This window comes from Saccostrea echinata, unplaced genomic scaffold (genome assembly GCF_033153115.1).
Source record: "Saccostrea echinata isolate AGI-Se365-2 ecotype Australia unplaced genomic scaffold, CSIRO_AGI_Sech_v1 ptg000014l, whole genome shotgun sequence".
Lineage (NCBI taxonomy): Eukaryota > Metazoa > Mollusca > Bivalvia > Ostreida > Ostreidae > Saccostrea > Saccostrea echinata.
Window position 1 is genome coordinate 14,936,468 of NW_026889763.1, and position 68,533 is coordinate 15,005,000.

The window sequence follows — 68,533 nt, forward strand, 5'->3', positions numbered from 1 at the left end:
TCTGGCCCAAGGTCAGTGACCAGGTATCTCATCTATAATTAACAGGTGTTAATGCTTCAGGTGTAACAGGTTTTTCTTTATGTCTTTTACATATGTCTCTGGTGGTCTAGTGATCATTAATGTTGATTATTTAGGATTATCAAAACATTTGTTTCTCTCTCTCTCTGGATTGCTGTTTACAATTACAGATATATCCTGGAAGTTAAACTGTATTTGTTCTCGGGAAGCCATTCTGGAAACGTAATTTATTGAGATATAACTAGAGCATTTAAGTACGTTTAGCGGAATTATAGTAGCAGCTAATTCCCTTACCTTTATTATACCTGAAATTCAAGTTTATTTAGTAATGAGCACCAGAGTGTTTAATGGGCAAACAAAGAATGAAGTACCTCGGATATAATTGTGCTCTTACGGACATTTACCCAGAATTCAAATCTCATGGCTGAATTTTGAAATCAAGTAATCTGTAGGAATAACACTTTGGTCAGGGAATTCTATATACCTGTAATTCTCAATCTTTTAAGTAATAATGACAAGGTAATATTAAATAAATTTATGAGTGGAAAATTTTTTTAAAGAAAAATTGTATTTGTGAAATTTTGATTGTCAGTTTACTACTTGAGATTTATGTTGACAGCTCACCAGTTCAGAAGGATGTATCCAGAATAGAATTTGACGTCCACAACAAGGAACTGAGGGAGGAATCTTCATTATCCAAACAACAAATTCACGAAGAAATTGAACAACTTATCAGAGCCATGGAGGTGAAAACTTCTGCTATTTCTTAATACTGTAAACCAACTATTATTCATTTCATCTTTTATTCACGATTCTTCAGTTTGAAATCAATCCGCGACAATTAATTTTTGCAACAGAGTAAATATTCTATATAAATACATACAATGTAGTAAAATAAATGGTTCGCGGCTATTAATATTCGCGAGATAAAAAAGGTCGCGAAACTCGCGGATATTTCTCGTACGCCAGTAAAAGTTGGTCTACAGTAGTTATTTAGAACTTTGTTTGATATGCATCATCGGAACCCACAGGTTTTCTCTCCAAATATTCTACATTCAACAAAGAGAAAACACATGGGGTTCTGATGATGTTTGATATAAAGAGGATGTCATTTTATTTTTGATGTTTTTTCACTTAGTCAATGTATAATATGATTGAGTAATAAAATTATTTTAATATATAGATTAACTTGTTTATAGATCAACCCCGGTCAGTTTGAAAATTTGGCCAAGATGACCAGAATGGCTATTCCCTCGTCTTCTATGAGCCCAGCTGTAAAAGATGTGCACACTGCTGTCAAACTTCGCAATGTTCACCCTCCATCCGGAATCCATACAGGAAGTCAGAAACGGAGCTTTTACACGGACAGTGACACAGAACAGACTGCCACCCCACGGCCATCAAGTTACCGTAGCTATGACAAAACACAACAAACCAAAGACAACTCCCGGCTACTCTTTTACAGGGTACGTACGTAAATCTGGATACGTCTCCACCCACTCCATATATAGGAAGGTACTGGTAATAAAAAATTACTTGGTCTTTCTTAATGGTTTGAAATTTATTTATACACTGCACAACAGTCTCATTTAAGACCCATAAAAACTTAATCTTACCCATAAATTGTATTTCTTTTCCCCAGCTTTTAGCTATGGTGCTGTAATATATATCTCATTCTGAAGAAAATGTACCTCAGTGCCAACATATAATATTCTGAGAGGGCCCATAAAGTGTTGCACTGCTACCCAATTTCATAATTGTTTCAAAATTTTAGTTTTATATATATATAGTAAAATACTGTCTAAACCAACATCTACATGTATGTTAATGATGGACTCGGGAACACAGGTGAGATAAACACACACCTGTACGACTTTATTTACTAAACCTACATAAACCAAACAGTGTTATGGAATGTTCCCTTAGTATTTTTAAGTACTTAACTATAATCGTTCATGTTAAAACATAATCCATTTTAACAGTGCAATAACTTTACATATTCTATTTAAAGAAAGGTACATATAAAGACCTCTTTTTTTAAATGCGTAATTGTACTTTTAAATAATTTTAGACTGCATTAAATGCAGTGACATTTATATTTCTTGGCTTCTGATATTTTTTTGATACAGGAGTAGTTAATTGATAAGACAGTGTGTACAGGTATAATATATTTTGAAATGTAATGATGTTTCCTGAAGTCAGGAATGGTCTATTTTTGTCAATTGGTTTAAAGGGCCTGGCTACATGAGAATTAAATTGGACTGTTTACAGTGCTTATAAATTGTTGACATGAAGATTTGAAATTAAAAGACCACAGGATTAGTGATGACTATAATCAGTAGTTAGTTATTAGTACAAGGATAACTGAGTCAATTATGGAACCAAATTTATATTTCTAATAACATAGTTTGTATCTGTCTTGATATATATATTTACTTGATACTGAATTGACTCGTATAGAATTCTGAATCAGCAGACACATGGAAGTAAATAGTTTAGTTAAATTGCTAGCCAATGAATACTTGTATTGTTTCAAGAAAAAGAAATAAACAAAACAAAACCCAAAAAACTAAAAACAGTATAAATGAGTGAAGGCAAATTTAATATGAATTCATTTGATTGTCAATTATTATGGAACTTTAATATGGAGTTGGAACACAAGGCAGCAGGCAAAAATCTGAATTTAGACATAAGCCATCTTTTGTCTGCATACTTTTGAACTAGAATATACAGTTAAATATTTCAAATGGAACTTTTTCCTGGTTTCAGGACCCTTTCCCGGGGGGAATACCAGTGGGAGAGGAGTTTTCTGTGGAGAATCGAGCTAATCTAGAAAGGATGAGAAACAGACAGATGCACAGAGAAAAACTCCGGCTAGCCCAGGAGCAGGTGAGAGAGAGAGAGAGGGATTGCTGGAGAGAGAGAGAGAGCAATCACTAATAGCCTGTTAGCATAGATAGAGAGATAGAGTGAAAGAGAGAGAGAGTAAATGTCTTCTCAGACTGTTGTAGGAGAGAAAGAGCAAGTAACTCTAATAGCCTGTTAGCATAGGTAAAGAGTCAGTCTGGATGACCCAAGAGTAGGTGTGAGAGAGATATAGTAAAATTCAGGCTGGTGCAGGAGAGAGAAAGCAAATAACTAAAAGCATGTAAGTAAAAGAGAGAGAGGAGAGAGAAAAAAGGGAGATTCTGATTTTCATAAACTATTAATAAAGCTGCACTATCTGTAAAATATGTGTAAGGAGATGCTTTGATTGATATTTGCACATTGTATACATCACTTTAGAAGGTGTTCAGAGTTTATGGAAACCATTTTGATTTGTTTGAACAGAGTAGCTACACTGATAAAAGGAAAAGAATATACACTAGAAAACAGCGAGACCAGAGGAGAGCGCAGCAAATGGCAGGTCACGTCTTGTCTCCGGAGGTCATGTCAGATATAGACAACAGGTACCACACACAGCATTCTGGGGGGTGGGGGTCAGAATTTTTATCTGTCCTCCTAATCTAACTTTCTCTTCTTTGCTTACCTATTTTGGGAAGTTCCTTTAGTTAAAACTTTAATTTTTGGTGTCTGTAGATACCCTCCGAGTGATGTGGGGTCAGAAAATCGGTGGCGCCGGAGCCGCAGTGGCTACTCTACCCCAGGGGGAAGTTGTGTAAGTCAAGAACAGTTTTTCAAATGAATGAGGTTTCAATAATTATCTAAGTTGGTAGATGACTTGAAATATAAATATTATGAACAAAGCTTTTCCATGATTAGAAATAATATTTCAAAGGAAAAGCAAAAAATAATGTCAATTTTTCAAACATCCATATCATATATGAGAAAGTAATAAAAAATATTGAAAATTGTATCCTTCTCTTCCATACCTGTTTTCCTTTCCAATGCAGGATGAAATGAAATTGGGAAGAAACATGAGAGCAGCTCCCCGTCACATTATAGACACCATGGATGCCCTCAGATCAGCCAATCAGCTCAGGGACAAGGTAATCTACCATTAAACTTTGGACTAGGAGCACTCAAAATAAATTCAGACTTAGGTACACTCCTAACAGACTCAGACTTAAGTACACTCCCCAAAGACTCAGACTTAGGTACACTACTAACAGACTCAGACTTCGGTACTACTCCTGACAGACCCAAACTTACGTAAACTTCTAGCAGACTCATATTTAATTACAATTCTTACAGACTCAGACTTAGGTACCTTCCTTACAGGCTCAGTCTTAGGTACACTCCTAACAGCCTCGGGCTTAGGTACACTTCTAATAGACTCAGACTTAGGTACACTCCTAACAGACTCAGACTTAGGTTCACTTCTAGCAGACTCAGATTAAGGTACACTCCTAACAGACTCAGACTTAGGTACACCTCTTACAGACTCAGACCTAGGTATACTCCTAACAAACTCAGACTTTGGTACACTCCCATTAGACTTAGATTTAAGAACACTCCAAATAGACTCAGATTTAGGTACACACCCAAAAGACTCAGACTTAGGTACACTCCCCACAGACTCAGGCTTAGGTACACTCCCAATAGATTCAGACTTGTGTTCACACCTCTCCGACTCCGGTGCACTCAAAATAGCCTCAGACTTAGGTACACTTCCAATAGACTCAGACCTAGGTACACTCCCAATAGCCTCATATTTAGGTACACTCCCAATAGAGTCAGACTTATGCACACTCCCAATATACTCAGATTGAGGCACACTCCCAATAGACCTCAGACTTAGGTACACTCCCAATAGACTCAGACTTAGGTACACTCCCAATAGACTCAGACTTAGGCATACTCCCAATAGACTCAGACTTAGGAACACTTCCAATATACTCAGACTTAATTACACTCCCAATAGACTCAAACTTAGGTACACTCCCATTAGACTCAGACTTAGGTACACTCCCAATAGACTCAGACTTAGGTACACTCCAAAAAGACTCACAGCAGAAGTATTTATACTAAGGACAATGATTAGATATTAAAGCAAATAAGATGTACTACTATATACCCTAACAGATATGATTTTAAATTATAAAACATGTTTTTATTTCATATTTCCAAGTATTTCCCAGGAAATACCAGTAAATCCCAGGAATTACTAGTATTACCCAATGTCATGGGAAATTTGAGTATTTCCCAGTTTTTTTTTTCCAACCTTGCATGTTGATCATGAAGCATTTCTCTATCCATCAAAATTTCAGGATTCAGTCAAGAGTAGTAGGATCTCAGTTCTTAGTTCCATTGTTATTACAGTGCCTTTAATTAGCTTTAAGTTTTTTTCCCAGTGTCTGTAATATATTATCCATATTTTATTTTAATTTCAGGACAAAATAGAAAGACTTAACAGACAGCAACAGCTTCTACAACAACAGAGAGACCAGAGAAAGAAATTCCTGGAAGAACAGAGACTACGTGAAAAAGCACAGCTGATGGTGAACGAAGCCCTACTGACAGAAGAACTTAGTAAACACAAGTCAAATAGATCTAGTCGGGAAAGCTTAAACGGGTTAGGAAGGCGATCTGTCTCAAATACTTCCCTAGTGAAACGTTCAGTATCTAATGGTTCCCTGGCTAAATGCTCTGTGTCCAATGGTTCCCTAGCAAATGCTGATGGAGAAATGGAAAAAGAGGACAAAATGTCGGACAAGGTTGACCCTGAACCTGAGGGGCCCTCTCAAGGTCGGATGTCAAGGCAGTCAAACCCAGCCTCAGAAAAAACGAACAAGAGTTCAGACTTTTTTGATAATGCAAGGATTGAAGGCCAAGGGATCCTGAATGATTCAGACAATGCAGAAGAAAATGATAAACTGATGTCTGCGATACGCAGTGAATATCAGAGACTGAGTACGTCGTGAGGATGAGAGGTCATTCTCGTATACTCAGTATCGGGATTCGTTTGAGCTCATTAAGGTTGCAAGCTTTATGTTATCATGTTTATATTAAATAAATGCATACATAACTTTGGTGCATTTCCCTCGCATTTTTGTCTGAATATTTTCAGTGAACATAAAAAAAGAGCATAGTTACTTTTTTGTGTGAAAAAATAACAATTATTTGTGATATTACACGAATGAGATAAAATTCCTTTGTGATCTATACATTTGGACACTGATGGAATTGTAATTAATGTATTTTTTCTGATTTTTACTGAAAAGATAAAAATAATTTCTGTTCCAGGAAAATGTATAATAACTATAATTTTGAAAAACAGTTCAGTATATAAGTACTTAATTTTACTTATTTAGAACTAGAAGGCAATTGTTTTGCATTTTCATTTGTAGGAAAATAGTTTTCAGGCAAATATATTTAATAGATAGCAGCATTTTCATTATTTTGATTCTGTCTATTGTAATAAATATTATAGTTACGTGTATTTCACAAGAATTAACTTAAAACAAAGATTTCTTAATGAAGTCAAAGCTAGGTACTTGAATTATATTGTGTTTTGGACATTGTTAAATGTATTTCTTACTACAACAAATTCTTCTGAGAACAGGTAGCGTTTAATTTGTGTACTACAGAAGTGATAAAGTTATACCTGTACATGTACGTAGTCTGTGATCAGTATTTAATCGGGTAAGGTCATCCATGGTTCCATGAACTAGAGGGGTGATTTGCATTTTGTTCTCCATCAAACCAAATACATTTTATACCATTACAATATTGTTTAGAGGTTTCTTTACCTTTACGACAGGTGTATGCCTGGTCTGTGATGATTATGTCAGTATGAATGCAGTTCTTGATCACTGCAGCTTTATTTTTGTACTTATGTATTTATAGAAGTGAGTAGTGTACAGTAATTTGTTAGTCTGTTAAAGGGTGATGAAGGTTTTATACGTAGTTTACAAGGAATAAAATTAAGAAATAGAATGTTCATTTGCTTTGTGATCCTTGTATAGACAAAATGTCAGTATGTATTTAAGACTGAATGTACAATGTACAAGCTTGAGCAGTACACCATTGAATATATTTGGGCAGTAAACAACAAATTGATTAAGGTATTATACATTTATTTGAAGTCTTTAAACAGACAGATTAAGATCTACACCTAGAGCTTTGCTATATACAGATGAATTTTAAAGATTTAAAATTGTGGGAACAATATGCATACACAATGATTTAAATATCCCATATATTGATATTTTCATGCTTTTAATTACATGCATTTGTAAATCCACACCTGAAAGGTATTTACAACATAAGAGAATTACACTCACAAAATATTGATTGGGGCATTGCATTTTCTGGCCCATTCTTTTAGCTTATTGATAAAGATTTACATTTACTGCTGAAAAATCCTTAACACTAAAGACAAGCCTTTATTGATTTACGAGTTGTTGCTAACACACTTTGTTAAGAGAGATGAGTACATGACACTTTTGATTGAGAACACAGAGAATTATTACAGCATAGAACTTGTCAACCAGAGTTTGATACTGCCACAGGGATATGGTGGTGAGAAATCTACCTAAAGAAAGAAAAACAAAACATCAAAAAAATACAATCCCAGTACATTATGTGTTACAAATGCAAAACTTGAGGTCAATTATGCATCTTTAAAGCCATAGCTTTGTGGTTGGAATCACTGGTCCAGCCATGTCTATTTGATAGAATACACACAGTAGTCTCATAGCTATGTCTATCTAGTGTAAGATACAGTAGTCCTATAGTCATGTCTATGTAATGGAATACACAGTAGCCAAAATATGCAGTGGTCTAGTATTCATGTCTATTGGTGGAATGCATTGTTGTCTCATAGTCATTGCTGTTGGTGAAATACACAGTAGTCTCATAGTCATGTCTATCTTGATGGAATGCACAATAGTCTATTAGTCATGTCTACCTTGATGGAATGCACAATAGTATAATAGTCATGGTTATTTGGGTGGAAAGTATAGTAGTATAATAGTCATGGCTATCTTGATGGAATACAAAGTAGTTTCATAGTTATGTGTATCTGATGGAAATACACAGTAGTGTAATCATGACTATCTTATGGAATGCACAGTTGTCTAATGGCTATCTGGTGGAATACTCAATACTATAGTTTTATAGTCATGTCTAGCTGGTTGAATACAGAATACTGTAGTCTCATATAGTCATGTCTAGCTGGTGGAATACAAAGTAGTCTTTTAGTCATAGCTATCTGTGTAGAATACACAGTAGTGTTATAGTTATGATTATCTGGTGGAAAACACTGTAGTCTCATTCTAATAGCTATCTAGGTAGAATTAACACCAAGTAGTCTCATTCTAATAGCTATCTAGGTAGAATTAACACCAAGTAGTCTCATATTCAGGTCTATCTGGATGGAATACAAAATAGTCTAAAAGCCATGGGTACGTAGTGGAATACAGTAGTCTCATAGTCATATCTATTAGTGTGGAATAACATAATAGTCTCGTCATCAGGACTATTGTTAGAATAAACAGTAGTCTCACAGTCATAACTATCTGAAGGCACAGAAATCTCATAGTCATGGCTATCTGGTAGAATAGACAGTAGTCTCACAGTCATAACTATCTGAAGGCACAGAAATCTCATAGTCATGGCTATCTGGTAGAATAGACAGAAGTCTCACAGTCATAACTATCTGAAGGCACGGAAATCTCATAGTCATGGCTATCTGGTAGAATAGACAGAAGTCTCACAGACATAACTATCTGAAGGCACAGAAATCTCATAGTCATGGCTATCTGGTAGAATAGACAGTAGTCTTACAGTCATAACTATCTGAAGGCACAGAAATCTCATAGTCATGGCTATCTGGTAGAATAGACAGTAGTCTCATATTCATTTCTGTTTGGAATACACAAGAATATCATAGTCATGACTACAGGTACTTGGTGAAATACACAGGGGTATCATAATCATGTCTTTATACATGTATAATTACATATGTAATACACATTTATCTCAAAGTCATGGTTGTCTGGTGAAATCCACAGTAGTCTCATAGTAATTGCTATTTTAGTGGAATACACAGTAGTCAAATAATCATTTTTATCTTGATGGAATATACAGCAGTCTTGTAGTCATGCCCATCTTGACTGAATACACGGTAGTTTCATAATCATAGCTTCCTGGTAGAATACACAGTAGTCTCTTAGTCATGACTATCTGTGTTGAATACACATTAGACTCATAGTCATATCTATCTGTATAGAATACACATTAGACTCACAGTCATGACAATCTGGTAGCATACATATTAGACTCATAGTCATGTCTATCTGTGTGTAATACACAGTAGTCTCATAGTTATGTCTATCTGATGGAATACACAGTAGTTTCATAGTCATGTCTACCATGTGTAATACACGGTAGTCTCATAGTCATGTCTATCTGGTGGAATACATTGTAGTTTCATAGTCATGTCTACCATGTGTAATACACAGTAGTCTCATAGTCATGTCTACCTGGTGGAATACATTGTAGTTTCATAGTCATGTCTACCATGTGTAATACACAGTAGTCTCATAGTCATGTCTATCTGGTGGAATACAATGTAGTTTCATAGTCATGTCTACCATGTGTAATACACAGTAGTCTCATAGTCATGTCTATCTGGTGGAATACATTGTAGTATCATAGTCATGTCTATCATGTGTAATACACAGTAGTCTCATAGTCATGTCTATCATGTGTAATACACAGTAGTCTCATAGTCATGTTTATCTGGAGAAATACCCAGTAGTCTCATAGTCATGTCTATCATGTGTAATACACAGTAGTTTCATAGTCATGTCTATCATGTGTAATACACGGTAGTCTCATAGTCATGTCTATCTGGAGGAGTGCACCGGAGTTTCATAGTCATGTCTATCATGTGTAATACACAGTAGTCTCATAGTCATGTCTATCATGTGTAATACATTGTAGTCTCATAGCCAGGTCTATCTGGAGGAATACACAGTAGTGTCATAGTCATGTCTATCATGTGTAATACACAGTAGTCTCATAGTCATGTCTATCATGTGTAATACACAGTAGTGTCATAGTCATGTCTACCATGTGTAATACATGGTAGTCTCATAGTCATGTTTATCTGTTTGGAATACTCAGTAGCCTCATAGTCATAGGTATATTGAAGAAATACAATATAGTCTCATATTCATGACTATCTGGTGGAATAGATATTAGTTATAGTCAAATGTATCTATGTGTATTACACAGTCGTGTCATATATTCATTACTACTTGGATGGGAGTTTCATGGTCATGTCTATATGGGTGGAATAGTCAGAAGTCTCAAAGTCATATCTGTCAGGGTAGAATACAAGTACATGTATATGTAGATGCATAGTCAAGACTATCTGGGTGCAATGCACAGTAGTCTCATGGTCATTGCTATCTGGATGAAATACACATAAGTTTGATAGTCATGTCTGTCCAAGTGGAATTCACAATACTGTAAGTAGTCTTAAATAGTCCTGGGTATTTGGAGGAATTCACAGACGTCTCATAGTCCTGGCTACCTGGTGGAATAACAGAGGTCTCATAGTCCTGGCTATCTGGAGGAATACACAGAGGTCTCATAGTCATGGCTATCTGGAGGAATACACAGTCAGGTCTCATTGTCATGGTTATCTAGAGGAATACACAGTCAGGTCTCATAGTCCTGGCTATCTGGAGGAATACACAGAGGACTCATAGTCATGGCTATCTAGAGGAATACACAGAGGTCTCATAGTCCTGGCTATCTAGAGGAATACACAGTCAGGTCTCATAGTCCTGGCTATCTAGAGGAATACACAGAGGTCTCATAGTCATGGCTATCTAGAGGAATACACAGAGGTCTCATAGTCATGGCTATCTAGAGGAATACACAGAGGTCTCATAATCATGGCTATCTAGAGGAATACACAGTCAGGTCTCATAGTCCTGGCTATCTGGAGGAATACACAGAGGTCTTATAGCCCTGGCTATCTAGAGGAATACACAGAGGTCTCATAGTCCTGGCTATCTAGAGGAATACACAGAGGTCTCATAGTCATGGCTTTCTAGAGGAATACACAGTCAGGTCTCATAGTCCTGGCTATGTGGAGCAATACACAGAGGTCTCATAGTCCTGGCTATCTAGAGGAATACACAGAGGTCTCATAGTCATGGCTATCTAGAGGAATACACACTCAGGTCTCATAGTCATGGCTATGTGGAGCAATACACAGAGGTCTCATAGTCATGGCTATCTAGAGGAATACACAGTCAGGTCTCATAGTCATGGCTATCTAGAGGGATACACAGAGGTCTCATAGTTCTGGCTATCTAGAGGAATACACAGTCAGGTCTCATAGTCCTGGCTATCTAGAGGAATACACAGAGGTCTCATAGTCATGGCTATCTAGAGGAATACACAGAGGTCTCATAGTCATGGCTATCTAGAGGAATACACAGTCAGGTCTCATAGTCATGGCTATGTGGAGCAATACACAGAGGTCTCATAGTCCTGGCTATCTAGAGGAATACACAGAGGTCTCATAGTCCTGGCTATCTAGAGGAATACACAGAGGTCTCATAGTCCTGGCTATCTAGAGGAATACACAGTCAGGTCTCAATAGTCCTGGCTATTTGGAGGAATACACAGAGGTCTCATAGTCATGGCTATCTAGAGGGATACACAGAGGTCTCATAGTCATGGCTATCTAGAGGGATACACAGAGGTCTCATAGTCATGGCTATCTAGAGGAATAGGTCTCATAGTCATGGCTATCTAGAGGAATACACAGAGGTCTCATAGTCCTGGCTATCTAGAGGAATAGGTCTCATAGTCCTGGCTATCTGGAGGAATACACAGAGGTCTCATAGTCCTGGCTATCTGGATGGAATTCACCGTAATCTTTTAGTCAGGATACACAGAAGTCGTAGTTATACTTATCAAGGTAGTATATATGGTACTCTTTATAGTCATAGTCATTGCTGCCTGTATGGAATACAATGTAATCTCATAGTCATTTCTATCCGGTAAGAATACCTACACTGTAATAGTCTTATAGTCAGGGCTATCTAGCTGGATAGAATACACAGAAGACTCAGTCATATCAATCTGGATAGAATGCAAGTAGTCATGGAATATACAGTTGTCTAATACCCATTCTGGTTAATTAACATTATTCTCATAGCCATGTCAGTTTGGATAGAATACGAACTAGTGGTCTAATGGAATACACAGTTGTCTAATACTGAATATGGTAAATTTAACAGTTACTAGTCTGTCAATTAGTAATGACTATCTGGTGGAATACACTGTAATCTTACAGTAATGACTATCTGGTGGAATACACTGTAATCTTACAGTAATGTCTATCTGGTGGAATACACTGTAATCTTACAGTAATGTCTATCTGGTGGAATACACTGTAATCTTACAGTAATGACTATCAGGGTGGAATACACTGTAATCTCACAGTAATGTCTATCAGGGTATAATACGCAAAAGCCTGATATTCCTATACCTGAGTAGGCAAAAAGTGCATGTGTAGAGCCACAAAAATCCTAAACCTACTTCGAAAAGGGAGGGGCCACACCGATTTCTCCCATGCATACATGTTTTTCAACTTTCAAAGAACCGTTTTTCCTAATGGGTCCCGGGTCATTTTTTTGTTACCTTACTTTATTAGTTTAATAACTCTGAAAATCCCAAGGGTGGAGCACGATGGGGGTTGCCCCCCCCCCATGTGAGTAGTATTACAATTAAAACACCTAGCTTTTGTAATTTTAGATGTTAATCAAAATTATCTTCATTTTTCCCATAATGTAACAAACTCAAATACCACATGTAAAAACAATTTATTTTTCTCCTCCCATGCGCGGATCTAGAGGGGGTGGGGTCCAGACCCCCCCCCCCCCTGGAATTTGCAGAGTAATTAAAAGTATATACAGAAGGCGTTATTACGCCTTTCCAAAAGGCGTTATTACGCCTTTCCAAAAGGCGTTATTACGCCTCTTATTTTCAATACATGACTTACTTAGCCCACACTGGGGGCTGATTATAATTAGATTTCCAGGAAAAAGATTTTTAAATGTGTAAAATATTTTCAGCGTTAAACCAGCTTAGTCCTTCTCTGATGCCAGACGCCTCTACCAAGGTGCATGGATTTCAGAAATTTGGTTGAAGGCCAATTGCTCATAATACCTTTGCAAATACTTTGCCTTTTTGACCAAGAGGAGAGGAAAATATTTCAAATTTGACATGATTTTTAATACGTGGCTAGCAAAGCCCAAAGCTGGTTCTGCCAAAATCCTGGATTTTCAAAAGTAGAGTTTTAGCATGCAAAATGCAAACAACTGTCTGCAAAATGCAAACATCTGAGATGTGCAGGAATATAGAAAATACTATAATTTATAATATAATTTATAATATTAAAACTATAATCTAAATATTGCATAAATAAAGATGGCTTTGGTTCAATCTTTCATATATTTACTTTTTTAAAATAACGCCTTTCCATTTTTGGATATAACTCCTTTTCAAACAGGCCGGTAGTACGAATGCGAGTGAGGGGAGGGGGGGGGGGGCTCCCCCACCCCACTTTTTGGGAGAATAGTCTTGCTATAGTTTAAATATAAAAATCATTTATTGATTGCTTGGTCCCTTAACATTTTGTTGCAGTATGGTTAAACTCGGGCAAGCCATTGCATTTAAAAAAAGTTTTACCGAAAAATTAGAAAAAGTTTCCCCTCAAGTTAAGGCAGTTTATTTTTTTTTCGGGGGGGGGGGGGGGAGGGGGGGTTGTTTTTTTGTTTGCTTGTCAATTTTATGGGAACCCCCCCCCCCCCCACACACACACACTTTAAAAGCACGGGCCTGTCAAAGACATAATAATGGCCCTTCAAAAGGCATAATAACGCCTTTTTGAAAGGCGTATTAATGCCTTTTAGAAAAGCGTAATAACGCCTTTTTAAAAAGCGTAATAAGGCCTTTTTAAAAGGCAAAATACTGAACGCCTTTTGGAAAGGCGTAATAACGCCTTTTGGAAAAGCGTAATAACGCCTTTTGGAAAAGCGTAATAACGCCTTTTGGAAAGGCGTAATTACGCCTTTATTTGCGTTATTACGCCTTTTTCCGCGTTATTTTTCAAAAGGCGTTAATACGCCTTTTTTCGCGTTAAAACGCCTTTTGAAAAGGCGTTATAACGCCTTTTAATTTTTTTTAACCGTAGTTTGATCCTAATAGGCTTTCGTAGAAAGGGAATTTAAGCCTTTTTTTAATTTTTTATTTATTTTTTTTTTTATTTTGTTTTTTTGCATGTAAAGAAATTTTTTGGGTAGGATTTTTTTTTTGGACTGAGATGGACCCCCCTCCCCCCTGGAAAAAATTCCTGGATCCGCGCCTTCCTCCGATCACACTGTGTGTTCCAACGAATTTCTGGGGAGATCAGCTGAATATAAAATAAAATGTGTGTTAAATTAATATTTCCACAACTACTGTGCCCCTGCACCTATAGCTAAGACCCCCCCCCCCCCCTTATATTTCACGGTCCAAGTGAGCTTTATTTTAAATCTGTAGTATGTAAGAAATTCTTACATAATTTTTTTTCTTCTACCAACAACTCTTTGAGCAGATTTTCATATGACATCGCCTTATTTTTGCAACTCATTATCTGATTATCTCCCTTTGTAAGGGATACTTTGGGGACGTCGAAAATGCAAAAAGTTTATCGTTACTGACATCAAACGACAGACAAACTTCAACTAGAAAAGCTAATTTGAGTCTTTATCTCAGGTTAACTTAAAACTGTGTATTTCTTAATACACAAATCAAGAAAAAGCAGGCCCGTAGGAAGCAATTACGGGGGAGGGGGGGGGACCAAACATTTTCAGTTGGAGGCGCACTATCAACTACCAAAAATTGATTGACAAGCGCAAAAAAGGTCATCAGACGTTATTATTGAGGGGGCACATGCATACAGTCGCTATGTTTTCTATAGTGTTCTATATCGGACACGGCCCCCGTGCCCCCCCCCCCCCGTTTCCTACGGCCATGCCATGAAGAAATAATATATTTTTTTCTTGTTGTACATAGATATACAGTATGGCCCACTTCTTATTGACCTTTGGTCCTGTATTTTTAAAAAATCGCAGATATCCGTAAAGCATGAGCGTGACGGTCAGATTAAAGATCGGGTTCGATATTCTTTCTAAAGCGGAAGTCACCAAGAATATCGGCAGTGGACAGGTGGGAGTGAACAAGTTAAAAGTTCTAAATGAAGTCTTAGACTCTTAATTACCACTACTGAGGTAAGGTTGTTTACTTTTTTCATTGTGTAGGTATTGTTACAGATGAAATGACTGAAAAATGTATCAGTGACCAAAACATGTAGTCTTACATAAACATGATTAAAGTCTTAATTTTGTCACGTATGTATCAGACATTCTGGTGCGTTTTATGTAGTTTTTATCAGCATCTTAGATAAAATCAAGTTCATGTACATCATCATGTTACTGCAAACACCGGAATACCTTATGTGTGTGTGTCAGTGTATTGCTTTGCTTTACTTCTTTTTTCTGTATTTACCCCCAATTCTGCTACTGAATGTCGCACAGTTTATATAGAAAAAGGAACTTGTTTATCTTTGAAAATTTGTACATATTTCTTAGCGTTTAAGTCAGATTTAGCACATGCAAAATACTATTGCTAAATTTCAGATATCATTTTACAGTCATAGATTTTACAGATGTAATTAAGACAAATAACAGTCATTCATATGTTAAATAAGGTTCTCTTAATTGGCAATAAGAGATTGCCAATTCTCAGGAGGTTATGGGGGATTTGCTCCCCCCACCCCACCACCACCACCAGACACTGTCCTTGACTGCTGGGGACTACTGCAGTACCCAGACCCCTTGTCATCTAAAAGCACCCCATCTAATGCAAAATCCTGGATCCACACCAATTTTCCTGGAGATGGCTCGGGCAATCTTAATGAAACTTTACAGAAATGATAATCACCAACTGTAGTTGTTCAGTCAAGGATTCCATATAGTGAATATCTATATATATCTATATATATACTGAGAGAAGCTAAGAGGTTGTTAATTGATGTTTTACTGTAGTATGATCAAGTTTCTGTAGGTCTATTTTAATTGATTTTTTCGTTTATTTTAGCATAGTCAAACATCTGTTTGTCCTTGTAAACAATGGAGGGACAGCTGAACAAGTACACCAATGTAGTGAAAGGCTGGCAGTACCGCTGGTTTGTCATGGATGCAGACTCTGGAATGCTGGAGTATTTTGAGGTGAGTTGTTCATCATGTAGTGAAAGGCTGGCAGTACCGCTGATTGTAATGGATGCAGAGTCCGGAATGCTGGAGTATTTTGAGGTGAGTTGTTCATCATATAGTGAAAGGCTGGCAGTACCGCTGGTTTGTCATGGATGCAGAGTCCGGAATGCTGGAGTATTTTGAGGTGAGTTGTTCATCATGTAGTGAAAGGCTGGCAGTACCGCTGGTTTGTAATGGATGCAGAGTCCGGAATGCTGGAGTATTTTGAGGAGAGTTGTTCATCATGTAGTGAAAGGCTGGCAGTACTGCTGGTTTGTAATGGATGCAGAGTACGGAATCCTGGAGTGTTTTGAGGTGAGTTGTTCATCATGTAGTGAAAGGCTGGCAGTACCGCTGGTTTGTAATGGATGCAGAGTCTGGAATGCTGGAGTATTTTGAGGTGATTTGTTCATCATATAGTGAAAGGCTGGCAGTACCGCTGGTTTGTCATGGATGCAGAGTCCAGAATGCTGGAGTATTTTGAGGTGAGTTGTTCATCATAGATCCAGGTTACTGAAATATTTTGAAATGAATAGCTAGAAAAGGACAAGGAATGCAGAATTGCTCAACATTTTCTCAAAAAAAAAGAGCAATTCCTGATAGAGGAACCCTTAGGAAAGTTTGGTTGTAAATGTTTCAGCTAAAACCCGAGGGTGCTGATATTTAATTACATCAGATTTTTGTGCCAGAGCATGCAGATTTGATGTTAATGTTTAGCTTTCTTGATGTTATTGCCCTCTGTAGCTACTTTTATGAAGAGAAGGTAAAGTTTAGATAACTTAAGGATTATGCTTCATGTTTGTGTCAGCGAGGACTTGCTGTAGACATACTTTTTTCCATATAAGATTTATAAATGCACACAATATGCGGCGGTCACAAATTTTCTGCCGAAAGTTGTCAAAGTTTATTTCAATAATTTAAAAAATTACTTCATTTTTCTTAGAATACAAGAAATCTGTGTAATATTTTCCCTATGGATTAATTTCCAAGGATTGTGATTCCGAGAATTATGGCTCTGTGGGAAAAGAGCCCCTGTCAAAAAAGAAAGAAAAAATGTTAAAAACCTAAAATCATAAATTATAAGTAGATTCTTCATAAAATTATGAAGATGTGTATAATTTTGCAATAAAATTTTATATTTGTGAAAATTATAATTTTCATCCCAACCTAAAATACTTAAGACAGTTAAACTTAAGTCACCCAATGGTATTGGCTTGGTTTTTCTGAACTTTAAATGATTTTTCAAAACAATTTCAAAACGTCTATTAACTGCTAATGCAAGACTGACTTTATAAAGATCATATCCTAACAAGGAAAAAAGAAGAGAAAATGATACACATAAAAAGGAAATAATTTCATTCAAAGGTGTCTTTACTGTATGTGCTTTAGACACATGAAAAGTGCACTTAAAAACCATAATGCATTAAATGGATGGGTGTTGAACTTAACCCAATTACATCTTTACTGATACTGTATCATGGACATTTATAATCACGACTAAGATACATTATTTATGATTTATAATCCTTTATTGATCACATGACAGGTCAACAGTAGACATACACTGTCCAGTATTATTAGGATTGACAGATTTAAATCTTTAGTAAATTCATATTTCTTTCCCTTTTCTAGAAAGAGGAGCACAAGAAACAGAGACCCAGAGGATGTGTCCATCTTGCGGTAATGTCTTAAATTGTTCATCTCACGGTAATGTCTTTAGTTGTCCATCTTGTGGTAATGTCTTTAGTTGTCCATCTTGCGGTAATGTCTTGTCCATCTTGTGGTAATGTCTTTAATTGTCCATCTTGCGGTAATGTCTTTAATTGTCCATCTTGTGGTAATGTCTTTAATTGTCCATCTTGTGGTAATGTCTTTAATTGTTTATCTGGAGGTAATGTCTTTAATTTGTCTATCTAGTGGTAATGTCTTAAATTGTTATTCTCGCGGTAGGCTAATGTCTTTAAGAAAAGTTTATCTTTGGTATTGTCCTACGGTATTAATGTTTTCATCTTGTAGTTATGCGTGTTCTTGAAGTTTTCAAGTCATTGTACTCTTCAATTACAATATAAAATGAATATTCACATTTTGTGGAGGTATTATTTCACAAAGAGCTAAAGGTTAGGGAAACAATACATACATTATTTAGTTGTGTTGGAGTACTTAGCTTTTTTCTGAGTGTTGACATCCTGTGTATACTTACTGATAATGTATTAATAATCATAATAGGTCAGGGCTTAATTACCCTTGTATCCAGGCATAATAAAAGGATTCAAATTGAAAATTGATTCTTTTTTCCCCAAAATTTGTGTAAAAATTCCCAAATGACAAGCACACCAAATTTTTCAGTGTTTTTTATATTTAAAAAACTTGAATTTTGAGATTATATAGATTCATAAAGATTTGAATAGGGAATAAGCCTTAAATCTAACTCCTTATCAACAGTTGAACATAATATAAGACAAAAACATTTCCACGTGTTCCAAGTTTTGTTACTTTTTTGATTTAAAATTTCCAATTGAAAAGGTAGAGGACCCCTTACTAAAAAGGGTCAATCAATCCCTGTAGGATTAGAGATTCTGTTGTATGTTATTACATGTGACTAAAAGCTGAAATTCAGATCAAATTACAAGACTAGTGTAATTCATTTATTGTAGTTCTGTGTGAAACTTGACATATTCTGTGTCTCAGATGCTGATGATGTAATTCCATCATTGGACATGTAAATACATGTAAATAATTAATAAGACATGTAAATAAATAATAATTTAAGACATGTAAAAAAAAAATAAATTATATGGAATTTTTTCATATTTTATTACTATTTTTTCTTATTGAAGAACACCATTATAATGATGTATACAGTATTAACTACATATATAAGATACTGAAACAGTTTTGTATCACTGAGTACAATAAAATCAGAAAGAAAAGGCTACTTACATTATAGTGTAAACTGTGCTAAAAGGGAGAAATCTTGTATAAAGCAAAAAGATTTCTAAGTTCTGTGAAGTTCTTTAGAGAGATGGTGTTAAAAATATATGGCATTTCAGTAAGTAAACATCAAAGCAGTAGTAAATAACTATGGACTTAGCTAAAGTCTTCATATTGTGAATTTGTTCATAAGTACCAGATGAGTACTTATATTACACTTTTTGTGAGTTTAAGGATCATGTAGACCATGTCTGTTTTCGGGGGCCCATGATTTCCCTGTCAGATGAGTGTATACTTTTTTGAGTTCGGAGATAATTGAGACCTTGTATGTTTTAGGGGGCTGTAATTTCCCCATCAGATGAAGATTCACAGACTTTCTCGGTCAGTGCTGCTAACGGCGAAATTTACAGACTTAAAGGTTGGTGTCTGACCTTTGTTTTATAACATACTAGTTATAGCATGTTTCAATGAATTTCCATAATTTCTAGAAAATTTCAAAATGATTTTTTTTATCCGTTTACAGCTGGCAGCACCAAGGAGAGACAACTGTGGATAGACAAACTTCGAACCACCGCGGAATACCACACAAATCACATGACAAGTGTAAGTTACACATGGCTCGTATTAATTAAATGACGACAGGAAAAAAATGAATTCAACATGTTTCTGGTCAGTAGAAAATTGTGGTATATTTTGCACAGGCTGAACAGATGTGAAATTTGTGCCTTATACACATTGTATATAATTCAAAGTCCAGGGTTAGGAAAAATAAGTGACTTAAAAAAACAGCAAAGAAGTTTGTTCAATGGAAAAATTTACAAATTTTGTTTGTGTTTATTAGGGTGGACAGCAAGCTCTTCGTCGTGAGTCTCGGTCTTCCTCGCTCTTAAAGACCATCACAGAAACGGGGTCGACCAGGAGGAGGCCAGACACGGCGTCACAGGACCTCCAACAGAGGGCACATAAAGCCCCTGCCCCCCGCCCACACACACTGGACCCATTCCGAGAGGTCAAGGAGTACATTTCTGAAGCCAACGACTATGCTGTTCATCTCAGGGAAAAAATTGATGTAAGATGCTTTTTAAGTAAAGCAGAGTACAGTTGTACTTCGGTATCTCAAACTCTGATATCTCAAATACCATGGATATGACGAAGTGATTTAGAAGTCCCAACCAATTATTCTTTAAGTATTTTACCCTAGATATCTCGAATCCTCTGATATCTTGAAGTTTTTTCTTGGTCCCATCGAGTTCAAGATAACGAGGTTTGACTGTATATAATTTAAATATTTATTATGGATACAATGACTTTTGTCTTATTCTGACACACCTGCTTTCTAGCACACTGTACCAGCCTGTACTGAGAGTTGTGTGGGGTCCTTAGTCTCAGCTTGTTTTTATTTATTTCAGAGTCTTTCTGTGACAGCAGAGCCCATAGGTGGTCTGGATAAAGTAAGTACTTAGTGGAAACAAATCATATGACAGCAGAACCCATAGGAGGTCTGGATAAAGTAAGTACTTAGTGGAAACAAATCATATGACAGCAGAACCCATAGGAGGTCTGGATAAAGTAAGTACTTAGTGGAAACAAATCATATGACAGCAGAACCCATAGGAGGTCTGGATAAAGTAAGTACTTAGTGGAAACAAATCATATGACAGCAGAACCCATAGGAGGTCTGGATAAAGTAAGTACTTAGTGGAAACAAATCATATGACAGCAGAACCCATAGGAGGTCTGGATAAAGTAAGTACTTAGTGGAAACAAATCATATGACAGCAGAACCCATAGGAGGTCTGGATAAAGTAAGTACTTAGTGGAAACAAATCATATGACAGCAGAACCCATAGGAGGTCTGGATAAAGTAAGTACTAGAGCAGGTCACTGTGTATACAAATCATATGAAAGCAGAGCCTTTAAGAAGTACCTACCAAACATAGAATGTTTATTTAAGACTTAGTGATATATGTCGGCAAAATATCCCAGTTTCTGATTGCTGTCAAACTCTGATTCCCTTACTTTCTTTGTTAACGTAGCATTTGAAATACATGTCTTGTATATGATCCATAATAAACTATTGGTGGTAAGATGTATTAATTGATTTTATTGTGGTTTATTTAAAATCTTTTTCTTTCCAGGACCTGCTCCTATTAAAAGCAACTTCAGCTGCAACCCTCAATAGCCTTGGGCATTGTCTTCAGATGCTTCAACATCAACAGGTAAATTTGTTTATCAATTGCTGGCACCGCCCACTTCCTGTCCATCTCACACATGAGAATGTCTCCCCATCTTACTCTGTTTTAGCTCTAGCTTAGCAAAGTCCTCTATTATTATTTTGTTTTCTACCTTAATCTCCCTCCTGTTAATAATATCTGAACATATTCATATCATGCCTGAATCTTTTGGGCAGTTGTTTGTTACACTTTATTCCTCGCTCGCTCTCTGTCCTTACATTCATGATGTTTAAAGTTAGGTTTACCTGCCCCAGCTTAAAAAAGGCCACAAACCTGGCTTTGAATAAAATAAGTACAACATGTACATTGTATATTTACAAGGTCATACCAATACATAACTACCCCTACCTGCAGAATCAGTTATGATCTTTTGTTTTTGTTCATATTTGAGTTATGTTTTCGTCAGAGTGAAGACGTTATTTTTTTTGATACATTTTAGGGCGGAGCCCCATATGATTGGCATGAATCGTTTACAAGGTTAGTGTGTCGTGATCCTGCTTTTTTTTTTTTATTAGTTCTTATAGTCTATGTTGAGCAATGATACTTTCACATTGATTTTGTTTGAATATCATTTCTTTACTAAATTTATTAGGTTTTATAAAATCCCTGTTTATATGTTGTCACATAATATGCCACCATTTTCTATTACTATAGAAGTCGTATACCAACTAGACGGACATGCAGGCAGTTGGTATCAAATGAAAAAGATATCACTTTATTCTTTCATATGCTTTTATCAAGTATCTTTGGTTTGGCCAGTAAACATGAAATAAATAACATCATTAATATTTCTATAGCTATTTTGCAATGCTTTATAAAGCTGTCTTTGGAAATCATTTACATGCATTTCATTTGCTTTCATTTATGCCATTGAAAAGTTAACAGAATTATACAAACGTAGCAAGTTTTTAATGTTAAAACAGGCGTGCACTTCCCTGCATATGTAAAAGGAGACTTGAATCATTAATTTTTATGCTAAGTACTTGTCTCTTTTTCTGGCACTAACATCTCTCTGACATGTAAATTAGAGATGTTTTAAGGTGCAGATTAAGGATATAAATGATCATTGTTTTAATTTAATCACCAAGTGAAGAATAAAAGCTTTTTTTTGCAGACTTTTGAGCAAGGTCCTATTTATGATGGAATGACTTGACTTAACCATTTATTTCTTCATCCCTATAGCAGTCAAAGACATATCTCAATATCAAGTAGCATAGAGGAGAGGAATGGGAGTTTCTCCTCGGTCACATCTGCCCCAGGACCAATCATCTTCCCCGAGGAGAAACCCGAAGGTCAGAGCTAGGGAATGTCTCAAAATCTGGAAAAAAAAGTTTCAAACCTACATTATATTCAAAATTAATTATATATTGAATTTTGTTGAATCAAAAAATAATATTTCTGAAATCAATAATTAGAATAAATATTGTTATAGTTTACAGTAACATTCAACTAATTTTGGAATGAGTTTTTAAGTCACTTTAGTCACTCAGGTGAGGTTTTGCTATTTTTCTGTCAATGTCTCATGCTGGTTAACTTTTCACTTTTTCATTTTTTTTTTTTCAAAATTATTGGGTCAGTTTCAGACAAACTACTCAGAGAGTATCTTTGGAGATGCAAATTCAAGTGAAAATTAGAAAGGAAAGTAATTGAGAAATAGTAAAAATCGGTGGGATCTTTTAAGAATTTTTTCTTAACCATTGAGCCAGAAACTAGAGCTTATGTGAAAGATTCCTTTTTAAATGAAGATCTAAATTTTCTAAGCTATGCCCCACCCTTGGTGAGAATATGGCCACAAAAGGGGGTTCAAAACTTAAGTAGAGATATTTATGGAGAAAATCAGTACTTAGGCACAGAAGAGGCTAAAATTTTACATATAAACATATTAAAAGAAATAGTTTAATGATTTTCTTTTAAGATCAACAAGACTACCTATTGTCAAACCTATTTGCAACAGTGCAAGCATCTAATCATGTAGTGTAAATTTATGTTTGTTCATGTTATTGGCATTTGGAATAAGTTGGGATAAGTTAGGGCTCTCAGGCTTTATAAATAAATCAAAGCACTAGAGAAGACAAAAGGACAATAAGGGAATTTGATGAAGAAAATTTGCTTTGTGTCTAAGGTGAGCAATTAAGTTCACGGCTCTCTTGTTTTATTCCTAATTAAAAGAATATGACTTTGATATTTTCCTTACCTTTCTTACAGGACCGATTAATCATGAAGATGAGGAAGAAGATGAGAAAGGTTACACAGACGAGGATCTATCAGGGGTGGAGGAACACAAAACAATCATCTTACATCTGTTATCACAACTTAAACTGGGCATGGACTTAACAAAAGTATGACATAACAAAAGTATGACTTAACAAAACTTTGACTTAACAAAACTATGACTTAACAAAACAAATCATTCTACATCTGTTATCACAACTTAAACTGGGGATGGACTTAACAAAAATATGATGATGTCTTCTCACTTTTCAAGTACACTATGGTAGATCTTTTTGTATGTGTTTGTTTTGACTGGATTTGTTCACTTTCAGGTGGTGCTTCCAACCTTTATTCTGGAGAGGCGTTCTCTTCTGGAAATGTTTGCAGACTGCATGGCCCACCCAGACATGTTCTTAAAGTAAGATGCTTTTACATTTATCAATATATTTTCTCCTTGGATTGTAATCATCATATCTCTGTCAGAACTCACCAATTTGACGTGGACTTATTTTGGTAAGACATTAAGATATATTTCCTATGACTTATATTCTACACGTATTGTTTATGTTACTCTACAGAATACCTGATCTCCCTGACCCCGAGTCCAGAATGCTGGCTGTGATAGAGTGGTACCTGACCTCATTTCACGCTGCCAGACAGGTGAAACACTGATACGCAATACATAAAAATTCGTTAACTTACATGTAAATCATAAATGTTTCAAGTTTATATTTTTTTGAAAAATACCACTAAATACAATTATTATATGAGGAAAGAATACAACACTACCAGGTATATGTGTGCATGCATGATATACTTTTAATTTGGATGAAATCTGTTATGGTTTTACAAATTGATATAGAAAAGTCATTTTGTTATACCCCACATTTGATTGGATTATGTTATTAAAAGTCATCATTTCATACTTCTGTCATAGGGATCTGTTGCTAAGAAGCCCTACAACCCAATCATTGGGGAGACATTCCATTGTTCCTGGAAGATTCCTAAGAAATCACAGAACATATCAAACAATAGTCAACTGGAGAGCTCTGTTGATGGGGTCACAGGGTCAAATGGAATAGATGGGTCACAGCCTAATGGTACTGATGGGGACTTAAAGCTGGTCTACTGTGCTGAACAGGTGTCCCATCATCCTCCTAGTAAGTCTGCTAGATTTCAGAACATCCAGTAAGTCAGTTAGATTCCTATCAATTTCCCAGTAAGTCTGTTAGATTTGTTTCAGTGTCCAAGTAAGTCTATTAGATTTCAGTCCTAATAAGTCTATTAGATTTAGGTCAGTCTCCCAGTAAGTCTTTTAAATTTCTGTCAATCTTGCAATATGTCCATCAGATTGCATTAGATTTCTGTCAATCTTGCAATAAGTCCATCAGATTGCATTAGATTTCTGTCAATCTTGCAATAAGTCCATCAGATTGCATTAGATTTCTATCAATCTCGCAATAAGTCAGTAGCCCTTTTCACAAAAAATCTTATGACTAAGACAAAAAAATTTCCCATTTTCTAACAAGTACTTGTATTTAAGTTGTAGTAGGTCACAAAAAATCTGACTATTTTTATTACATTAGATAACATAGTCAGTCATATTTTAGGAAAAAATAAATATCTTTATTAAAATATATCAGAGTTGTCAAATTTTTATCTTAGTTGTAAGTTTTTTTGTGAAAAGGGCTCACAGATCTCTGTCAGTCATGGACATTGATTGATGTATGGTTTGATAGCACCAGATATAATCCAAACCTCTACCTCCTGCAATATATGGTAGCATTACCATAAATTCCAGAAAGTAGTCAGTTTATAGTTCCTTATCTATACATTTGGAATGTACTTGTTTATAAATGATGTCAAATTAATCTCATCTTGTCTAAATATCTGCAACAGAAACAAATGTAATCTTGTAAAATTTGAAAAGTGATACATGTATATATGAGGGGTTTTTTTTCATTTCAGTCTCTGCCTTTTACTTTGAGTGTCCCGAAAAACAAATGTGTATGAATGCTTCCATTTACACCAAATCCAGGTTTTACGGCATGTCTATCGGAGTTAATCTGATAGGGAAAGGTATGTATATAGTGTTAATATCCACAAATTGTACCCAGTATCTGAACATATTTAAATAGAAACCATCTATAAAAACCCACCCTCAACGTTTTTTTTTTTTTTTGATATTAAAAAAATATTATAGTGAAGATTTAACATCATTGCAGCCTTTTTTGAGTGACCTTTGAACTGTCCATCTATTGCTTATTGCTGACGTGACCATGTATTTCAGTAAGTCTAAGATTACTACAGCATGGCGAGGAGTACGTTTTTGGGATGCCTAGTGCCTACGCCCGCTCAATCCTGACTGTCCCCTGGGCAGAAATGGGAGACAAAATTTCTATCTCTTGTGCCAAAACTGGATACTCAGCAGCTGTCACTTTTCACACCAAGGTAACCTTTAAGTGAAACACACTTTTAATATTATACAGTATTTGTTTTTAAATTATCCCGGTCATACTGTATAATAACATTTTTTAAAAAAATTTCCTTAGCTTTATACGAAAGACTTATGAGGTGCTTTGACAAATTTACAATGTAAGATATATATGTAAGATGCTGTATATGTTTGTGACTTTGCAGCCATTTTATGGAGGAAAACTTCACCGAGTGTCTGCAGAAGTGAAGGACAACTCAGGGGAGATAATCTGTCGCATCCAGGGAGAATGGAACAGTCAGCTGGAGTTCACATATAAAGATGTAGGACTGGATTCAAAAACTAAAATTGAATTCTTGTCTTACTTGTATTTGATCTTTGCATGTCAAAGTAGGGGACAACAATATTTATTTCCTATGTAGCTTGTAACATGAGCTTTGATTGGTTACAAAGTCTCGTGTAAATTTACGTACACCCGACTTGAGTGGGGGGTAAAAAATGTGATGTCGCAATGCATAATTTATGATAAAAAGCAAATAAAATGACGTCACGATGCATTGTCGGACGTAGTAAATCTTATCGATAGCTTGAAACACAGTTGATTGGACTTGTTTACAAAGAATTCATTTGGTAACATGGGAAATAAATTTGTTATCCAGGTCCAATCAAGGGTGTACGGGGATTTGCCCCGGGTTGTATTCCATACACCCTTCGACCTTCAGCCTCAGGGTGTATGGAATAAACCCTTGATTGGACCTGGATAATTAATAGTCTACATGTTTTTGTACTGTTAAAGCATTTGATACGAACACTGATATTGCGAATTCATGGATATAGCAAAGCAGGCCTCTAAGTGGCCTCTAAAATTTAGGCACCAGCTGGTGCCTTATCAAAAAAATTTAGTCGCCAATGCAAATTTTTAGTCGCCAGGCAATTTTTCTAGGGCACCAACTTTAAAAGTAAATAGAGTATAGGGACCCATGATGTGCCTAAGAAAAAATGACATGCCCATTGCTAAAAATAATTTCCTCTTCTTTTAAATTTCTTTTCGCTTTTTTCAGAAAAAATTATTTAAAAATGTGAAAATTTCTGGAATTCGACGATCGCCAAGTCAATTTAAAATGGTTGCCAATTTGGCAACTTATGGAAAAATTTTAGGCGCCATGGCGACTAAACTAGTTGCCAATTAGAGCCCTGCAAAGTTTTCTTGGATCCCCAGCTTTATACATTTTATGAATTCCTTAAATGGATATAATGAAATATGGATATTTGAAAGTAATTTCACAGGACCCAGTGACTTTATTTAGTTTTACTCTATTGATCTTTTAATGTCAAACAGTGAATTTCCAGAGGGCATTCAATTTTGTACTTTTGTAACTATGCATGAACATCAGAGTGTTTAACATGGAAAAAATACTTGTAGGTGAATTATGTACTTGACAATATGTTCTTTAATTTCTGTGATTGTAGGGTTCAAAGAAAACCATTGATGTTAAGGACATTCCTATCAGAAAGAAGCGAGTTCGGCCGGTGAAGTTACAAGGAGACTTTGAATCTCGTCGTCTCTGGCAGCATGTAACAAACGCACTCAAAGTGCATGATGTCAACACAGCATCAGAGCACAAGAGAGTGGTAAGATTCAGTTTTAACAAATGAGCATCAATTGTTGTCCATGTGTGTACAGTGCACAGTATATTAAGATACTTCTCATGAAGTCATTATGAAGATTTTATGTACAGAGTATTCACATTAGATATTAAGTATAACTAAATATTACTGTCCATTTTATTTTCAGCTGGAGGAGAGACAGAGAGAGGGAGAGAGACATCGAAAAGAAACAGGAACGCCATTCCCCACTAAGGTTACTGTTACTGAAATTATCAGTTCTTGTTAACAGTTGCTAATGCTGTGTAGCAATTTTTATGCCCCGCCATGAATATGGCCGGGGCATATAGTGTTTGTCATGTCCGTCTTCCGTCCTTCTGTCCTTCCGTCCTTCCGTCTGTCCTTCCGTCACACTTTGCGTTTAGCTCTGTTCAAAGCTCAGTTTCAAAGAAACTATCCAAGATATTTTTATCAAACTTCATATGCTGATAGATATTGATGAGGGCTATGCAACTGCATCAACATTTTTTGACCTTGACCTTTCCTTTGACCTCACTTTTCTTAAATTAGTGTTTAGCTCAGTTTTAAAGATACCATTCAAGATAGTGTAATCAAACTTCATATGTTGATACATACTGATGTAAGCTATTCAATTGCATCAACATTTTTTTGACCTTGACCTTTATTTTGACCTTGACCTCACTTTTCTTAAATTAATGTTTAGCTCTGTTTTAATGAAACCATTCAAGATATTTTTAACAAACTTCATATGCTGATACATACTGATGAGAGCTATTCAACTGCATCAATATTTTTTACCTTGACCTTTCCTTTGACCTTGACCTCACTTTTCTTAAATAAGTTTTTAGCTCAGTTTTAAAGATACCATTCAAGATAGTGTTATCAAACTTCATATGCTGATACATACTGATGAGAGCTATTCAACTGCATCAACATTTTTTGACCTTGAGCTTTCCTTTGACCTTGACCTCACTTTTCTTAAATTAGTGTCAAACTTCATATGCTGATACATACTGATGAGAGCTATTCAACTGCATCAATATTTTTTGACCTTGACCTTTCCTTTGACCTTGACCTCACTTTTCTTAAATTAGTGTTTAGCTCAGTTTTAAAGAAACCATTCATAATATTTTCATCAAACTTCATATGCTAATACATACTGATGTAACCTTTTCAACTGCATCAACATTTTTTGACCTTGACCTTTCCTTTGACCTTGACCTCACTTTTCTTAAATTAGTGTCAAACTTCATATGCTGATACATACTGATGAGAGCTATTCAACTGCATCAATATTTTTTGACCTTGACCTTTCCTTTGACCTTGACCTCACTTTTCTTAAATTAGTGTTTAGCTCAGTTTTAAAGAAATCATTCATAATATTTTCATCAAACTTCATATGCTAATACATACTGATGTAACCTTTTCAACTACATCAACATTTTTTGATCTTGACCTTTCCTTTGATCTTGACCTCACTTTTCTTAAATTAGTTTCTGAATCAAACGTCATATGCTGATACATACTGATGTAAGCTATTCAACTGCAGCAATATTTTTTGACCTTGACCTTTCCTTTGACCTTGACCTCACTTTTCTCAATTTGTGTTAAAATGTTGCATTACTAATATACCCTTGGCGGGGCATTCATGTCCTATGGACATATTTCTAGTTTAAGTTTTAATTGGCATTCATTAGCCTTTATATATATACAGTAAATTTCTTAAATTTTTTTTAGATTTTTGATAGTACAGTTGCATGTATATGTCCATAATCATTGTTTTCAGTCGTTTCCGTTTCTTACATCCAGGTCAATATAGAATATAACTGTCACAGTTAATATTAATCATTTTTTACAGTTCTTCCATAAAGAAGATGATGGATGGTTGTTTAATACCCCATTACAGAAGGGCGACACAAAGGGAACAATATAGAGAGATGTGTCAAGCTATTCGTGATGAGGGGATGTGAAGAATCTACAAGAGGGGGTGTATGATACAGAGATCTGGGAGTATTGTCTTTAAGCCTGTGATATTCAAGTGCTATCAAACTTATTGTGATAAACTTTTTTTTCAGGAAGCATTATTCAAGTTCATCTTCTAGCAATATACACAGTGATGTGTTCTGAACAAGTTTTAATTTGAATTTTTGATTATTTATGTACTTACTTGTACCATGTACATGTATGCTTTATAAATTCATAAAAATAAAGAGAAAACTGTACAGTCTTTGAAAGTTTATAGAAAATAAGGGGGGAATGAGTGTCAGATTAAAATAATGTTTGAACATGGAGATCCATCAGCACACTTGTAAAGTATTACGAGTGAGTCATATACCAAGACTAATTGTAAAATCATACATGTAACTTGTGGATATTTTATTAGGTCATTTGAGTCAATAGCTCTGCAATGTACATCGGTCATAAACTTTTAAACACTTTTAAGCTTCTCTGGAATGGGCTAACCAGTTTCAAAATTTTCTTCTTTACTCCTGGACATCAAGCAGTCAAACTGTTGGCCTAATTATAATAAGCAATGAGCCCTTTACCAAGAACTGAAATTCATGACCCCCTGGGTTCAGAGTTCAGGCCTTCATATTGGGATAAATTGGTCATACATGTAAATCTTGATGGCTTGAACTTCATTCTCGAGAAGTTCTTGATCACTCGAAGTTAATTTTGTACAGAATTTTGGCCCGGGTTGAAAACTTAGCCAAGGGGTCTTTTCAACGTTGAATATCGACACCATCAGCATTGAATTCAGACCCTAGCCTGTTGAAAATTAAGCCAGATGTTGAATTTTTGATTATAAACAACATAAAAACATGTATAAGATAAATTGACGTTTAAGGGTATGATTTATTCATTCAAAATTTTCACAAGTATATACTTATATTTCACCATGTCCAGGAACTGGGTGAGGGAAAGGAGGCACAGGGTGACTGTTGTCCTTAAAACATGCGATCATATCATATACAATAGGACAAAAAGCTAAAGAATGTCACTGATCTTTTTTGTGTCTTTTTTTTGCTTGTCAATGAATTTTTGTTCAATTGCTCTCCCCTAAAAAAACAAAAACTAAAAAATGAATTTTCTTCCTACTTAGCTGTTCACTGAATACATTTTTATTCTTTAGATTAACGTGAATACTGATACATGTTCAATTCGAAATGGTCAATTTATACTTAACATGTAGCACGGTGTAAGGTTTTCTAAAGATCTATCGCAAAAATATACATTATTTTACTTTAATATCTTTTCGAATTGTGCAAAGAAGGCTTTAATATGCTATATATATATATATATATATTTATTGGTTAAGGACACACGCAAGGTTGTTTGAACTTTATTGTTTTTTTTCCCTGGAGTTGAAGAGTTCCAATATTTGAAGGAACTGAGTGCAACATTTTAATGTCTATATTTGGTGCTGTACACTTAATTCCTCTGAAAGAAGTTTGGATAGACAAAACCACTAGAATATATGTTTAGTAATTTTTGTATATTTTTCTTTGAATTATACAAGAATTTTTATCAATTGATATCTTTACAAAATCCCTGGTAATGCATGCTGATTTTTTGTCTACGAACATCTGATGGCGCTATAATCTTAAATTAAGAATATCTTGAAAAATTATCAGTAGGTAAGGTACGTTGCGTATGTCCTTAACGTAGAGTTCACTGGGCACAACCAAGTTCTAAGAGTACTCGGTGTCTCACCCTTATTCAGGATTACTGCACCTCGTATCTCCCAATCCCCTGGTTTACTTTTCATTAGTGCTACTACTTCAACCCTAGCCTTTCAAACTTCTCTCACTATGGTCGACGAAGTCGAGATGAGTTATGCTATACCCCCAGAATCTGCGTCCCGGTTAAAGTTTTAGGAGCAGATCAATTCCCAAGTACCTATAAGCCCTACCTAGACTAAACTTGCATGGATGTTGCATCTAGGGATGGACACTACCACACTTGCTTCAGCTGCTGGATCTTACCCAAATTTTCCAGCTGAGTGACCAGGTTAAAGTTTTTGGAGAAGGTCCATTCCCAAGTAACTATAAACTCTACCTTTACCAAACTTGCATGATGCATCTAGGGATGTACACTAACAAATCTGCTTCGAATGCTGGATCTGACCTAAATTTTCCACATGAGTGAATTTAGCCATATTTTAACCAAATTAGCTTGGATTATGTATCTAGGGATGGACACTTCCAGACTTGATTTGGATTCTGAATCTGACCTACATTTTCCAGGGAAGTGACCAGGTATAATGTTTTTGGAGAAGATATATAATATTATGGTCTGCTATGATTAAACTTGCATAGATGGTGCATCTAAGGATGAAAACTTCCAGACTTGCTTTGTATGATTGAACTGATCAAAATTTTCTTGATTATTAAACAGGTTAAAAGTTTTTTGAGCAGGTCCATTTCCAAGTAACTATAAGTCCTACTTAAACCAAACTTGCATGGATATTGATCTTGGGATGTAACTAACTAGAAAAAAAAATATGATGTGAGATTTGTCTTACTTACAGATAACATTCGCCGAAGTGAACTTCGTAATCTTTGATTACCTATGTTTTCATACTGAATTGACTGCGTATTTCTGCCTTTGCCCGATCGTGACAAAGGACACGCGGTGGGTGTGGCCTCTCAACAGGGTAAGCTTACTCCTTCATGGCATCTGATCCCACCTCTGATGTTTTAAAAGTTTTCTCACAGTTTGTTTTGTTTTATTGGACTCTTCACGTGATTACTGTTCGTTGTCTTCACTTTTCATGGAGAATTGAAGTCATCTCGTTTGTCATACAGTATTTAGTTTTTAGTTGGCCATTATCGTTTATAATCAGCAAATGATCAGTAAAGCAGTCAAAAGATGAAACATATGTTGTGGACTCTTTGATGTCTTTTATTTTGAGTTCACTGGGATATATCGACTCAACATATGAATGAAAGTAATTAATGTTAATTGATAAAACCTCGTCGATATATCTGAATGTTGAGTTAATTAAAGCCAGTGGCAGGATTTTTCTTGTTTTCATGGAGAAGTATTTGAATAAAGTCTGTCTGATTCACATGATTATAAAAACTGGTCTTTTAACATGTTTAATAAAGGAGCACAATTAGTGCCCATCGAAATTCCAACAGACTGTTGGAAAACATGGTCTCCAAAGACTACACAGATCTTGTGAAGAAAATAAGGCACATTTCTAACATCTACTTCAGAGTACAGAGTACTTGTTTGTAGAATCAGACTGTTTTTACAAAATTAATTGTATAATGACTAGTCACAAAATAGGAAAATTCCCGAGTTCCGTTTTTCTTGAAGAAGCCATTCTATGATATCAAAACACCTTATCTTTAATTTATTGTATGGAATGGCTATATAAAGTGTTGAAAAATAATAAGATGTGGTGTTTCTGACGGGGGAAAATTTGTGATTTTAAATGTATTAGATAAGATAAATATAAAAGTTCATCAGAGATTTTAAAATCTATAATTTATATGATGAACACAATTTCGTAAATAGTTGAAACATAGTGCGTCTTGAGCTTCTCTTTCACAGCAGTAAATATTTTTGTGAGAAGTAAAAATAAGGGATTGGTAGAGTATTTGCTGGAACCTGCATGTATCTTGTTTGTAAAGACTTTCCTAAAGTAAAAGAACCCAGCATAGATACAATAAATCGAATTCACTTTCGTGACTCACTGGAAAATAAAGACCATTTAAAGACTGAAGCGTGTTTCTGAGGACTTTCATCCTTTGAGAGTGAACATTGGAGTATAAGTTGGATTTCCCCAAAAAAAGATCCATTCTAGCAGATCTCTAACTAGATGTCCTTGAGATGTTTAGGTAAATCAAAGTTGTGCATGGATATGAGTTCTACTGTTTTTACAGATCTATATCGCAATCAATTGATTAAAATGTGGGTTTTAAATACATACAGATAAATACTGTAAAACTGGTTATTTTTGTCGTACAATTTTGCTGCTCTATGACATACATGTATATATATATATATATATATATATATATATATATATATATATATATATATATATATATATATATATATATATATATATATATATATATATATATATATATATATATATATATATGTATGTATGTATATATATATATATATATATATATATATATATATATATATATATATATATATATATATATATATATATATATATATATATATATACAGCTGTATAATCGATACAGGAAAAAATTCCACATCTCGTCCCACTTTTGGGGGAAAAAAAATAAACTCATGCATTTATTTCCCTAAGCGACAGTTAACAATGAGCTGTATTTAACATAATAGACACCTGAAAGTGGGGAGGGGGATGTCCTTTAGATTATCATTTAGTACACATGTAGTTCATCTCTGATATTTACATTTGTCAAAGATGACCATGAAATAAGATATAAGATGTACTGAACAACAACTGTATTTTCGGGATGCTATATAGGTTTCCTGATTTCAGCTCGATCTTATTAGTATGCTAGAAGAAATTCAAATTCTGAAACTGATATACGTATACGTACATGTCTTGTAGTTTTTGGAAAGTGCTATTGCTTAAAATTTCAGGTAATTGTGCTTAGATTGAAATAAGTATGACCTTTTCCACTATTTTATGACTTTGTTAAGTACGCTCTCGATTTCGGGAAAGTAGCAGGTTTTCAAGATCAGAAATATTTTCTTTCTATATATTCAAAATATGGTCAGGATCTATTAAGTATATGCCCTTGCGAAAAAGCGATTTGATGATGCACCTCGATGATAAAATGCTAATCCTGTACAGAGAACCCTAACCCTGTGACCGATCGAGAGGGGATGCTAACTCCTCAATGGCACCTGAACACATCTCTATGTTTTTAGAAGTGGGTGTTTGCTCTGCTCCCCATTTGTATTGTTTCAATGGACTTCTTGAGCTTGAATACTGTTCGTTATCTCCATATTTCAGATTAACATTTTTATCTTTCAAAGAGTTATCACAAAGAAAACATTTGGAAATGTATATTTTGTAAAATATATGTCTTGACTGTACTTTAAACCCTAAAATGTGTAATCATTATTGAATAATAAACAGTTATTTTGTTTATAAGTGTATTCAGTACAATATTGCAAAAACTTGACTTTGAAATGCTCAAGTTTACAGGACAGTGGGTAGAAGTACTCTCTCAGAATTTGTATGTGTGTATATAACAGACTAATTATAACAGAATGAGTAATAGCGATTAAGCTAAATATTTTGTGAAAATTCACGAGAGTAGAATGTCTCAAAATGATCTTTGCTTGAAATGGCAGTGTAATTCCTTCGCTTTGATATAAAGTACGATGATGGGAAGGCTGATTGATTGATTGTATGTTGTTTTACGTCCCATTCGAGAATTTTTCACTCATATAGAGACGTCACCATATACCGGTGAAGGGCTTCAAATTTTGACCTTTACTCGGCACTTAGGGCCATTGAGCAGTGAGGGACCTTTTTCGTGCCAGCACCTACTGCGACACGGGACCTCGGTTTATACGGTCTCATCCGAAGTACCGGTCTCCACGTCCCACAGTGGGATTCTAACCCGCGACGTAAGGATCAACTCCTTAATCCTCGACTCTAACCACTGCGCCACGCGGGCGACATGATAGGAAGAAAATACCCTCACCCTCAAATGTGTTTGCAAGTTGAAATTCTCATGAAATATTTCGTATACTAATGATACTAAAGCTCGTTCCAAGCACTTTTCAGGTACATTAGGACACATTAAGTTAATTTATTTCTATGACAAAATGTAAATAGACATAAATGTGCAACACTTCGTGATCAACCGGTTCATATGATATCGCAGAAATGTGTTGATTTGTAGATGAGAGATCCCTTTGTGCAAATTGTCTTTACGTTCATAACCTACATATTGAAATCAAATCCGAGGCTGGAAAAGTAATGATATGTTATGAATGCAATTTAATACTTCGGGAAGCCTTAAGAAAGCTGCGTTGTCATAACCATGACTTTGTAAAAGAGAAACATTTAAAGCTTTAAATGACATTATTTTATTATATGACAGGGAGTGTCTAATACACCCTTCAAGGTCATTTGGAAATGAACACTTGAAAAACTAAATGAAATTTTGTCTAAATTGTTAGAAAATATAAAAGAGAAACTTAAATTTAATAAAATCTTGCTTATAACAAAACTGCTTTTGTAATAATGTCACAGTGAAAAACCCCTGTTTTCCATTATTACTCGGTGACCATCTATGAAATCCAAAGGGAATGATATACGTAGATATGGTTTCTTGTTTTTAAGGTAGAAAAAGTAGAAGGTAGAAGAAGTTATATATAATAAAGTATATCAATGCACAAAATGCAAGTACGGTCATATTATTTGATGTTTATTATATGTATTTGATGATTTTTAGTTCCCCTGAATTGTATAACCATATCCACAACCTCCCCTCACTGTCCAAACTCAATCCAACAGGAAAATGTAGTCCACAATTATCCACACATCTCAAGAACTGTCCATTCTGATCAAGGATGTGTAGACAGTCGTTGAGTGGATCAGTCACAATGATGTGGCCCATGGAGTCTGTCACTAATTGGTTAGGACAGAATGATTTCTTTCCCCCAGGACGTTTATCATTGTATCTGAATCTAACTTTTCCTGTCCTGTCCACCACTACAACCTTGTCAGCATTTAGATCAGAGGCCACTATGTCTCCATTGTTGTTCTCCACTACATACACTAAATACTCTCCTCCTTGATAGATTGGATGACCATGTTCATCTTTATCTATTTCCTGTGTCACTCTCTGTCCCTGATAACAGGTTATTTTATAATAATTCTTATCAACAGTACACATTCCAACTAAGATATTTCCTGACTTGGTACAACACAGTTCTCTTGGACGCCAGCCCTTTGGTGTAGTGATCAGTGTCTTTATCTTCCTGTCCCTGACAATGTTCACAGTTCTGTTGTGGGCATCGCTATATATCAGTTCTCCCTGTCTGGTCACTGTTATGTCAGCAGGAAATGTCTTACATGTACTGGTGACAGTGTTTTGCACAGCTCCATGTATGTCAACACATGTTATCATTTTTTTCTCTCCACTAATCCAAGCTTTGTCTGATCCTACACAGGCCACCCTACATAAGTTTTCAATATTTGTTGGAATGTTTGCAATAACTTTGACTTCTTTTAATAATTCCTTAACAAACATATTGGAGTCTTTATCTGTCAGACTGAATACTGTTGTCTGATTCAGTGAAGCCTTGCATTCTCCAAATTCTATACTATATTCTCGCCCTTGGACTGTGTTTGTTTTAAGAGAAGGCAATGATAAATCAGGTATTTGTGGAATGTTCTTAAATTCCATTAGTTTGGATTTATAGTTGTTGACATCAGATACTTTGTTTGACTTCAGGATTTCTCTGTTATTTCGAACAGTTAAGATCATACTGGAATTCTGACTTCTGAGTTTGGACTGGCATGATTTTAGAGTTGTAATATGATGGTCTCTAAGGGACTGGATCACTGATTCAAGACTGTTAAAGATGTTGTCCACCTCTATATGCCATTGTTTTCTTTGAGTTTTAACTTGTTTCTCTAGTTGTATAAAGTGGGCCATAGATCTTGAAATTCTGTTTTCAGCTTCTGCATCCTTTGCTCTATTTTTGGGAATAATTGCCTCAATTTCATCTGTTTCTTTTTTTATTTTTTCTCTCAGTCTGGTAATGATGGTTGTCATATCCTCAGACTCATGGCCTCTATGTAGACCAGTGAGACATTTGATGCAGACGGGGACATCACACTGTTGACAGTGTCCTTCACATCTCTGGTGGGAATGAAATGTACACTGAGGGAAAACAAGCTGTACTGTACGCTTTGTAAAAGGAACAATGTCATGCGTCAAGGATTTGAGGCTCGTGACATGTTTGTTGATGCAGTCTTCACACAGATCTACTTGGCAGCTGTTACAAAATTGTTGGACAGCTTTGTCACAAAAATCACAGATTATGATCTCCTGTCCTTGGGTCGTGGTATTTGCCATGTTATTATCAAATACTGTCCATACCTGTGGAAAAAATAACATGCAAATGGTAACTTAATAAGTGACAAAGTGACTTATTTTTTATGTATCATTGGACATAAACTATGAAATATTTTCAGAATCATATCTGAAAGATTTCTACTAATTGTAGTGTTTGCCGTATATCCGTAAAGGGGTAATAAGTTTTATGGAGCCTAAGGAGTGGATAAATCACCAAAACTCAAGCAATGTTTGTCACATTGTAGTCCATTTTCATCCATCGTCATTTTATCATCTGTCAATGATGATTTCACATTCGCCAGAAATACTTTGCAATTTAATCAACCAAGCTCTTGAGTAAAAGAGATTGTAACAATAAATATAAAGGGCCCTTTAGAAAAGGGAGATCATACCAAAATGGTAAAATGAGATTGGTCATTTTAAAATATTCTGATGAAGAACCACTGGGTCAAAATTATAGATATTATGTGTGTTTTTTAATACCTGTTTAGCAAACATACTTGTTAAAATTGATCAAACCATGTCCTGCTGGGAGGGGTACAAAAAGGAGTTTTAAATACAGAATTTCAGGTAAAATATATTTTCAAAGGTAAGTATCCTTCTGAAGTGTATGTTAATGGAGTATAAATCATGGTCTTCTGTCTGAATCTGGACCAAAAAGGACCCAAAAAGGATTTTTAAAAAAATCTTCTAATTAGTATTTTGTCAAGAAATACAAGCTACACATTGTCCAACTTCTGTGAGCATCCTCATACTGCGTAAATTCGAATTTTGTAAATCATATAGGTAATACATGACAGACAACACATAATGTGGCCTTGTGACACTTAGGTGACCACTAGGGTCAAACGCTTCGTCTAAAAAGTTTTTTTTTCTTCAGCAACTAAAAGGCAGATTGTTGTCATAGTTAAAATAAGCAAAGTTTTCAAAGTGATAACAATAGTAATTCAAATTATTAAAGGTATCACTATTGGGAATCAATTTTCTGTGATATAAAAGGTAAAGAAAACGATTGATTGATTGATTGTATGTTGTTTTACGTCCCATTCGAGAATTTTTCACTCATATAGAGACGTCACCATATACCGATGAAGGGCTTCAAATTTTGACCTTTACTCGGCACTCAGGGCCATTGAGCAGTGAGGGATCTTTATCGTGCCAACGCCTGCCGTGACACGGGGCCTCGGTTTTTAAGGTCTCATCCGAAAGACCCGCAACTTTCACTTCAAAGTGCCGAGCGCATGGCGAAGGAACAGTTGCTACCCATTTTATCGACTTGGGTCTGTCGCGGTTGAGATTCGAACTCACGACCTCCCGATCACGGAGCGAGCGCTCTACCGACTGAGCTACCGTGAACGGTATAAAGAAAGAAAACGAACAGTGATCAATTTTCTAAATCCAGTAATCGGTCACGGTAGCTTCGCTTCGAGATTGGGAGGCCCGGGTTCGATTCTCGTTAGCCGCGCCGAGTCAAACCTAAGACGTAAACATAGGTAGTGACTGTTCCTTCGCCAATTGCCCGGCACTTGAAATGAAAGTCAGTCGGATGAGACCTTAAAAACCGAGGTCCCATGTCACGGAAGGTGTTGGCACGATAAAGAACCCTCACTGCTCAATGGCTCCGAGTGCCGAGTATAGCTCTACATTTGAAGCCCTTCACCGACATACAATGACGTCTCTAAATGATTGAAAAATTCTCCAATGGGACGTTAAACAACATACAATCAATCAATCAATCTAAATCCAGTAATCAAAACGAATTGTCAACAAGGCAAAAACACGGACCCCTTGGAAACACCAAGGTGGGATCGGGTGCCTAGGAGGAGTAAGCATCCCCTTTTGACTGGTCACACACACCGTGAGCCCTATTGTTCAGGTAGAAGGAGTACTCCGTAGTCCGTAGTCACATTTATTACAAAAGCAATGATCTAACAGATGGAAATGAAACATGTCAGACAAAATACCACCCAACGGTAGACTGTATTTACAAACAAGGTCATTATAACGACCGAAGAATTTGCGAACAGCTGATGTTAAACTGGGTTGTTGAAATCTTTGTATCATCAACTTATTTGTCAGTAGCTTGTTGATCATATTCATAGCATGCTCTTGCCTTGCGTATCGAATCAGTATGGAGACATAACACCATATTCAGGTGATAGTGGAATATTACTACATAATAAGGGAAATTGTCGATGGAAAAACTGAAGCCATCCCGTTTGTCATACAGTACGTTTAGTTATTAGTTGGCCATTATCGTCTATAGTCAGTAAAATATCCAAATTAGAAACAGATGTATGGCAGACTCTGTAGTGTTTTTATTTTGAGTTCAGTTGGATATATCCAGTCGACATATGGATGAAAATAACTACTGTTATTTGATAAAACGTCAATATATCTAGGATTTCTCATTAAATTACAAAAATTAGGAATTATCCAGTATTGCAGACTTTTTTTTTCTTCATTTTACGAAAAATATCTTTTGATATCTTTTATTAAGAACATGAGGATTTTATGTACTTTTTATGAGATACTTTTTATTTAAAATTAAAATTTTATTGATACTTTTTGAAACATAATATTTTCAATGAAATTTATGGCAAGATATTTCTATAAAAAATACATCAAAGTGTAAATTTTAGTAGATCGAAATGTCAAAGTTATATCTATTGTAAATTAAACTTTCAAAAGAGATAACTTTGGTAAATCAAAATTTTCTGTTATAACTATAGTGACTCTGTGTCAAAGTTATCAGTATAGTTAACTACATGTATAGTTTACTATAATTAACTATAGCTTACTATAATACCTTTTTGTTAGAGCTGTTATAGTACATTTTTTTTACCTTGTTTTACATCCAGTATTATAAAATTTCTTTGCTGTCCAGTAAGTGAATCAGCCATTTTGTAATTTGGATTTATTCTTCCTGGTATACTTTCGTCATGTGACATATTCTTCTAGATCACCTCAGATTTAAAGGTAAATACTGCAGAAGATATATCTTTGTACGTATCATTTCCTATTCAAAATATAGATTTAAAAATTTAAGTACCAGGCATATGGTGACATAATTTTCGATCAGAAGTGTTTCGTAAAAAAGAAGGATCCGTTAACTTTGATTGCCCTCCAGCTTCTGCTACAAAAGGACGCCAGCTATCTCGGTAGAAGAAGGATCCGTTAACTTTGATTGCCCTCTAGCTTCTGCTACAAAAGGACGCCAGCTATCTCGGTAGAAGAAGGATCCGTTAACTTTGATTGCCCTCCAGCTTCTGCTACATGTACAAAAGGATGCCAGCTATCTCGGTAGAAGAAGGATCCGTTAACTTTGATTGCCCTCTAGCTTCTGCTACAAAAGGACGCCAGCTATCTCGGTAGAAGAAGGATCCGTTAACTTTGATTGCCCTCTAGCTTCTGCTACAAAAGGACGCCAGCTATCTCGGTAGAAGAAGGATCCGTTAACTTTGATTGCCCTCTAGCTTCTGCTACAAAAGGACGCCAGCTATCTCGGTAGAAGAAGGATCCGTTAACTTTGATTGCCCTCTAGCTTCTGCTACAAAAGGACGCCAGCTATCTCGGTAGAAGAAGGATCCGTTAACTTTGATTGCCCTCTAGCTTCTGCTACAAAAGGACGCCAGCTATCTCGGTAGAAGAAGGATCCGTTAACTTTGATTGCCCTCTAGCTTCTGCTACAAAAGGACGCCAGCTATCTCGGTAGAAGAAGGATCCGTTAACTTTGATTGCCCTCTAGCTTCTGCTACAAAAGGACGCCAGCTATCTCGGTAGAAGAAGGATCCGTTAACTTTGATTGCCCTCCAGCTTCTGCTACAAAAGGACGCCAGCTATCTCGGTAGAAGAAGGATCCGTTAACTTTGATTGCCCTCCAGCTTCTGCTACAAAAGGACGCCAGCTATCTCGGTAGAAGAAGGATCCGTTAACTTTGATTGCCCTCTAGCTTCTGCTACAAAAGGACGCCAGCTATCTCGGTAGAAGAAGGATCCGTTAACTTTGATTGCCTTCTAGCTTCTGCTACAAAAGGACGCCAGCTATCTCGGTAGAAGAAGGATCCGTTAACTTTGATTGCCCTCTAGCTTCTGCTACAAAAGGACGCCAGCTATCTCGGTAGAAGAAGGATCCGTTAACTTTGATTGCCCTCTAGCTTCTGCTACAAAAGGACGCCAGCTATCTCGGTAGAAGAAGGATCCGTTAACTTTGATTGCCCTCTAGCTTCTGCTACAAAAGGACGCCAGCTATCTCGGTAGAAGAAGGATCCGTTAACTTTGATTGCCCTCTAGCTTCTGCTACAAAAGGACGCCAGCTATCTCGGTAGAAGAAGGATCCGTTAACTTTGATTGCCCTCTAGCTTCTGCTACAAAAGGACGCCAGCTATCTTGGTAGAAGAAGGATCCGTTAACTTTGATTGCCCTCTAGCTTCTGCTACAAAAGGACGCCAGCTATCTCGGTAGAAGAAGGATCCGTTAACTTTGATTGCCCTCTAGCTTCTGCTACAAAAGGACGCCAGCTATCTCGGTAGAAGAAGGATCCGTTAACTTTGATTGCCCTCTAGCTTCTGCTACAAAAGGACGCCAGCTATCTCGGTAGAAGAAGGATCCGTTAACTTTGATTGCCCTCTAGCTTCTGCTACAAAAGGACGCCAGCTATCTCGGTAGAAGAAGGATCCGTTAACTTTGATTGCCCTCTAGCTTCTGCTACAAAAGGACGCCAGCTATCTTGGTAGAAGAAGGATCCGTTAACTTTGATTGCCCTCTAGCTTCTGCTACAAAAGGACGCCAGCTATCTCGGTAGAAGAAGGATCCGTTAACTTTGATTGCCCTCTAGCTTCTGCTACAAAAGGACGCCAGCTATCTCGGTAGAAGAAGGATCCGTTAACTTTGATTGCCCTCCAGCTTCTGCTACAAAAGGATGCCAGCTATCTCGGTAACAAAGTAGTTTTATGAACTTCTAAATACATCACAGAGCAGGTATTACATTTTCCTAGGTGTATTATACCTCTTTGATAATAACTAGTAACATAATATAGCACATGTTATGAGCTTTAGGTTTTTAGAATTCAGGTTACCTGGCCTTACAGGTGGTTCGATGTATTTTCGTAAGCAGATTGCATCTAAATCGATCTCCCAGCCAATTTTTGGATAAAGCATTTTTGATTGCCGGGAAGCAAAGATTTGAATTCTATGCCCCATACACATACATGCAGAGGATGTGTTCCCCAACCTCGACTAAAAATAACATTTAAGGACATACGCAACGTAGTTTGAACTTTATTGTCTTTTTCCCTGGAGTTGAAGAGTTCCAATACTTAAAGAAATTGTGTGCTACATTTGTATGTCTATATATGCTGTTGTACACTTCTTTTAAAACAAGTTTGGATAAACAAAACATCTAGAATATGTGTTTAGTAATTTTTGTGTATTTTTCTTTGAATTATACAAGAATTTTCATCAATTGATATCTTTTCAAAACCCCCGGTAATGCATGCTGATTTTTTGTCGACGAACACCTGATGGCACTATAATCTTAAATTAAGAATATCTTGAAAAATTATCAGTAGGTAAGGTACGTTGCGTATGTCCTTAATTATGCCGGTAAATAAGAATCTACCTGTACTCCCTCTCCGGGGGAACAGGTTGATTCTACTTTTATTCACTTGGTTTCAATAAAGCATTTAAATCACCATGAATTTTTTGCGCCCTCATTGCCCATGAGTAAAGAGGGATATTTTTACAGGGTGAATTCATTTTTAATATATGACAAACCTAATCCCTATCCTAAGGTCTGAACCATGAATTTCACAACTTTGGTAGAGGGTTAAGTGTTTACTTTAATCGAGAAACAGTTTGCCTACGTAATGTCCATGAGTAAAGAAGAAATTTTCAAAGATATAATGTATTTTATGAGTTATAACATATATGACCTACTTTACCCAGTCTTGGACATCCGGGCTATGAATTTTACAATATGGAAGATGGCTACTAAGTGTTAACTATAATAATAAGAGATTGCGTTTGAATTAATGGCAATGAGTAAGAAAAGGATGTTCAGGAATGTAGTTTATTTTCAATATATGACCATCCTGCAAGCTGGACCCTGGACGCAGGACCATCAAAACCACAGTCTTGGTAAGATTTTCTAAAATATATTGTATCCAATCCATGACTGGGTTAGTCCTTTCCTGGGGCCAGAACCATGGATTGATTAAGTGAATGAAGTAAATCATAGTCAAAATAGTGTACAATTAAATAATAGCCTAACAATTAATGGAAAAATGTCAGTCAAAATTCGACCCAATGACAGATTGTATTTGCAAACACAGTTATTATAACGACCATAGAATTTTCGAAATACTGACTTTAACGTTGAAAATTATGTTACGTTCGCTTATTTGTCAGTAGCCTACCTTTGTATAATCATGCTAAGAATATGTTCTTGAACATCGAATCAGATTGAGACATAAACACCATATGCAGGTGATGGTGAAATATTGCTCATTAGTTGACTATGGAAAAAACATATCCAAAATATGAGCTCCCCACGAATTTATTTTGACTTATGGATCAATATTATATTAATTACATGAGTTTGAAATATTAAGTTAAGTCATTTTTAAGTTTATGGTCATGGAGCCTGGACTGAAGAAGATCTTTGACGATTGCATTCAGTTTGATGGTTTTGGTCCCATTCTCAGGGTTTAGAGAGGCAGAGACCATGAATTTCATCATTTTCTTGCTCTTTACCCTAAAGCTAAAGCTCAACTTCCTTCTAATGAAATTGGCTGTTCCAGAGAAAAAAAAAACTATCTGAAAATGCTCAAAAGATAACGACCAATACTCGAAGACTGACGAAAATGGATGGTAAAAGACTACTTGAGTCAATTAATTTTCAATCGTAATCAATTAAAATAAATACAGAGGAATTGTTTTAAACAAATCATGCAGGAAATACTTGTAAAATATGACACAAAAAGAATTTAATAATGTAAAAAATGAGAGTTTGCAACTCTTGATTTTTCTAATAAAGTATTTAAAAGATTTTCGCTCGCCTGTGTTTTTCAGAGTCACATGGTCATGATTATAATGAGCAATGAGTCCCCTACAAAAACTTTGAAGTTTATGACCCTAGGTACAGGGTTTTGCCCAACGTTGGGGATAATATTGTTATAGTTTTGAAAATGTAATACTTAGTATACTCGTATATTTTAGAAAACATTCGAGGAAGTATTGATAAACTGTTTGTATGATTATACATTTATTGAGCATTGAGAAATCTACCATGAGCTTTTGAAATATGGAGATAAGGAACAGTAATCAAGCTCAGAAGTCCACTGAAACAATTCAAATTGGGAGCAGAGCAAACATGGACCTTAAAACAATCCGAGGTGGGATCAGGTGCCATGGAGGAGTAAGCATCCCCTGTCGACTGGTCACATCCGCCGTGTTCTCGAAACGGAAAAATCCGTAGACAATTCAATGTTTAAAGTGGCCTGACAAATAGTAATAATTAATACGAAAAACATCAATCAATCATTAGACTTAATGATAGATTGTATTTGCTGACGACGTCATTGTATCGACCGTATAATTTGCGAAATGTTGACCTTAAACGAGACTGTTGATATCCTTATTTCATCAACTTGTTTGTCAATAGCTTGCCTCGTTTTAGAAATTGTTCGTTCTTGCTCTCGTGTATCGAATCATCTGGAAGATATAAACCCCATATGCAGGTGATAAGGGTATATTGCTACATAAATAACGGAAGTTGATGATAGAAAAGTTGAAGTTCATCATAAGGTTTTGTTGTGAGGTTACCATTAACGTCTTTTTGTAGTAAAATATCAAAATATGAAACAGATGATCAGACTCTGCGGTATATTTTATTTTAATTTCATTGTGATATAGTCGCCCGCGTGGCGCAGTGGTTAGAGCGTCTGCTCTAGAGTTGCGGAGTAAGGAGTTGATTCTTACGTCGCCGGTTCGAATCCCACTGCGGGACGTAGAGACCGGTCCTTCGGATGAGACCGTATAAACCGAGGTCCTGTGTCGCAGTAGGTGCTGGCACGAAAAAGATCCCTCACTGCTCAATGGCCCTGAGTGCCGAGTATAGGTCAAAATTTGTAGCCCTCCACCGGCAAATGGTGGCGTCTCCATATGAGTGAAAAATTCTCGAGAGGGACTTTAAACAACATACAATCAATCAATCATTGTGATATATCGAGTGGACATATGAAAGGAAGTAACTATTGTTAATTGATAATACGTCGTCGATATATTTAAATGTCTAGTTGAAGGCCACAGCAAGTGTTTTCTTCTCTTGTATGATTTTTTGATTAAATTCTGCTTCATATGAATACAAAAATAGGCCTGCTAATAACGGGGTGCCATTGGTATCCATCGGAATTCCGACAGATTGTTGAAAGACCTGATCTCCAAAAGTAAATTTACTAAGTTCCATTTTTATCTAAAAACAGCTGTCTATGATGTCAAAAAGCAAACTTTATGATTAACTTGATGAATTCAACTTTTCTATTTATAGTGGTGAATGTGTGTGTAAAGTGTTGAAAAGTCCTACCTTTTGATGTTATTGATTTTGGTATTTCTAAAAGTTCCTTGGAGTTTTTAAGTATCCACATCTGATTTACACTACTTCTCGAATATCTTGTCGTACAGTACTCCTGAAGTCTCTCCTTCACTGCTATTTAAATTTTGGTGAGAAGTAAATAAAGAGGCATGATTTTGGTTGTTTAAAGTCCCTTCGAGACTTTTTCACTCATATTGAGACGTCACCACTTGCCGGTGGAGGGCTGCAAATTTAGACTTATACTTCTTACTTACGGTCATTGAGCAGTGAGGGATCTTTTTGTGCCAGCACCTACTGCGACACGGGACCTCGGTTTATAAGATCTTATCCGAAGGACAGGTCTCCACGCAGTGGGATTCGAATCCGCGACGTAATGACGTGTCCAGAAGGACTATAGTTGTAGGATGAAGAAAAACATGAACACGAACACATGAGCACTTTAGAGTTTTTTTTTGGAAGCAATAGTCGATGTATATTTGTAAGAAATACTAGGTGTAGACTTCAACTTGAAATATGGTGGAAAACAAAAGTGGACCCTTATTTGATTAAGAATACGTGTATATTATTACATATATTAACTGCATTAATTCCTTTGTTGGCATATTGAAGTTAAAGGAACAAACTGGTTGTTTGAGCAGTAATTAATTTCTTCCGTAAAACGTGGCAGTTTAAAAAGCCCATGATTTGCAATATCCATAATTGCAGATGCATGTCTGTATTCTGGTGTCTAAAAATCCAAATATGGACTTTCTTTGACTTTTTCAAATAGAGTATTTAAACTTTCAAAGGGACAGAGTAAAGTTTGGTGCGAATTTGACAAAGACCTAACTATTTACATAAGGTAGTGGTGAATCAAAGCTTTCTGCCTTGTAGAGTCTTTAAAAATTGTAAAATTCATTTCATAGGAGTCAAGAGTGTAAGTCCCATGTGGGTCAGGGATGATAGAAGCCCAAGAAGGTGACCCTAAGGCCTCTTATCCTGGAAGACAGAATTTTGTAATATCAAATCACAGGGACTTCTTTCCCAAATTTCTCTCTCTCTCTCCCTCTCTTAGATATAAATTTAATTTTAAGTATTTTTAAACAGATGGAGCACTGTGGATGAGGAACCCATATGATCAAACAAGACTTGAAAACAAATAATTATTCTGAAGAATATGTAATTATTGCCTACAGAGAACAAATTCATTCCAATGTTTACCTACAGTTCTGTAGCTCTTCTGTAGCTCAAACTGGTCGGAAAAACCGGAGATCCTAATTTTTTCTGACCAGTAAGCTATAGATCTGCAGGTGTCTGATTTGCCAAACCTGTTTTATAAGAGGCTTTGTATAATCCGAGGTCAAAGTGAAATACATGTAGAATGCTTACTCCACACTTGTTTAACAAAAACATTCTTTAACAATTCATTGTATACATTTAATTATCACAGCCTTCTGATAATACATTTAAATCATTGAGCAAGCAAAATATGGTACAACATGGCATTTGATGGAACTTTGACATATCACAGAATAAAAATACATTATAACAGTTTACATGTATACATAAACAAGTCTCCAATCAAGATCTTTGTTTAAGAATCTTGTTATAAATTAATCAATGAAATTATGCCTTTCAATTTTTTAAAACAGTTCATTAATCTACATTTTGCAGTAGCAGTTCTGAGTGCCAATACAAATGTAATACATTTACATGTATCAGCATACTACCCTCTGTTTATCTGACTAGATAATTTAAATGCTACTTCTTCCTACATCAATGAATGAGACAAGAATACAAGTCATGTATTTGAAGGAGCTCTCATTTTCTAATTCCTCCAGTCTTTCTATTTTTACATTTCCACTTTGACATTAGGATTAGCATCTCTGATGTTTGCTAGGGACCTAATACTTGTACAGCCATACAAATGGAGCAATTTTAATCTGAAAAAGAAAAAAAAAAGATTTCATTTAATTTCTCTCTTCTCATCAAAGACCCTGTATTCATATTTTTAAAAGTATGAAGTACATGCGTAGTCATATAGATTTTCCTGCAGACATGTACATGGAATTCAAAGCCTTTATATGAAGAAACATCTAAAAACATAATGCATCTCAAATATTCTGAGAGATCTCTCACTTAATTGAGTGAAATAATTGAGGAAATGTCCTCTCTTTTTTTTAAATTCTAAATACCAGGACACCCAGAGTGAATTATTCTAATGCCAATGGTATGAAATGACAATGTCATAAAAATACTCCACAAATCATGTACTACTTGTCCATAGTTCTGTAGAAATTTACATGCCTTTTGCAGTGTTTCATCAGTTTATCAAATTTACATGCCTTTTGCAGTGTTTCATCAGTTTATCAAATTTACATGCCTTTTGCAGTGTTTCATCAGTTTATCAAATTTACGTGCCTTTTTGCTGTGTTTTATCAGTTTATCAGATTTAAGTGCCTTTTGCAGTGTTTTATCAGTTTATCAGATTTACATGCCTTTTGCAGTGTTTTATCAGTTTATCAGATTTACGTGCCTTTTGTTGTGTTTTATCAGTTTATCAGATTTACATGCCTTTTGCAGTGTTTTATCAGTTTATCAAATTTACATGCCTTTTGCTGTGTTTTATCAGTTTATCAGATTTACATGCCTTTTGCTGTGTTTCATCAGTTTATCAAATTTACATGCCTTTTGCAGTGTTTCATCAGTTTATCAGATTTACATGCCTTTTGCTGTGTTTCATCAGTTTATCAAATTTACATGCCTTTTGCTGTGTTTTATCAGTTTATCAGATTTACGTGCCCTTTGTTGTGTTTTATCAGTTTATCAGATTTACATGCCTTTTGCAGTGTTTTATCAGTTTATCAGATTTACGTGCCTTTTGCTGTGTTTCATCAGTTTATCAAATTTACATGCCTTTTGCTGTGTTTTATCAGTTTATCAGATTTACGTGCCCTTTGTTGTGTTTCATCAGTTTATCAGATTTACATGCCTTTTGCAGTGTTTTATCAGTTTATCAGATTTACGTGCCTTTTGCTGTGTTTTATCAGTTTAATTACTGAATGCTCCGTGACGTCAGACAGGAAGTTTAACTTTACCGACTCCAACCTCGGGCTGCAAAAATTGGCCATCATCAAAACACTGAAAAAAAAAATCCTCTTATTTAGTAATCAAAGCATATTCATTTGCCTGAATTTCCTTTGAATTAATCAAAATTTTCCCTCTTAATTCTGAAAATTATGCATACATGTATAAAGCATTTTCAATGGTGCCCTCATAAGGGTATCCTTAAAACATGCATGTCAGTTTTATGACTTTTTCTCTGGTCATGAGCAACACTTTTGTATCCAGTGTGAACTTAAAATAATTCCTAATTTAACAAGAGTTATTGCCCAGACAAGATTTTAACAACTTAAATCCCTTTGCCTTTGTCCAAATGTCATAAATTTTCCTCATGTTGCTCCAACAATATTTGTTTTCCAAAAATATGGCCCTTCATACATTGAAGAGTTAGGGGGTGGTTACATACAGATTTGAATACAGCTATGAAGTCTAACCTTCTGTGAGTACACCCTGTAGAGCTGATATCAATACTCCGGAGATTTGTACAGTTGTTAGCGAGGGCCCGGACACCTCCATCTGTCACATGTCTACAACCACACACATCTATGCTCCTAAAAAGAAAATTTTATACAGAACAATTTATTTTCAATTACTAGTATTTGGAAACAAACACATTCCTTGATTTTTGATTTGGAGACACTGAAGATTTAAAGATATGTGCACATTAAGTTTAAAACACTGTATCCATAATTCTGAACAGTAAACAGGGCAACCAATACATTCCTTGTGCTCATTTAACTGTCAGACTTTACTTACCAAACTCTCCTAATTTCATCACATTCTGTACAATGTACATTGTATATTGATCTTGCCTAAATTGATAAGATCAATTTGTGTAATTTACAAACCTGATGTCCCTTATACACTGTGACTGACTTATGTCCTTTATATGTGATGTTCTTTATGTGGAAATGTAGATACCTCTAGCAGTGAGATATCTGTGATTGTCTGATATCTTTTATGTGGATATGTGGATACCTCTGGCAGTGAGATATCTGTAATTGACTGATGTCTTTTATGTGGATATTTAGATACCTCTAGCAGTGAGATATCTGATTGACTGATGTCCTTTATGTGGATATGTAGATACCTCTAGCAGTGAGTTACAGGCCCGTAGGAAGCAAATTCAGTTTGGGGGGGGGGGGGGGGGCACTGCCATACATTTTCAGTCGACAGTTGAGGGGGCACTACCAAAAATTTTCTGACAAGCAAAAAAAAAAAAAAGAAAAAAAAGGTCATCAGACGTTTTTATTGAGGGGGCACAAGCATATAGTATCTATGTTTCCTATAGTAATCTATATATCGGCAAAATTATTGGAGGGGGGGGGGGCACAGCCCCCCCCCCCCCCCCCCCCGTTCCTACGGCCATGAGTTATCTGTGATTGTCTATCCTGGTATTCTTTAAATATCAATGAGATATTTTTGTTTAACTAATCCTAATGTCCTGTATATCTTCAGCAATGACATATTTACGGTTGACTAACCTGATGTCCTTGTGAGAAAATAATTTTGCCAGGAATGAGTTATCTGTTAAAATATCTGATGTCCTTTGAAGATGTAGAAATTCACTGACCTGATATCCTTTAGATATGTGGATATCTCTAGAAGTGAGATATCAGTGATATTTGGACAGTTGGCTAGGATTATAGTTTGAAGGCGATTACAGTACTTCACTATATATCTTATGCAGTTGTCTTTTATCTGAAAGCAATAATTCCACATTATGTCAAATATACCTTTATATGTTTACTTCTTATTTCTTAAAAGGTGGTGATAGAACCTGTTTCTTCTTATTTTAAACTTCTATGAATATTGTTTTTAATAATCATTGGTAGGGCCCAAATCACTAGCAAATCATTACCTTTTTACAGCCCCGTAAATCCAGGGTTTCCACTTTACTAAGACTGGTGGACAAACGTGAAATCACCGAATCTGTCAACTACAAATAAACACTCAGAACTATTAGCAGTGAAAAATTTCCCAAATCCTCCTCCATTAGCTGATCTTGAGGCAGTAAATTGCTCACCTTGTAACACTGTCCCAGATTCAGAGTCTTTAAGTTGATACAGTTTGCTGCCAGATATTCTATTCCATTTGCTTTAATGTTGAAACATCCAAACATTTCCAAGACTCGGAGCCTGTAAAACAGCAATCAACCAATGAAAAGGTCTGACTCAGATGTGTGCAGAGTCTAATGACTGTCAAGGATTCTCACCATTTTCCATGTTTTTTGATGACTGTTATCAGTCCTTCATTTGTGATCATTTGACATCCACTGATACAAAGACTCTCCAACCTAAAAAAACAATTCATTGTCAGGTACACATCATCAAACAATAATGGTAAATCTGTGTTTTTAAAGGTCTTGGAGAAAGCTTTACATCACCTATGCTATTTTAAATGCAAGATGCATATACATACATGTATATATATAAGCAAAAAAAAGTTTGTCACAATCACTCATCGATAAATAAAGTGCACTGCCAGGGTACATGATACACCCATCCTGAACTGTATGATGCACATCAATTTATTCTTATATTCCCTTGCACTTTTTATTGGTTAAAATATGACACAATGAAATTCGGTGTCCAGCATGTGAAAATTTACTGGTAAATCCTGCAATATGGCCAATGCCTAACCAACTTGATATTTTGATCATCAGTTTTTGTGCGTATGTTTCCCCAATTATGGTCCTTGAGAAATAAAGCACTTACTAGTTTTGTTACTGTCTATGGATCAATCTCATTTCATTATGCTATGAATTGGATCAATCTGATATATTTCTGTAGACAATGAATTGACAGAAACTTAAGTAATAATATTCACAGCTACAAGTTGTCATCCTGTAATATTGTAACTATATTGGAATAAAGTTATGTAATACATCTGGATTTCTCTATAATGTACAGAAAAACCAAAGAGATTTCTTAAATTTTTTTAATCTACTACTCAACGATTAAAAACAAAATTCATGATTTGATGGACTTAAGCCTCATAGTGTGCAAGATACGATTCAAACACAATATGACTACACACAACCATAAAATTCTACAATGGAGCTATATCATAAAACTTTTAAGCAACAGCAGTCCTCCTCCATCCCCAAATGCATCAACTGACCATGACTGATAGTCCCAAACTTTTAGTGTGCAAGCTATTTGACTAAGAATAGCAAAAAAATTCCAAAATGAGAACCAAGGTGACCTACGTTTAGGTTCCGACATTCCCCCCCCCCCCCCCCCCCCCCCCCCCCCCCGGATGCATCAACTGACATGGTTTGATCATCCTTGACCATACAGTGTGCAAGCAACATATGACTCAGACATAAAAAAACAAACAAACAAACTAACAGGCAGACTTACAGACTGGAAAGCCTATACCATAATGCAGCCCATCAAGAGAAGGTCAAGGGTGTATAAAAATGACAGTCATCATTATTCATTAATATTAAATATTCTGAAGCAGTCTTTGAATCATGTGATGTAGTTTTGTAGTTTTTACCTGTTTGAGGAGTTGGCCAGAGCTCCTATACCACTGTCAGAGACATTACACCAGCTGGCATCAATGTGGGTCAGTCCCTTACAGTGAGAGGTGGCATGGAGGAGGATACAGTCCCCCATCAGGGCCCCCCGGCTACAGCCAAAAAAGTTCAACTCCTACAAAGATACCTCAACATTACATACATAGAACTTCAGAAAAAGAAACTAAATTTCCTACAAATAAAAATCATACAAATACATTTTCTACAATATGCTTTCTAATCATTCTCAAAACAAGAAAGCTGATAATATTACCACAATAATGAATTTATTTACAGTATAAGGACATCCCTGCAGTTACTCACCTTAAGAGAGCTGGCACAGGCCCTGAAGAGGTTACGTAGGCCTTTGGCAGTAATGTAGTCACCATGACACTGAATCAAAGCAAGGCTGACAGGACGATGTCTACCAATTTGTTCCAAAGACTCATCTGTTAAGTTGTGATTCTTTTTAATTGTGATGTAGCGCCCTGTAAAATCAGTGCAACAAAACTGACTAAATTGTATATATATTCAAATACCTATCTTGTTCTGTATTCACAAAACTGTGTTGTTCAATCGTGTCAAGCTGGCATAGGAGAATCAACCAGGGCCTAAAACTTGTAAAAATGAGAAGGTACATGTACTGTATGTTACAAAATCAAAGTTTTGTTGAAAGGTGCAATAGATTGTTAACTTTTTGTCACAGTATAATCTGAAGTAAAAAGGCCATTCTTGAATGTAGTGTTTGGATAAATGTACTTTGAAACACAGGTAAATACAATAGAATATAAATCTGAAATTGGATACAAATTCTGGTGAAATACTCGTACTGCACCAACTTATGAGCCGGTCAATGGATAATTCTTCTGACTGAATTAATCTAATACAACCGACTTATATGTGGACCGACTTATAGGCAAGTACATGTGGTATGTTTTGTAAGAAATTTATCTAACTATCAAATGTCAATTATTTTATCAAACAATTAACCAATAGCATTCATAACTGTTATGCCTCTGTAGTTATTTGGATCGCAGATGTCACTACTTTTATGGATAGGTGTTATGCAGTCCGATGACCACAATTTAAGATAGTGGCCAACAGTAAGGTAGCTTTTAAAAATTATGTGAAAGCAAAGTAAAGGAGAAGTTTGACCAGTCTTAATCACATCATTAAAAATATTGACTACACCTGAAACTTCTCCAACTTTTATTTTTGAAATAGCACTTGATATTTCTGATAAGGATATGTGTTTATCTAATTCATTAAAGCATTTTACTTTTTCTAACCCATTAAGGATGCTATTCATCTATATGCGTCATTTGTCTGTACTTACATAGAGTGTTGTCCATGCAGACTCGGTAAAAATGTTGACAAGTCCGAGCACACTTGATCAGATCTGAGTGAGGGAGATATGACAAAACATTCAACAGTAGCTCATCCGGGAGACACAACCACACCGAAAAATTGCCATCCCGGATACGTGGGGTCTGAAATCAAATTTATCATGTCTCATCATTTTTTTTTTTAATATCAATTTGTAAGTGTTCTGTAGAAAGAGGAAACATTTCTTATTTTTGAAAGTTGTGTTTTATCTAAGATCTCAAATTAACTCAAGGTACTGTGAGCGAGCTAACAAAATAATATCCCCACCCCAATGCAGTTTTGTTAAAGAGACCATTCTAATTTTGTAAATGTGACCTTGAACTTGCCAAAAAGACCTTGGATAAAAAAAATGACAGATACCCTGGTCATAAGAAATCTTTTACTGAAATATGGATATCCAAAGCTTCTCCATTAGAAAATTATAGACCTGTCATGAATTTTACACTTTTTATACCAGTGACCTTGAATTTTCCACAATGAGCTTGGGTCAAGGTTATGACAAACCCTCAGGTTATAAACAATCTTAGTACCAAGTATGAGCTTCCAATGATTCTCCATTACAAAGTTATAGCCTGGACAAAAATTTTATAATTTTTCTGCCAATGACCATGAACTTGGCAGAATGACCTTGGGTCAAGTCGAGACACACCCTCTTGTCATGAATAATCTACATACCAAGAATGAGCTTCTGATGATTCTATTTTACAAAGTTATAGTCCAGACAAGAATTTTTTACTTTTTCTGAAAAAGTTACCTTAAACTTGCTGGAATTACCTTGGATCAAGGTCAGACACACTCTTGGGTCATAAGCAATCTCTGTACCAAGTATGAGCTTCCAATGATTTTTCATTTCAGTTATAGCCAGGACAAAGTTGCAAGGACATAGGGACAGACAAACGGACAAGGTGATTCCTATATACCATCCCAAACTTCTTTTGTGGAGAGTATAGTGACTAATGCCATTAGAATGTTCAAAGAAATAGACATGTATGTTTGTTAAGGATATAGACTCACCATTTCATGATACTTATGGTAGGCATTCAACACACTGGCAGCATCAGCTGAGAAAAGGACAAGGGAAAAATTTAACAAAATTCCTCAACTAATTTGTCAACTACTAATTGGCAACTACACAGTGAATTTACATACCCTCCTCAAATATAGTGCTAATTATCTTCTTTCTTTCAAACTTTTCAAACAAAAAAATATTTAGGACTGAGGACAAAAATTTGTACACACCTGCTGGAGTTACCGTCTCGGGTTCTTGCAGCCGGTGGTCCACGAGCCCCGGGAGGTCTGAGGAGGGACTATCCTGGGTTACCTTGGGGTATGTGACATCCAGAACTCTGATCCCTGGGTTTTTCTGCCCCTCTTCTGATGAGGCACTCTGTGTCCTCTCCTCCTCTACCTGTTCTATTGATGGAGGATCCTCCTCCTCTACAGGTGCTGACTCCACAGGTAAGTCCACAGGTATATCTACAGATAAATCCCCAGGTAAATCCACACTGGATACGTCTCGGGAGTCTTGTCTGGTGCTCCTATATCATAAAGTGAGATTATCTTGTATATAGATTAAAGAATACTGAAGGGCCTCCACTCAACACACAATTTACGAATTTCTAAACATTTTGTTTTACTCTGTACAATGTGAAAGTCTGATTTAGCCAAACAGTACATCCTGATTTGTGGTCTGTGTAACATTTTCTATGGTACCATTAATCTTACTTGTACTCCATTACCAAATCCATTTGAACATTGTCTATAGTACCATTAATCTTACTTGACTCTATAAACAAATCCATTTGAGCTTACCTGACTTTAGGGTCTGCACTGAGTGGTCTAGACTTCAGGGCGGGTCTCTTCTGAGGTCCCCCACTCCTTGGCCTGCTTGCCAGGTTCTCTGTACTACCCGAGGTATTACCTTTGCCCCCTCTCCTGGCTACCCCTGCACTCCCTGGCCTCTGAGGGGGGAGGCTTGACTTTGTACTTAGTTCCCTGGTATGATAAGATGACCAGGCAATACTAGACCTCTGCCATTTCCTCTCATATCCTGGGGCCTCTATAGATTCCCTAACAATGCTCTTCACCATTTTCCCACTCCTCTCTGGTCTGGTATTTCTAGACTTTGACTTTGTTGGTGAAGATGATCTCATGTCTCCAATCACCTGCTCCAGGAATGGTCTGGTTTCCTCAGGTTCCTTTGGTATTTCCACTTTGACCCCCACTTGTTTTGGTAGGAAGAAATCCTGCCAGTCTTCGCTGTCTGTAGAAACATCCAGAGCAGGCCTCGGTTTGTCCTCGTCACTGCTCATACACAGATTCAGACTGGGGACAATTTTTTCCTGACTCCGACATGTATCTCTTTGTTGCCTGCTCTCCTGCACACTAAACACTTCCACATCTATAGGGGCTGATCTTTTATGTTTGAGAGGTTTCTCTTTTGGTTTTTCTCTCTCGTGGAACCAAACTTCTTCATTGTCCATATATTTTGATAGATCTTCATCATTCATATCAATGTCATTATTTGAATGATGATTTTTAGAAACATTGTTTTCATCCAATACCTCTATATGATCTTCTGCCTCACTCTCACTTTGAGACTTTTTCCCCTCCTTATGATCATTTCTCTTACAGAGATCCTCCACTTGGTCTGATACATCAGGGTTTTGTAAAAGCTCACTATGTTTTTTCCTGAAGTAAGAATTTATAAATCCCTTCATCACTGGGTCGGTGACATGTTCAAATATTTCCTCTATCTCCCTCCCTGCCTGTGTGTTCTCTCGCTCCTCACTGGAGGGTACACCACTGTCCTGGCTTTCTTTTTTTATCACCCTGAATTGATCATTCTGACTTGACTTATTACTAGAGCTATCACTAGGTACACTGGGGACCTTCTTCTTTGAGAACGTCCTCTCTTTCTTTGCTACCCTGGGAGGTTTGGACTTCTTTATTATCGTGACCTCCACTCCTGCCAGGGATTCACCACAGTCTCCACACCAGCTCATGTAGGCCTTGTTTACCTCCCCACAATCCTCACATACTAACACCGACTTCCCCTCAATCTGGGACTCCTCAGGTCTTTTCTTTGTTTCTCTCAGAAATGACAGATCTAGTCCCATTTTATTCATTCTCTCAGTGATTCCCTCAGCTTTGACACTGGTGGCTTTGCTGACCTGCGTGTTGACCTCTGTGTTGACCTCTGTCTCCTGTTTCCGTGGTGAGTCCTCCAGAATTTCCTCCAGCTCCACTTCCTCTCTGATATCCTCTTGTCTGTCCCGGTAGTATAGCTTCTCCAGAGAGGAAAAGTATCGGTCAATAGAAGACTTGGCAAATTTTCTTTGTTTCTCTAACAGCGCATCTTCTTCTGCCTCCTGCTGTCGCCTGAAAACATAGAATACAAAAATATAACAGACGTACACTGCTTATGTGGAAATTTAGATGTGGGGGTAATTTAAGCTAAATACACAAGAAAAATTCATTCAGGAAATATACCCCTGCAGACTAACACCTTTCTGTAAATTTTGATTTGTTCATTTAAGTACAAATACTTACAAATCAAATAACTAAAGATGATAAAGATACATTTCCTTAATACAAGAAGATCTTTAAATTCTGTTGCTATTGCTTTCTAAATTTGATGTCTAAGACTAGTTAACCTTTATTCAAGTAAAGTTGATGACTAAGACTAGATGTAAAATTGATGACTTAGACTAGTTAACCTTTGTTCAAGTAAAGTTGATGACTAAGACTAGATGTAAAATTGATGACTTAGACTAGTTAACCTTTGTTCAAGTAAAGTTGATGACTAAGACTAGATGTAAAATTGATGACTTAGACTAGTTAACCTTTGTTCAAGTAAAGTTGATGACTAAGACTAGATGTAAAATTGATGACTTAGACTAGTTAACCTTTGTTCAAGTAAAGTTGATGACTAAGACTAGATGTAAAATTGATGACTTAGACTAGTTAACCTTTGTTCAAGTAAAGTTGATGACTAAGACTAGATGTAAAATTGATGACTAAGACAAGTTAACCTTTGTTCATGGAACTGCCTGATCTCCTCTACATGTCTCTGTGAGGAATTCTGCTGTTTCTGAGTGATGGATTTTCCCTCGTGTTGTTGAGTGCTGGATTTCCCTTCATGTTTCTGACTGACAGATTTCCCCTCCTGTTTCTTATTGTCTGTTTTCTGTGCACTCTTCTTCTTCCCTGGCAGCCCCTCAGTTTTCTTCACTTCCTCTTGAGTTACAATCTTCCTAGGTGAGGATTTTCTGTGGATGGTCTTTTCTGAGGAGTCTTTCCTTTGTAGAGGAGGGTGTGGGATCATCATATCCAGCATCTCTTCATCTAAACATGTACAGACAGAAGGCTAAGTGAAAGATTCAACAAAACACATGTACTAAACACACTAGGCTTTCAATTTAACATTTTCATCAGAAAAATTATGCTGTAAGAAAAACATATGGAGCATTTACATCATGTGTAGTAAAAAATACATTAGGTATTTTCTATTCCGCTGTGTGATCTTTAAACATGGCATAGATTTACCTCCATTTTCTTTTTCCTGTGATTCTTTATTCTCGGGGTCTGCATTGGGCTGTTTCTTGTCCAATCCTGGGACAGGTACAGGGTACGGCACAGGATATCCTTGAGCAGCCAAGAAACTGAAATATGATGCTAAATCCACATTCACTGGAGGTGGAGGATAAGGTATTCCACCATGCCTCTGAGGTGGATGAGGAAAACCCCCCTCTCCTTCTGGTCCAGGTACGACTGGAGATTGAGGTGGATATGTTGGAGGTCCATGATGCATCATTTCATGCCTCCTTTGATAGTGCTTACTTGCATCACCTGCACTGTGGACAAAAGGTACACTGGGGGGCCTTGGGACCTGGAAAGGCATGTACCGACCATCTGGTGACTGTGGAACCTGGGGAACATAGCGACTGTCTGGAGAGTGTGGAACTGGGGGTACTGGGTAATAATTGTCTGGCATATGGGAGACTGGATAAGGAAAGTGATTGCCCTCTAGAGGGTGAGACATGTGTGGAGCCAAGTATCTGTTATCTTGGGATCTGGGGATATTGTGTGGCATGAAACTGTCATAGAACTGTTGTGGAGGTACTTCTGGGGGCCAAGGCTTATACATATTGGGATCAACAATATCAGGTTTGTCCATCAGTTTGCTGTCTGCTACAGCAGGCCTTGGGGTTACCCCTGAATACATCTGTCTATACAATTCTGACTGCTGACTTCTGGCTGTGTACATGATCTCCTCTTGTGGAGGGTAAGGTGTTCTGTAATGATGTGGGGGAACCTGTGAGGAGGGGAAGGGAGACTGATCAAGCTGGGAGGGAGAAAACATTGGTACAGGGTAGCTATGTCCTCCAACAGCTGCACTACTTCTTGGAGCTGTAAAAAAATGAATTCCTGAGAAATATGCATGAATGAAATACCAAATAAAAGTGATACATAAATGTGATTTTAAAACTTACAAATCACAATTACTTCTTACTAACTTGCTCCTGTTTACTATGTGGGGAGCATAGGGCCACACAATTTACAAATTCACAATGAATGGATTTTATTATTACCTGATGTTGTCTGTCCGTTACTGTAATCTCTTGAAAGGTGGACAGGGTTACCATGGTAACTTTTGTTTACTGGTGGACTTTGTCCTAGGTAGGCCTGGTGATAAATCTCATCAGAAGAAAAGACAACATTTCTGTGAACTGATTCATATCCATTACGAAAGGATGGAGGTAAACTGAGGTTTTCTGCCTCATCCTCATTTTCCTGACTGTAAATATTAGAGGGTTCAAATCTGGGTCTGTTTAGTCTTGGTTTCTCTTTTTCTGATTTTCTTTCCATACTAATGTCCTTTTCAATACTTAGTTTCAGCCCTGATTCATTTTTTAGATGTTTTGGCTTCTCTGGAAGTTTTGGCTTTTCTGGTTTCTGTAATTTCTCCTCAACAGATGAACTCCTATCACTATTAAGATGATCTATGTCCTTTGTGGATTTTTTCAGGAATTCGTTGTACTTCTCTTCCCCTAATACCTGTCTCATCTCTCCTGGGATAAAGTTCTCAATTGACTTGACAGGCTTTTCCTCTGGCCTGTGAGTAGACAGACCTAAATCGTCCACATTTCCAAGAGATTTCTGGAACAACTGATGAGGCTCAGTTTCCTCGAGAGACTCCTTAACCTGAGGACTCTTACCAGAATTCTTGAGTTTTGAAGATTTACTAAAGAAGTCTTCATATTCCACAGCAATGGGTGAAAGATTTTCTTTCTTTGATGAAACATAATCAATTTTTGGAGAGACCTGAGAACTTGATGTTGTTTTTTTCTGGAGGGAGGTTTCTCCATGATGAAGATATCGAGGTGAGTGCTCCGAGTACCTGGCTTTTGCGGAATTCTGACTGGAATTTTTCTGGTTCTCACTCTCTGCTATCTCCTGTTTGGCCAGACTTATCAGTCTTTCTACTGCACTGTTATACCCCTCCTCATCCCCACACTGAGCTTTAGCTCTCAGTTCCTCTCTCAACAACGTAAAACTATCTGTCTTTGACTTCTCCCCCTCTCCTTTGTCTGTGAAATCTCTGATCTCTGCTCTTATTGCAGTTGCCTCCTTTGGTGTGGCCTCATTTGATATTTTCCTTGTTGGCAATCTCTCCAGACTGTGACTTGCTTCTCTCTTGTCTGTGGCACTTAAATGATTTTGGTAACTCAAAAATTGATTCCTTGTAGATTTCTGCTCAAAATTATCATCAGCGAGTGGCTGAGTCTGGGTGAGCTTTCCCTCCAAGTCGCTAGACTTTTCTTTGAGATTCAAAGTGTTTAAGCCTGTTTCCTTCTCAAATGCTGCACTTGCTGCAAGACTAGAGTTGTTCAGTTCAAAGTATGCTAATCTTCTCTTTCTGATCTCCTCTGGAGAAGGGTTATCCTCCATCCTTATCACTGTAAGAATTAGAAATGCATGGAGATGGAACAAATAATTACTCCAAATTTCAGATTTTAACAGGTCAGGCACAATCTCTTGATTTAGCTATATAGCTTGATTTAGCTATATAGCTTCATTAAGCTATTCAGAATAGCTTGATTTAGCTATTTTATCACACTTTTTTTCTTAATATGTTATTTTCTCAGCATGCACAAAAAGTCGCACCTTGGTGCAGTGATAATATTCAACCTTGAACTCTTCTGAAAATAATGCATGTAGAAATCACTCATCAAATTGCGTCTCCTTAAGAGACTTTGTACTCAAAGTTCTAAACGTTTTGGGGCTATATAAAGCAACTGATACAGTTACTTCTTCTATGAAATTATAAAGGAGGCCAATTATGGTCAACAAGATAACTGATTGGTAATAATTCAGTACAATGAGAACCAATCATACTTATCCACACCTCAACACACACAAGTTAGTGTACAGTTACTCAAAAAATGGAAATACATCTTTTGCTTAAAAGTATTCAAATGCTGCAATGTTAGAACTATCTTTGATTTTGGTTGTTGTCTTGATAGCCCATAGTACATATATGAATTGTCAAATACATGCAACTTTTAGTCTATTTCTTACAAGAAATATTTTTCTGAAAAACTGCATATAAATAGCTTTATCAAGCTATTTTGAATAGCTTGATAAAGCTATATAGCTATTTGTAGCTAAATCAAGAGATTGTGCTGGACCTGTTTAATATCAAGACATTTACAGATTTACAGATCTATATCAATATACATAAACAATAACCTTTTCTTCTCTCTCTATTCAAACCACTAAGTCTTTCTTATCTATTTTAATGTGACCAATGAAGGATCTTTGCAATATATTAAAATACCACTCATTAAACAGAGGTAATTCGGAATGGAATGCTTGCATTAATAACTAAAAAACCGTTGAAAATTTCACCATATAATCAATGTTTCAAACTACAGTCGAACTATATTACAGAATGCGTAGGATGAGTAAACTTACGTGTAATGTGTTACCGCATAATCATAATGACAACTTGACAGACCCCTGCGAACGTTTCATCATAACTGGTTCCCATGCTTAATGCCGTAGAGTACGTGCACCAACCATCGGAGCAACCAGTCAACAATCGTCCATTTTGTTACTAGTAAACAATGTTCTCCAAGTAAATCAATGCTTTTCATTCATCGATCGATTGATAGCGCTAATTATTGAAGCGATAAAAAGATGTAGATAAAGACTGAAAAATAAAGCACATAACAATACTGAGGCCTGCAGGGAACGCATAGCTAACGTGTGAAATGCCGTAATCATCGGTAATAATGAGTCAAAGGATACACCAAAGGTTTCCAAATGCCAGAATTTAATTTGCATGTAATTCTTTCATTATCAAAGATAACATAATGAAAGTATATATCATTTGAAAGCTTGTTAAATTTACTATTTAATTATCGTAATTTAAACTTTAATAAATAACTTATTTCAAAATTATTTAAATATTAATGTAAATTTTAATGCATAAATATTTTATAAATCAACTTTTTTGTATTTAACCCCTCAAAGTGGTAATTTTGCCTCAAGGTAGATTAAAGATTGAACTTAAAAACTGTATCTCAGATTTTTTATTAATCTTCTAATTCAAAAGTTACAGCCATTTGTCCTTCAATGTTAACAATTTATTAGCCTACACTATTTAACATTTCCCTCAATAATTCCAAAACTAAGCTACAGTACCTGGCCATAATACAGTACGCAAAATGGCCGCCGTTATAACAAGAATAGATATGGGTTACCCAATATCCAAGATATTCGACTTTTAATTTATTCAAATTTTCATTGTGTTCAGATGATTTCTAATAAAAAAAAAAAAAACAAGCATTTACTGACAAAACGTCAGAGATACTCAAGCTGTAGAAAGTCAACTATAAAAGTGCCATATACATAAATATCCTAAAATGACATAATATTTAGGCTACTGCATGAGTTTCAACTTTTGTTGAATAAAATATGCATATAGTAGGAAACAAACTGCATGTACATATATAACGTTACATGCATGTAGTGACTTTATCACAAAATTGCATATGCATAAAAATAGTTTTAATTTCACATAGAACATAAACTAAATATAATTAATCGTATAATTTTAAAAAAATGTATTTAACGCCTCACTCATTTTCAGGAATATCTAATCCAAATAGCATGTTACAGGCCTATAACAACGTTTTCAAAGTGAAAGGGGGGGGGGGGGGACTCCCAAAAAATCCCGCATACTATGGGTCTGTGCTTCATGTGTACCATCTAACTTTCCAATGATAGAATCTTCTGTAAAAAAAAAATCAAAACAAGTCCAAGTCGTTATGGATTATCAAAGATAGCCCATTTTTATAAATAGCAAAACTACAGATCTATCAAGGATAGATTTTAATTTATTTTTTAATTTTGTGCTATTAAAAAGTACTATCACTCAAAGTATAGGCAGATGTTAAAGATGGTCCAACCTGTCACCTTTTAGAGTAATCAATGAACTCGTCCAGTGATGCATTGACGGCCGTTGTTAAACGCAAAGAAAGCGCGAGATCGGTTGCGGCCATGGAGCATCACTGAATATTCCTCCACCATATACTGATTTTGAATATACAGACGTTTTGAAGATAAACTTCATTTTTGTTTCTAGAAATGTTTTTATTTACAAAAATAGTACATTTTCGTGTTAGATCGATGACCATAACTCAGCCCCTCTAGCCCAGTCTATGGCTTCACCTTGAGTAAAAAACCTACACTTGTTATGAAACTGGTGTATAGTTCTAAACTTCTTTATGTCCGTAGCAAGTACTGATACCCAGTCTACTGATCTAAGCGTCAATAGGGAACGGTGCACACACCTGTTCTTGCAAGACCAAATAGCCTAGGTCTACACACGTGCGAAGATCTTTCCGAGCTCGGAAAATCACGCTGCTTTGCCGAGAAGTGTTTAACCATAATAACCATTCCGTTATTTAAAAAAAGAGAGAAAAAACACACACACCGTTAATGATTAACATTCTAACTCAAAAGAAAATATACGGCAATTAACGAACAATAATCATGACAGTAATATAATTGGTGAAAAGATTTATCATTATCAATCGAAGTGTGACCTATATATTTTCGTGAAAAAGACTGAGGAGGCAGCGAGCGTAGGAATATGAAAACTTTTTATTTGCTTTTCTGGGGAAAAAGTGATTTTCTTTAAATCTTTTAACGTTAATTTTGTTTTCTTTAACGTATTAAATATACATGATTATTCTTAATATTTGTTGTAATGTTTTATCTACTGATCATGAATGGAACTATTTTCTTCGGAGCAATTGTGTGAAGAGTACCTGACTTTAGTAATATCGTCTCCAAATCGATAGAGGCCCATATGTCCTTCACAATACGCACTAGGTCTTCGCGTTTTTTAATTTCGTCCAGGCGATGTTCTAATCTGATCTTAATTGTCCTCCACACATTTTCAATTATGTTAATGTCTGGTGATTGACTAGGCCAGGTAAGTGTAGGGATGTTGTTTGTCGTTTTCCACTCAACCGTCTGTCTGGACTGGTGCACCGGACAATTATCCTCCTGTAGAATCCAGGGACTTGCAGGAAACTCTTTTGCAACAAGAGGCCACAAATTATAATCTAGGACCGAAATATATTTCTCGGAGTTTATATTTCCTTCTACTTCAAAGTTCCAACACCATTAAAAGATAAACACCCCCAGAACATAGCCGATATGCCGAGGCGGGGCGAATGACTACTATACTGTCCAAGACAATCGGGTTGAAATCTTTCTCCAGGTTTTCTCCAGACGTAAATTTTTCTGTCCTTTCCTAAAACAACTTTCATCTCATCACTAAGAATGACCTGACTCCAGTTTTCCTCCACTGTCCACCCTACTTTGGATCGACACCACAAAACACGGTTTTGACGATTTGGTTTCGAGATTGTTATTTTCTTTGAAACGGAGCATCTTTGATATTTCTGTTCTTTTAATCTCCTTCTTACAGTTCTATTAGACACTTTCTGTGGTACAGATTCGTTAAATTTATCAGTTAAATCTGACAGAGTCTGCCGACGATTTTTCTTCACCAACCTTGACAAGACGCGATCACCTCTTTCGCCCACCAATCGTTTTCTTCCCGGTCTTTCTCTGTTTTCCACGGAACTCCTTTCAGCATTTCGTTTTACAACCTTCTGTATGGAATTTGGACTTATTCCGATAATTTCCGAAATTTTCCGACTACTTAAACCACTCTCATTCAATTTAATTATCGTCTGCTTTTGCTCGAGTGAAAGGTCTTTCCCCCTCGGAGCCATTTTGATTTACGTATGTTATGGTACTAAAAATAAATCTACGGAACTTCCTATGTGTGTGACGTCAGATATGACGTTCATGTATGGATGTGTATAGTTGTCATTATTTTTTATCATATTACAATCGATAAAATGAAGAGGAAAAACATTGTATGTTAATTTTAATTTTAACGGCGTCCATTTTGCGTACTGTATTATGGCCAGGTACTGTAGATATCAAAAATCTGAGATACGGTTTTGTGAACACACATTTGAGAAGCAACCCATCCAATTTTCAGAGAAATTGGTCAATAAATAAGGGAGCTGAATCCTTTGAAATAATACCACAAACTGTCTGATCTTACTTTACAGTAGAGGGCAAAAACCCATTACACAACAAAATCTGTCAAAGCTAGAAATATATGACACCTTGGAGATTCAGCTTTGGATACCTGTCACTTAGCCATATTTTTCATGCATATTCACAGGAATGGGAGGTTCTTTTCTGTATTTAGATGCTTTTAATTAAGTAAAATAGGTTCAATTCTGAATCAGAAAGATTTCCCGGCAAAATGACAAGAGCTAAGCTCCACCTCCTATTTTACGGTCATCAGTGATCTGTTAGATCTCCTTCTCTAAATCTAGAGTCCCTGTAGTTTAATTACTGATAACCTCTGTGTGGCTAGTGTAGAATTCTCCAAGTGGTCACAGTGATTTATTGCGTCTTTCATGAGCAGGCAGTCACAGATCAAATCAGAAGCTTCAATAACGGAACATTCACATGTGGTAGTGTTTATGTTTCATTATTGTTAAATAATTAGAAAACCATTTCATAATGACCAAAAATTTTACATGCATTATAAAGCAGTGATTAACTTCTTTTTCTTAGCCAAAAATCTCAAAATTGTTGAAAATCTTGAAAAAAACCTTTGGTGTATCCAAAGCAGAATACTTTGTTCAAATGACTTCTGGGGTAATGTCAGGTTAAAATTGGGGATAAATTTTTAATAATTAAAATGTCAACAAGGAAAAATCTTTTCAGGAGTAAGTGCTAAGAAGGTAGACGAACAAGGCGAGAGAAATGCCTTTGGTGAAAATGTGAGGGTGAAAAATTAAAATCTTTAGCAAATTTTTCTTTGATATTTCACCTAACATAAAAGAATCATATTTTATGTGAAATATCCACAATTTCAAAAATCTGATGTAGATTGAAATTATTTGCCTATGAAATAGCATCATTTTCTCATAACACAATTTTTTCATATGATTATGAGTGAGACTTCGCTCAATTTTTTTTTTTTTTTTGAAAGTTTATCCTCAAACTTTGTGTAAAAATTTATATTTTTTGGTTAACAAAACCATGCATAAAGCAAATACCCTCTATACCTTAAAAATCGGATTCAAAGAAAATGATACTCAGGATTTTTATTGCTAGCTAGGGTTCGAACCCCAGACACTCCTTATTCATCCATTTCCTTTAATCCACTTTAAAACATTGAGTAATTTTATGAATTCATTAAAACAATCCATGAATAAAAAATACTCACTTGATTGGCAACACTCAAATGAAACACTAAAAGAGGGCAAACTTGTCACTTATTTATTTCTGAAGAACAATTTTAGATTGGAAAAAATATCTAATTTTATTAAAACCTGAATACAGAAAACCAATATGTAGATTACGTGTATCAGCGCACAAACTTTTCATAGAATTAGGCAGATATAATAACACACCCAGATCAGAAAGAATATGTAAAAATTGTACGCTTAATCAAATTGAAGATGAAGAACATTTCCTTATACACTGTAGCAAATTTACAAAGGAAAGAGAAGACCTGTTTAACCTGATCTCATCTAAAGTAAAACATTTTACAGATTTGCCTGATAAACAAAAATTATTCTGGATTCTAAATTGCAAAGAACTAGATATACTAAACTCTCTTGGAAGATTTTTACAAAAAACATTACCATAAATTTTAGGAATGTAACTTTTTTTTAATTTTATTTTTTTATTATTATTAATTATGTAAAAGTATGATACTTTCAAGTATATGGTTTAGTAATGTATGCATATTATACACCTATTTACTGGCTATGAGGACAATAGCAAGTTTATCGTTCCCCAAGACAGCAACTATTTCCCGAGGCGCAGCCGAGGGAAATAGTTGCTGTCGAGGGGGACGATAAACTTGCTATTGTCCGAATAGTCAGTAAATAGGTGTTTTATTATACCGAAGCAGTCTTTACTTGTGTTACGTCACAATCTGGATAAAACCAGAAGAGTTCCGAGATAAAAAGCGAGGGAAACAGAATGCTGCCGGTGAATAGTTTAATGACTATTTCACCATGGGCAAATAGCACAAAAACTATTCCACGGTAGGGGCTGTTTGGAGAAAATAGCATGTTTATTCGTCATATTTTTATATAGAAAAAATTCACAGAGGTATAATAAATATATATGATGTACTGTATATATACCTATAAAACAAGTCTTATGTTCATATAAAATATTTTGGGTATTCCCCTACTTGTATATGTCTTTTCTATATGTATATTGTAATTCGTGTGTATGATCATAATCATTATATACATTTTAACAATGTACTTTCTTTTTGCCCCATGAGGGCCCTTAATTGGTCAATAAACGAATTGAATTGAATATTGAAGCACCCCAAGATGTTTTAGATTCAAGTTTGGTTATATGTCATGTTCCCTTGGGGCTAAAGGGGGGGGGGGGTATGGGGTGAAAAAAATTCCTGGGAATAAAAAGGGATGGGGTGTTATTATAAATATCTTCTTATGAAGAACAGCAGGACCAAGATGACTCAGGTAAGCTTGATG

At 36.0% G+C, this 68,533-nt stretch overlaps 4 protein-coding genes across 7 annotated transcripts; 2 read left to right on the top strand and 2 right to left on the bottom strand.

Moving 5' to 3' along the window:
* The first annotated feature begins 529 nt into the window (after nt 1–529).
* Nucleotides 530–6,108, top strand: LOC133186519 (uncharacterized). The gene is made up of 8 exons (XM_061321754.1): nt 530–537; nt 638–764; nt 1,218–1,484; nt 2,788–2,907; nt 3,349–3,467; nt 3,598–3,676; nt 3,912–4,007; nt 5,352–6,108. Exons 1-8 carry the CDS (start codon nt 530–532, stop codon nt 5,880–5,882), a joined length of 1,347 nt encoding a protein of 448 aa, XP_061177738.1. The 3' UTR covers nt 5,883–6,108.
* Nucleotides 6,109–15,180: 9,072 nt separating this feature from the next.
* On the top strand, nt 15,181–29,917 carry LOC133186800 (oxysterol-binding protein-related protein 11-like). 4 transcript variants are annotated; one of them, XM_061322126.1, is made up of 21 exons: nt 15,181–15,266; nt 16,135–16,265; nt 17,922–17,969; nt 19,557–19,638; nt 19,744–19,823; nt 20,062–20,289; nt 20,630–20,671; nt 21,359–21,439; nt 21,894–21,931; nt 22,109–22,141; nt 22,637–22,746; nt 23,660–23,793; nt 23,998–24,083; nt 24,244–24,325; nt 24,603–24,825; nt 25,634–25,744; nt 25,956–26,116; nt 26,306–26,422; nt 27,570–27,731; nt 27,895–27,960; nt 29,584–29,917. In XM_061322126.1, exons 2-21 carry the CDS (start codon nt 16,167–16,169, stop codon nt 29,656–29,658), a joined length of 2,058 nt encoding a protein of 685 aa, XP_061178110.1. In that variant the 5' UTR covers nt 15,181–15,266; nt 16,135–16,166; the 3' UTR covers nt 29,659–29,917. The 4 variants fall into 4 exon arrangements, with proteins under 4 accessions (XP_061178110.1, XP_061178109.1, XP_061178111.1 ...); XM_061322125.1 differs by having other exon boundaries at nt 16,140–16,265; XM_061322127.1 differs by lacking the exon at nt 22,109–22,141 and having other exon boundaries at nt 16,140–16,265.
* A 6,219-nt stretch (nt 29,918–36,136) lies between these two features.
* Nucleotides 36,137–37,792, bottom strand: LOC133186521 (E3 ubiquitin-protein ligase Midline-1-like). Its single transcript, XM_061321755.1, has one exon. It carries the CDS (start codon nt 37,790–37,792, stop codon nt 36,137–36,139), a length of 1,656 nt encoding a protein of 551 aa, XP_061177739.1.
* A 10,000-nt stretch (nt 37,793–47,792) lies between these two features.
* LOC133186802 (uncharacterized) lies at nt 47,793–62,404 on the bottom strand. The gene is made up of 17 exons (XM_061322130.1): nt 62,376–62,404; nt 59,990–61,357; nt 58,944–59,807; nt 58,430–58,742; nt 56,208–57,776; nt 55,635–55,933; nt 55,410–55,456; nt 54,346–54,499; nt 53,334–53,497; nt 52,991–53,145; nt 51,702–51,782; nt 51,513–51,624; nt 51,348–51,425; nt 51,060–51,187; nt 49,921–50,037; nt 49,394–49,504; nt 47,793–48,306 (listed from the first exon to the last, which is right to left on the bottom strand). Exons 2-17 carry the CDS (start codon nt 61,347–61,349, stop codon nt 48,216–48,218), a joined length of 5,643 nt encoding a protein of 1,880 aa, XP_061178114.1. The 5' UTR covers nt 61,350–61,357; nt 62,376–62,404; the 3' UTR covers nt 47,793–48,215.
* Between the last annotated feature and the right edge of the window lie 6,129 nt (nt 62,405–68,533).

What these genes read in the sequence shown, in the direction of transcription:
- LOC133186800 (XM_061322126.1), top strand. Translation starts at nt 16,167, where the DNA reads ATGGAGGGACAGCTGAACAAGTACACCAATGTAGTGAAAGGCTGGCAG. An exon ending in CCATAGGTGGTCTGGATAAA is followed by an intron (nt 20,672 to 21,358) that starts GTAAGTACTTAG and finishes TTTTCTTTCCAG; the next exon opens with GACCTGCTCCTATTAAAAGC. An exon ending in TGGAGTTCACATATAAAGAT is followed by an intron (nt 26,423 to 27,569) that starts GTAGGACTGGAT and finishes CTGTGATTGTAG; the next exon opens with GGTTCAAAGAAAACCATTGA.
- LOC133186802 (XM_061322130.1), bottom strand. Translation starts at nt 61,349, where the DNA reads ATGGAGGATAACCCTTCTCCAGAGGAGATCAGAAAGAGAAGATTAGCA. An exon ending in CCTGTGCCAGCTCTCTTAAG is followed by an intron (nt 53,146 to 53,333) that starts GTGAGTAACTGC and finishes GTATCTTTGTAG; the next exon opens with GAGTTGAACTTTTTTGGCTG. An exon ending in ACATATCTAAAGGATATCAG is followed by an intron (nt 50,038 to 51,059) that starts GTCAGTGAATTT and finishes TTTTCTTTTTAG; the next exon opens with GAGCATAGATGTGTGTGGTT.
- LOC133186521 (XM_061321755.1), bottom strand. Translation starts at nt 37,792, where the DNA reads ATGGCAAATACCACGACCCAAGGACAGGAGATCATAATCTGTGATTTT.
- LOC133186519 (XM_061321754.1), top strand. An exon ending in AACTTATCAGAGCCATGGAG is followed by an intron (nt 765 to 1,217) that starts GTGAAAACTTCT and finishes ACTTGTTTATAG; the next exon opens with ATCAACCCCGGTCAGTTTGA. An exon ending in CTACCCCAGGGGGAAGTTGT is followed by an intron (nt 3,677 to 3,911) that starts GTAAGTCAAGAA and finishes TTTCCAATGCAG; the next exon opens with GATGAAATGAAATTGGGAAG.